The 72,089-nt window shown below is 41.5% G+C and overlaps 1 protein-coding gene and 1 pseudogene across 2 annotated transcripts; both read right to left on the bottom strand.

Annotated features, from left to right (window-relative positions):
• Nucleotides 1-37,093: 37,093 nt before the first annotated feature.
• On the bottom strand, nt 37,094-38,299 carry LOC145816071 (calcium-transporting ATPase 10, plasma membrane-type-like). Its single transcript, XM_082912312.1, has 5 exons — nt 38,214-38,299; nt 38,004-38,112; nt 37,857-37,912; nt 37,464-37,506; nt 37,094-37,357 (listed from the first exon to the last, which is right to left on the bottom strand). The coding sequence occupies exons 1-5, from the start codon at nt 38,297-38,299 to the stop codon at nt 37,265-37,267; spliced, it is 387 nt and encodes a 128-aa protein (XP_082768438.1). The 3' UTR covers nt 37,094-37,264.
• A 631-nt stretch (nt 38,300-38,930) lies between these two features.
• Nucleotides 38,931-40,585, bottom strand: LOC145816162 (glutathione reductase, chloroplastic-like; annotated as a pseudogene). The gene is made up of 5 exons (XR_014358600.1): nt 40,331-40,585; nt 39,851-39,958; nt 39,688-39,752; nt 39,329-39,441; nt 38,931-39,101 (listed from the first exon to the last, which is right to left on the bottom strand). The product of XR_014358600.1 is annotated as a glutathione reductase, chloroplastic-like (transcript).
• Nucleotides 40,586-72,089: the final 31,504 nt, after the last annotated feature.

Genomic DNA, 72,089 nt, shown 5'->3' with positions numbered 1-72,089 from the left:
GGCCGGCCGGCTACCTCCCATGGCCGGCCGGCCAAGGGTCAAAAGGTTCAAGAAACATTAGTGGCCGGCCACTCCAAAAAGGGAGCCTCTGATGTGTGCATAACACAACCAAGTGGTTAAACACTGGAAAAAGTGAACCAGGAGAGAGAACAATCCACTTTTCAAAGGGGTTCAAAAGGTTCAACAACAATTACTAGCCAGCCACCAAATATTGGTGGCCTCCCAGATGTGTACGTCACAAATATGAGGTTTAGGGTTCAAGAAAATGGCCCAAGGATGGTCAACATTGGCTTTGAAGTGAGGAAAATCGGGCGACGGAGGGCAATGAAGGGATAAAGCTAGCTGACAGAACAATTACTGGCCTCTCACCCTTCTACGGCCTTCTTACCAATGAAACAGAGGTCCCTGCCAAAAATGAACCAAAACCAACGCAAAACGAAGGTTCGGGGGCCGAAACGCGCAGTCCGAGGCCCCGAAAACTGACTGTTAGGCGTTGGGAGTGATGTTCGACCACGAAGTCGGTTTCTTGGTCCACAGTGTCCCTCAAAAGGGAGCAAATAAGATGTATGCCAAAAACCGAAGCAAATGGAGGCGGTTAAGCGGTCCCGAACCGAGGCACACGGCCAACGATTTCGAAAAATCGGAAACCGGACCCCAAACGGGCAAAATGGCCTACGACCACAAAACGTAGCCTACGGCCACTGAGAGATGATCTACGAGACCTCTCCCTCCCTTCGTGAAGAGAAAATAGAGAAAACAGAGCCTGGTTCGCAAACCGAGGCAAAGCACAAAAGAGTCCGGAAGTCTGGAGGCAAGGCTCGCGGCCAAGATTCTGAAACTTTTGAACAAGAACAATATGCAATATCACCGAGCGCTCAACTGGTGACGTCTGAGTCTTAAGGTCGGTCAAAAATGGTGTGTCTACACTTGTTGACGAGGATGAAACCATGATTCCACCAATCACTTCGCCAAGCCTAGAGCTTGAGCGTTCTGATCGGGCTAGCTCTTCTGAGTGGGCCCCGAAATTATCATACAGGAACCGAGCCATACGAGACACAGATTTAGTGGTGGTGGACAAAGACCACACGCTCGCCTTCAACCTGGCTAAGAGCGTGTGCTTGCTCCCTGACATGGAACACCATGACCATCTCACCGAGCTTAAAGCCATCCGCTCGGCCACCAAATCGATGGTGCTGGTGAGTACTTTGTCCTTTGTTTTCCCATTTTGTGTGTCTGTTTGCTCAGTTTTCACTCAAAATTGCTTACCGCCCTCTTGCAGGCCATACAAAAAAACCACATTGCACATAAGTGTGTGCTGGAGCTGCGCAAGACGACAAGGATGGCCGTGGCTGAGGCCGATAGCAAGACAGCTGAGCTAAATAAGGCCAAACAAAAAATGGCCGAGCTTCAATCAGAAGTTGCTCGATTCACCGGGCTAGTAAATTCGGTGGAGGCGAAAAAACAAAAGGCCTTGACCGAGCTGAAGGACCGTTATCTGCGTGAGCTGGCCAAGGTCAAGAAGAAGAAGAACGCCGAGATGATGAAGCTAGAGAAGAAGATGGAAGACGCGAAAGCCCGCAGCTACAAGGAAGGCGAAGCCACATACATCTTGCAGTGTGAAGCTGCTAAAGACATTTTTTTCAAGTGTGGGTGGAAGGCAGCCGTCTTGAAGCTCGGTCAGGGGGATGAAACCGAGGTATTCCAGAATCCCCCTCCTCACTTCATCCCGAGCTATATGGTGGAGTATGCTAATGCTATTCAACAGAAATTTTTTCAAGCAGAGGAGGAAGAAGAGGCAACTCTAGAGCCCAATGATACCCCTGCTGCTACCAATGATCTTGGTCTCCCAACTGCCCAGTCACCTCGGGTGGAGCCATTGGTGCCCATTACGGTTGATGACGTGGTAGGGACCGACCTACCCGCCAATACCAGGCTACCGATTGGTGAAGCTCAGGTTGACTTGGATACTGATTTGGATGACCTCTTTGCTTGACCATGTATTTTGTTTTTTTCTGATGCTTAACTGTAAGAAATTTGTAATAGGGCTGTAGCGCCACTTTTTGTACCTTTGACTTGAATTCTGAATGAAAATCTTCTTTTTTTTGTTCGGTCTGTTCCATACCTGTACTAATTTTTCAACTGTAAATTGTATTCAGTATAACATTTTTGGGCCGAGATACCTATCCCGGTCTTAACCTTGTAATCTATTTGGTCATACTTGCTAACCTCTTCAGTCGAGATCCTTATCTCGGTTGAAGAGTACCAAAAGTTGGTTATTCCAGCCAACCACTCTTCAGTCTAGATTCTTATCTCGGTTGAAGAGTACTAGAAGTTGGTTATTCTAGCCAACCACTCTTCAGCCTGGATCCTTATCTCGGCTAAAGAGAGATAAGTGTTGGTTTTTTCGGCCAACCTTCTTCAGCCTAGATCCTAATCTTGGTTGAAGAGAGCTCAAAGTTGATTATTTCTGCCAACTTAGAGCCAAGTGTTTGGTTATTCCTACCAAACTTCTTCAGCCTAGATCCTGATCTTGGCTGAAGAGAGCTCAAAGTTGGTTATTCCTGCCAACTTAGAGCCAAGTGTTGGTTATTCCTGCCAACTTCTTCAGCCTAGATCTTGATCTTGGCTGAAGAAAGCTCAAAGTTGGTTATTCCTACCAGCTTAGAGCCAAGTATTTGGTTATTCCTGCCAAACTTCTTCAGCCTAGATCCTGATCTTGGTTGAAGAAAGCTCAAAGTTGGTTATTCCTGCCAACTTAGAGCCAAGTGTTTGGTTATTCTTGCCAAACTTCTTCAGCCTAGATCCTGATCTTGGCTGAAGAGAGCTCAAAGTTGGTTGTTCCTGCCAACTTAGAGCTAAGTGTTGGTTATTCCTGCCAACTTCTTCAGCCTAGATCCTGATCTTGGCTGAAGAAAGCTCAAAGTTGGTTATTCCTGCTAACTCTGTTTTTCATTGCCCCTAGTTTCACTGAAACAACTTTTATAGAAAGAAAGAATCATACTGAAAAGAGAACTACTTGTTTTATTGAAAGAAGAAAAATAATAAGTATTTTAAAGGAGAACTAAAAATAAAACAGTTTGAGATTGGTAGTGTTCCATAGCCTGGGAATTGCTTTGTTGTCTCCATCCTCCAAGTGATATGCCCCTTTTCCTGCTAAGCCAACCATTTTGTATGGATCTTCCCAATTAGACCCTAACTTGCCATCTCCTGGTACCAGAGTATTTCCCATTACTTTGCGCTGCACCCAATCTCCAATCTTGAATTGCCTCGGATGTACTGTCTTGTTATATTTTCTAGATAACTCTTGCTGGTATGAGGCGATGTGAACCAGTGCTCTTTCTCTTCTCTCTTCTGCAAGGTCGAGCTCCAATGCTATGGCTTCTCCATTTAAGTCTGGGTCAAAATTTTCACTTATAATAATGGGGAGGCCAACTTCCAGTGGGATTACTACTTCCATGTTATAGGCCAAGGAAAAAGGAGTTTCTCCAATTGACCGCCGATGTGTGGTACGGTAAGCCTATAAAACATGAGGGAGCTCCTCAGCCCACTTGCCTTTTGCTTTCTTTAGCCTTTGCTTCAATCCATCTAAGACAACTTTGTTTGATGCTTCCACCTGGCCATTTGTTTGGGGGTATGCTAGTGTAAAGTTGTGAAATTCTATCTTGTACTCCTCACAAAAGCCTCTAAAAATTTTGCCATCGAACTGAGTGCCGTTGTCTGATATTAGAGCCTTGGGCATACCGAACCGAGTGATGATATTCTGCCAGACAAACTTCTTCACATCTTTCTCTTTTATTGAGGCGAGTGCTTCTGCTTCCACACATTTGTAAAGTAGTCTGTTGCTGCAAGAAAGAACTTTCTGTTGCCGGAGGCTGTTGGAAGTGGTCCTACTATGTCCAAGCCCCACATTGCGAAGGGCCATGGGCTAGTTAATGGTAGAAGCTCTCTGGCTGGTTGATGTATTTGATGTGCGAACTTCTGACATTTCTCGCACTTCTTGACATACTTCTCTGAATCTGCTTGCATGTAAGGCCACCAATACCCTTGCGAAATTGCTCTGTAGGCCAATGATCTTCCCCCTGGGTGGCTTTCACATACGCCTTGGTGTATCTCGAACAAGAATGCCTCGACCTTGCTGGGATGGATACATTTCAAGTAAGGTCATGTGAAGGATTTTTTGTACAAGGCCATTGATGGAGAGAGCCAAAATCGCTGTGACTTTGCTCTGATCTTGTTGGCTTCTTTCTTCTCTTCAGGTAAGACGCCGTCTTTTAAGAATACTATAATGGGATCTATCAATGAAGGGCCTAGTTCGGCGCAACATACCTCAGTTACTTCGGGTTCTTCAATGCTTGGTCTTGGTAGCAAGTCGATCAGTAATGGATGTGGGATGAATGTATCTGCCATCGAAGCAAAGCCTGCTAGTTCGTCTGCTCTGCTGTTTTCTTCCCGGCCAATCTGCTTTATTCGCACCACTTCAAATTTCATGATTTCTCTTCTAACTATCTCTTGATACTTTGCCATCCTCTCATCTTTTGCTTCGTAGTCGCTTGAAATCTGGTTTACTATCAGCTGGGAGTCATTGTAAACCATTAGCTTGGTGGCCTGCATGAAAAGCGCTGATTTTAGGCCTGCTAAGAGTGCTTCATACCCCGCCTCATTATTTGATGCTGGGAAGCCAAGGTTGACTGCTTGTTCCACTATTAGGCCATCTGGTGAGATGAGGACTATGCCAAGTCCTGCACCATGCTTATTGGATGCTCGATCTACGAAGAGCTTCCACATCTCTCCAACGAATAGCTTTCAGCAAGTGGAGGGGTCGGATGATGTCTTGGGGTCATGAGTGTTGTTTTTTTCTAAGTCCCTAGCTGCTGTTGGGTTTTGCTTTTTATTATCTGACTGCCCCAAGTCTTCACTTGTCGATTAGTCCTTACTGGGAATGGCATGGTTTATTCCTCCCTCTTGATCTTCAAGCCTGTGTGGTTTGCAATGTGGCTGGGTATCCTGAATTAGGGGTTGCGCATTTCCTACGACACTTTCCATCCCCATTCTTGTCGTACCAGTCAAGTCAACTGGGCAGATATGATGCATTCCTGGTGTGAACTCTGCCACAAAGTTTGCCAAAGCTTGGGCTTTTATTGCGGTTCTGGGTTGAAACTTGATATCGAACTGTCCTAATTCCACCACCCATTTCAAGATTCGCCCAGAAAAGTTCGCCCTCTCAAACAAGGCTTTTAACGGAAAGGCAATTAGGACGATTATGGTGTGGGCGTGGAAGTAATGTGACAGCTTCCTTGTGGCCATCATCAAGGCTATGGCCAGTTTTTCCAATGGTAGGTATCTGGTTTCTGCGCCTAGCAATGTTTTGCTAACATAAAAGATGGGTAGGTGTTGGATTCCTTCTGCTTTGACCAACACTGCGCTGACTGCGTGTTGTGATACTGCTAGGTACAAGAAGAGTTCTTCTCCAGGTATTGGGGTTACTAGCAATGGTGGAGAAGACATGTATTCTTTCAAGCTTTCTAGGGCGCGATCACATTCTTCATTCCACTCAAACTTGGCCTTCAATGCTTGGAAGAATGGTCGACATCTGTCTGACGATCAACTTATGAACCGGTTGAGTGTGGCTGCTAAGCCAGTGAGATGCTGCACTTCTTTGACTGTGTTGGGCCTCTCAAGATTCTGGATTGCGTTGATCTGAGAAGGGCCTGCTTCTATACCTCGGTTGGTCACCAGAAAGCCTAGGAATTTGCCAGATCCTACGCCAAATGCACACTTGGAAGCGTTTAGGCGTAACTTGTGGTTTTTCAGAATCTAGAACATCTCACCTAGGTCCTGAGATGGTCCTTCTCATCCTTGCTTTTGACCACCATGTCATCTATGTAAGCCTCCATTGTTCTGCCTAATAATGGTTCAAACATCTTGGTGACCATCCGCTGGAATGTTGCCCCTGCGTTTTTTAGGCCAAATGGCATGACCTTGTAACAATACAATCCTCTAAGCGTTGCAAAGGATGTGACCTCTTGGTCTGGTTCATACATAGCGATCTGATGGTAACCTCTGTACGCATCAAGGAAGCTAAGTCGATTGTGTCTTGCCGTCAGGTCTACCAATTAGTCTATCCTGGGTAAAGGAAAGCCATCCTTTGGGCATGCCTTGTTGACTGTTTTGTAGTCCACGCAAACACGCCATTTTCTATTCTTCTTTAGCACTACTACGGTATTGGAAATCCATTTGGGATAGTGCACTTCTCTGATAGCTCATGCCTCCAGCAAGTTTCCTACTTCTTCCGCCACTATCTCGGCATAGTGGAGTGCTGATCTGCGAGTGTGCTGTATAACCGGTCTGGCAGTTGGGTGGACGTTTAGTTGGTGACAGATGAAGTTTGGGTCAATGCCAGGCATGTCATACGGTGTCCAGGCAAACATTTCGACGTTAGAGGTTAAGAATTCTATGACCTCTATTCTCTCAGTGCTGGACAAAGATGAGCCGAGCAAAAAGAACTTTTCGGGGTCTTCTTCATCTATCCTTACTTATACCAAGTCTTCCACTGCCTTCTGTTCAGCTGTCTTGCCAACATCCGCAAATAGTTCATTGCTCTCAGGCTCTTCCACCATTTGTACATACCCTTTTGCAGCGCGGCTGCCATTTACTGTGACGAAGCACTGTTTAGACATAATTTGGTCTCTAAAGACCTCTTTAATTACTCCGACTTTGTTAGGGAATCGCAACACTTGATGGTAGGTTGACACTACTGATCGCACGGTGTGCAACCATATCCTTTCCAATATTATGTTGTAGGTGGAAGGGACTTTCAATACCTAGAATTCCACTTGTTTTGTCATGGTTCTTGCTTTGACTGGGAGGATTATCTTGCCCACTGGCCACTTTGGCATTGAGTTGAATCCGATCAGGGGAGATGTTGCAGGCACCAAGTCTTTGTCCTCTAGTTTCAGTTGTTTGAAGTTTCGTAATACATTATCTCACATGAGCTGCCTTCGTCAATCAAAATCCATTTGACGTCGAAATTCTTGACGCGTAAAGTGACAACCAGTGCATCATTGTGAGGGCAATATATCCTTGCTAAATCTTTGTCTGAAAAAGATATGACATTTGTGGCCTCTGTTCTCCCTTTTTTGATTGCAGGTTGTGCACTTAATACCTTTCTCAAGTGTTCAGCCTTTTTGATCATCCCCTTGAGCTCACATACCTACTCAGGTTCGCACATCACATGTATTACATTAATCACACCTTGAGGTGGAGCGTCGACCGGCATCCCGTTTAGGTTGTTGTGGTTCTAGGGAGCTGGCTGTGTTCCCCCTTCTATGTACTGGTTTAGGTGCCCAGCTGTCACTAACTCCTCTAAATGCTGCCTCAACAGCGTGCAATTTTTAGTGTGGTGCCCCTTTCATCATGGAAGGTGCACCTGGACCTCTCATCATAGTCTTTTTGTGCTTCTCCCAACTTAGCTGGTCATCGGACGAAAGGTTCATTGCGTATCTCGCTGAGAATTCGATAGATTGGTTTTTTGAACACCATGGTAATGGCAGTGCGCACCCTTGACCTCTTTTTGTCTGGGTCCTCTCTGTTATCCTGCCTGCCTCGCCCATTCCTGCTTGGTTGTTCTACCGTGTTGACTTTTGCTGTAGTCTTTTTATCTGGTATTGCTGTTATACCAGATCTCGTTTTAGCACGGGCGCTATCTTCCTCCACACGAATATATTGGTGCACTCTCTTCATTAAGGCCTTCATCATGAGGGGCGGCGTCATAGTAATTGAGTCCCTCAATTTGTTACCGACTGGCAGGCCCCGTTTGTATTGTGCAATGGCGAAATTTGTAGGGCAATCCCCAATCTGGTTGAAGGTTTCCCAGTAGCGACTGTTGTAAGATCTCAACGTCTCCTTGTCGCCCATGTCCATGGAGAGTAGCCGATCGATCTCTACTGGTGTCTTGGTGTTCGTTCTGAACCTAGTCACGAACGCCTTTGCTAATTGTGCCCAGGAGGCGATGGTGCCCTCTGGTAGCTTTTCAAACCAGGTTAGACCTAGGTCGCCAAGGCTGGATGGGAACAGGATACACATCAAGGCCTCATTCCGTCGGTATATTGCAATAACCTGGCGAAAGTGGTTCAAGTGCATGTAGGGGTCCGTCTTCCCCTCATAAGTAGTAAATTTGGGCTGGTGGAAGCCTGGAGGTAGCGGTGCGTTCTCTATTGCCAGAATGAACGGCGAGCTTTGTAACCTTGTTAATACTTTATTTGCTGGTTCGTAAGTAAGGCGCAACATTGGCATTCCTATCTTGACGCTCCCATGCGACGGAGGGGCCAACCGCTGAAGGGCTGAAACTTTGCGCGGGTCGCGTGCCCTAGTATCCTTCTTCCATCGAGCCCTTTCTTCAAGCACAGTTCGCAAGTCAGATGATCCAGGCAACTCCAAGTGCCTAGATGACGTCTAGTGCATATGCAAGGGCCGATAGGTGCTTCCCTCAGTATATGACCTCTCGGTTCTCATTCTCTCAGACCTGGAGTAACGAGTCATGGAAGTCCTTGATTGAGTGTCGCCTGTTCTAAGGCTCCTACTTTCTGCTTGCGATGGTGTGGTACGCCTACGATCCTCTAATTGTCGAGGGGGCGTGTTGCCTTTGCGTCCCTCTCCTATCGCCACCCCTTTTCTTTTTATTTGGCGCTTTATTGACTCATTGTCTGCCGCCATCTTCCTTATTAACTCGTCCTGCTCCTTCACGCGATCCTCCAGAACTTGAGGGTCCATCCTCCATCTCTGTCTTTCAGGACTTTGAGAGTGACGGAGACTACCGCCCCGTCTCCCCCTTGCATCCCTTCAGGGGTTCTGTCGTTGGGGTTCCAAATCCGCCATGGGAGGGATAGAGGACAAACCTTCGTGCCTCCCACCCCCCTCAGGGGTTTGCCCATTAATGGCTGATTGAGGCAAGTCTTCATTGTGCGCCATTGCTTCCAACTCGAGAGGAAAGCTTGATCAAGAGGTTTTGTTCTTTGTGGAAATTCCCACAGACGGCACCAATTGTACGAGCACGAAATAATCTTCTCGTATGATCCTGTTGATCAAGTTTGCACTCCTCCAAACGTCATTGCTTTACTCCCTGAAAACACAAACGTGAGCTAGCCGCCGGGTGTGTGCCGGATACCTCTCCGATGCCTAAGTCAGCAAAATAGACAAATAGATAAAAGCTCTGCATATTCGGGAATCAAAGTTGTGTTACCTGTACATAGGTTATGTTGTGAACTTTTATAGTTTCCGTGTGTCATAATCCTAGTAGGACTCTTATTCCTCTATGTAGAGTTCTCATAGGAATCACACTCTTGAAAGACAATACTTGTCCTCCAACACCCCCCTCACTGCTTAAACCAAGTGAGATAATTTTACCTCGGTGGGATGACAATATAACCTAGCTAACCTTTGTCATACTTAATCCAGCGCCTTCACTGTAACACATAGCTTGGTACCTCGATTTTGTCTGTTAAAACCGAGCTATCTACATCAAGCTTTGATCGAGCTAACAAATAGCAAGGTCCATAAGAAGCCCAAATACCTTGACTCCAAATACTATGACCGAGCTAAATATCACCACTCCGACCGTGGTAACTGTAACCATACTTAGACCGAGCTAACATTAAGGTCCATTTGCAAAGCCCTTTTTACGATGGCCCATAGCACGGCCCATCATTACACCTTGGCCTAGCTCGACCCTAATGCACATAAAAACTCCCTCTCAATTGGTATATATGATTTTAAACTAAAAAGTCTATTTTATAAAATATATATGTGATAAATTAATATATTTGTAAATATCTGATAAAATTAATTTTATATATATATATATTTTTCTTTTCGAATCATCATCCTAGATCTCGTACGACTCACAAAATGAAATTTTGAAGAATATACACATGATGAAATCTTAAAATCTTGAGAAGAGCTCGCCTTTTAAAAGTCTACTCGGCTGAAATTGAAGGTAAACCACAATATATATATATATACTTTGTGTGCGGAAAATTTGGAATAAAACACACAAAAGACTTGGACTATTATAAAAGGTTAGTAATAGTCAGTCAATACGCTACACGGAAAATTGATACATTCGCGTTTTTTCAGCAATAATCCTTGTGACTCTTTTTTTTGAGATCTTACAATTTTTTTTAAATCTCAATCAATGATGATGTATATCCCATATATATATATATATATATATAATTGAATCCTACACATATATCAATTATTGAAACTTAAAAAAAATTGTGAAAATTAAAAAAAAGAGAAATTCCTAAGTCTTCTTCAAAGAGGCTTCTCATAGACATATATATATATATATATATACATATATTAAATAAAGACAAAAATTAATCGTTCAAACATCCGAAATTGAAATTTCCCAAACTTGCTTAATATTACATAAAAATTATGTTGATCATATATATATACCCAATTTCAGTTAATTAAGCCCCTAAGGCTTCCAATTTCTGCTTCTAACTTAGAGATGTAACATATATTTTCCCTTGTTGAACAGATGAATATCCTTAAACATGGGGTTTACTTACTTAGCCTCAATTTCTCAGGGAATTTCACAACAAGCAATCAAAAACACAGAATAGGATCTGAAAATATATCAGAAAACATGCACGAGGGTCGGGTCATTACACTCTCCCCCCCTTAAATAAGTTTGGTCCTCCAAACTTGTTTTACCTTAGGGTAAAAACAAATGTGGATACTGGTGTTGCATTTCCTCATCTCTTTCCCAAGTCGCGTCAGTTCCGTAATGTTCTTGCCATTCCACTTTTACCATTGGAATTTCTCGATTTCGTAATTGCTTCACTTGCCGGTCCAATATACGGATTGGTTTTTCCTCATAAGTTAGCTTGTCATCCAACTCAATTCGGTGGTAATCAATGATGTGTAACGGATCCGAAAGGTATCCACGAAGCATAGAGACATGAAACACATTATGTACTTGACTCATATGTAGCGGAAGGGCAACTCGGTAAGCTACTGGACCCATTATTTCCAAAATCTGAAAGGGACCAACATATCGGGGTGTCAACTTACCCCTTTTCCCAAATCTTGGGTGTCCTTTCATCGGAGTAACCTTCACAAAGACATGACCATTCACTTCAAATTCCAAATCTCTCCGTCGGTTATCCGCATAGCTTTTCTGTCTACTTTGAGTAGTTTTCAATCTCTCCTGAATAATTTTAACCTTTTCAGTGGTTAACTGAACAATTTCAGGTCCGAGTAAGGATTTATCTCCAATTTCAGCCCAACATACGGGAGAACGACATGGTCTTCCATACAGAGCGTCATAGGGTGCCATTTCTATACTTGAGTGGTAACTATTATTGTATGCGAACTCTACCAACGGTAGGTGGGTTTCCTAACTTTCTTGAAAATCTAACACACACATTCGGAGCATATCCTCTAGAGTCTGTATCGTTCTTTCAGATTGACCGTCAGTCTGAGGATGGAAAGCTGTGCTGAACTTTAATTCTGTACCTATTGCTTCTTGTAAACTTTGCTAGAATCTGGAAACAAACTTTGGATCTCTATCTGATACAATTGAGACTGGAACGCCATGAAGCCTCACAATTTCGTTCACATAGAGCACCGCCAGTTTATCCGCATTGTACTGAGTTTTCACTGGTAGAAAATGAGCGGACTTAGTTAACCGGTCTACAATGACCCATATAGAATTCATACCCCGAGGTGTCCGTGGTAACCCCACAACAAAATCCATGGTCAGATGTTCCCACTTCCATTCCGGGATTGGAAGGGGTTGTAATAATCCTGCTGGTTTTTGATGCTCCGCTTTCACTTGTTGACATTGCAAACACTTGGAGACGAATTCTGCAATCTCCTTTTTCATGTTTGGCCACCAAAAATTTTGTTTCAAGTCTCAGTACATTTTAGTACTTCCCGGATGCATAGAAAATCTTGAGGCATGTGCTTCTTCCATCAATTTCCGTTTAAGCTCCAACACATTGGGGATACATACTTGATTTTGGAATTTGAGGACTGAATCCACTAAACTGAACCCCGATTTTGGTTTTGTCTCAAACTCATCACATACCTTCTTTAGAGTATCATCCTCCATTTGATGTAACTTGATCTCTTCAAGTAAAGTCGGTTGAGCAATTACTGCTGCTAATACTACCTTTTGTCCATGTATCACAAGCTTCACATTCATTTTATCCAATTCACTTATCAATTCCTTTTGTTCCGTAACCAGGTTAGCCAAATCTCCCATATTTTTCTGACTAAGAGCATCTGCAACCGTGTTGGCTTTACCAGGGTGATAATGGATCTGTAAATCGTAGTCTTTAATCAACTCTAACCACCGACGCTGCTGCATATTCAATTCCTTCTGGGTAAAAAGGTATTTGAGACTTTTGTGGTCGGTGTACACTTTACAAGTAGTGCCATACAAATAGTGCCGCCATATCTTTAAAGCAAAAACTACCGCCGCGAGTTCAAGATCATACGTGGGATAATTCCTTTCATGGGGTTTAAGTTGTCGTGAAGCATAGGCGATAACCCTTCCACCTTGCATAAGCACACACCCTAATCCTTTATGGGACGCATCACTGTAAATTACAAACCTTTCGGTACCAGACGGTAAAGCCAGAACTGGAGCTGTGGTTAACCTCGTCTTCAATTCCTGGAAAGCAGATTCCCGCTCTTCTGACCATTCAAATGCAACTCCCTTTCGAGTCAGTTGTGTAAGTGGCACGGCAATTTTGGAAAAATCTTGAACAAATCTCCTGTAATAGCCAGCTAACCCCATAAAACTACGCACTTCAGTTACATTGCTAGGAGTCGGCCAATTCACAATCGCCTCAATTTTTTTGTGGATCAATAGAAACTCCTTCCTTTGTGATAATATGCCCCAGAAATGCCACCTCGAGTAGCCATAATTCACATTTCTTTAGCTTTGCATACAATTTCCTTTCCCGGAGGGTTTGAAGAATTAAGCGAAGATAGGTTTCATGAGCTTCTACATTCTTTGAATAAATGAGAATATCGTCAATAAAGACCACCACAAATTCATCCAAATAGGACTTAAAAACACGGTTAATCAAATCCATAAAGGCTGCTGGGGCGTTAGTAACTCCAAAGGGCATAACCAAAAATTCATAATGACCGTGCCGGGTTCGAAAAGCTGTCTTCTCAACATCGTCAGCCTTGACCTTTAATTGATGGTATCCAGACCGTAGATCAATCTTAGAAAAGACTTGTGCCCCTTGAAGCTGATCAAATAGGTCATCGATTCTTGGTAATGGATACTTATTCTTAATGGTGACTTTGTTCAATTCCCTGTAATCAATACAAAGTTGGAGTGTTCCATCCTTCTTCTTCACAAACAGAACTGGTGCACCCCACGGAGATACGCTCGGACAGATGAATCCTTTGTCCAGTAAATCTTGCAACTGCATTTTCAATTTTTTCATCTCAACTGGTGACATTCTATGCAGAGTCTTAGAAATGGGTTAAGTTCCTGGTGCTACTTCAATTGTAAACTCAATTTCACGGTCTATTAGCTGCCTTGGTAATTCTTCTGGAAAGACGTTCGGAAATTCACAAACAACAGGGATCATGTCGGTATTCCCATTCACCACTTGTCCCTCTAACACACTACATAAATACCCCTAACACCCTTTCTGAATTAATTTACAAGCCTTTGCTGCGGAAATCAAGTAAGGTGGAGAAGTCACTCCATGTCCCTGAAAGGTAGATTCTGATTGTCCCGGAGGGTGGAAACTAATTTGTTTAGTCGAACAATCTATAGTTGCGCCATATTCACCTAACCAGTCCATTCCCAGAATAATATCAAAATAGGCCATATCAAGAGGTAATAGATTGGCATATACCCGGATATCCTCAAGTTGGAGTTCACAAGCAACATATACAGAAGCACAAATTATCGGGTCTCCCAAAGGTGAAGACATGCATAACACATAAGACAGTTTTTCTTCAGTTTTATCTAAATTAGGAGCAAATAGTTTCGACACAAAAGAGTGGGTGGAGCCAGAATCAAACAATACATGAGCGAAATGACCATGAACAATAAATGTACCTGACACCACTGTTGCTGCATTTTGTACATCTCCCGGAACCAATGCGAACACCCTGCCTTGTTTCGCAGTGTCTTTATTGTTTGTAGGTTTAACAGTGGTCTTGGTGTTGGAAGTTGGTGCAAACCCCGCTGAACTTGTAACGGTCTTATTATTACTCTGTTGATTTCTTTGAGGGCAATCCTTGATCAAATGACCCGTCTTACCACACTGAAAACAGGCTCCAGACTTCCGGTAGCACGTTCCACGATGCTTCTTCCCACATTCCGGACAAGTCGGCATTGAATCCTAACTAGGGGTGGAAGTATTTGAACTCCCTAAAGTCTGCTTCTTGTTTGGTGGAGTAGGTGACCCCTTCGACCATGGAGTATTTTGCCTCTTCCCTTTCCATTCCGAAATTCGACTCTGAGTAGCGAGATTCCCTTCCGCTATAACAGCCCTCTCCAACACATCAACGTAAGTGGGTAACTTCAACATGTTGACCTTATCCAGGATAGCGCCCCGCAATCCCCCTTCAAATTTACGCGCCTTCTTATAATCCGTGTCCACTATATGAGGTGCAAACCGAGCTAATTCTGCAAATTGGGCTTCGTATTCGGCGACGGTTTTGTTCCCTTGTCTGAGAGTTTCGAATTCTGTTACCTTCTTATCTCGCATGCTTTGGGGGAAGTACTTATCATAAAACAATTCCAAGAATCTGTCCCACGTCAATCCTTGGTGTATAGTTCTCGTAAGCATCCACCATCTGCGTGCCTCATCCTCAAGAGTGAAGGCAGCCAGTTGCACCTTTTGAGCTTCTGTGCAGGGAAAGACTTCGAATAACTTCTCTATTCCTAACACCCATGCCTCAGCTTTCATTGGTTCTATTCCTCCTTTGAATGATGGCGGTTTCATCTTTTTAAACTCCTTAGTAAGAGTGATAGTCCGGTCTTCAGCATGGAAATCTTGTACCGCCGGAGGAGGTACCGGTGGTGGTGGTGGCGGTTGTTGTTGTGGCTGTTGATGTTGTTGCCGTAGGGTCTCTGCCATTTCCATAATCATTCTCTCCATTCTATCCAGCCGTGCAGAAGTAGCATCTTCTGCATCTTCTGTCCTTGTTCTCACCATTGCCTACACAATAATCATTTATATACAATAGACATATTTCAAAAGTGTTAGCATTATCAGAGTATACTTAACGTTGCCATCGCTCTTTCATATACTTTCAGGATGTCATACAAGATGCCTAAAGCTTTTCTAGACACCCTAAAGTTCAATGGATCCGTGTGTGAGATAGCAACTCGTGCTCTGATACCACTTGTCACGCCCTCAAACCCGCCCCTACAAGTTTGGGCATGACCTGTTCGAAAACGAACATTTAACCTGATGTATATAACATACGGGGCCTTATCGGAAGCATATAATAAGAATATAACGATACATATAATCTCCACTGAGCTATATCTACATGCCTGGACCTCACATGCATCACAAGCACCATAGAAAATAGATAAAGTTCCAAACTATATCTCGTAGCATCGGTTATATACAAACATACATACATCCCAGCCACATCATGGGCTTATACAAAAATCATTGAAGTTCTATACATTCAACCTTAAATAGGTAATCAAAGGTAAGCCAATATCTTAACAAACTTTACAAAAATAAATGGCTTCGTGCAGTGCCTGGACCCGCGAAGGTTGACAAAAGAAAACGGGTGTCAGGGCTAGGACTGACCACCCGGTTGGTTACCTACAGAAACAGACATAACACAAAGTGAGCCAGGCTCAGTGAATAGTAATACATAAATAAAATAGTGCTCGACTTGAAATATACTACATCAAAGCATAAAAAGATACACACATAGTTGGTCTGAATCCGTATTAATTCCATGACGACCTTGGCCCATACTTGAAACATGGTAGCTTGAAACATGATGGCTATAAGCTCTTCGACATAATGGCACAAGGCCCTTAAACATGGTGGCATTAAGCCCTTGAACATAGTGGCACGAGGCCCTTACATAAGTTGGCATTAAGCCCTTGAATAAGTTGGTATTAAGCCCTTGAGTAAATTGGCATTAAGCCCTTGAATAAGTTGGCATTAAGCCCTTGAATCATGCTTGTATGAACTCAAGAGGTGTCTCACACGGACTCTAGAGGTGACTCACATCGTAGCACTTAGTTCCGTGTAGCACTTTGTTTCATATTATAATATTAGAATAACTTGGCTTTAGAGTCTTACTGAATGAACGTTTCTCATCTTTCCCATTTCTTCCTTTACATACATTGAAACATAGCATACTTGCATTTCAGGCATAAACATAATACTTATGACAATCACTAGCTACATTTGAAGCATATAATGGTTACTACTACTCACAGTGTTGTGATGACGTGCATGTTCCTCCCGTAGTGTGCCCTGCACACATTCAAACTTACAAATTAGTTCACTTCTCTTTGTTAAATCCTTTCTTGGTTCAATTCACTTCGAATGAATTTTACAGATGTTAGTAGGCATAAAATGCAAATTCTAAAAATATCCGAGGGTTTAGCACGCAAAACGGAGAAACCGTATTTTCCCACATGTGCCGCATGTGCGGCTGGGATCCCCGCACGTGCCTAAAAGCACGTGCCTTTTAGGAAGAATCAAAACCCCAAATTTGTTCTTCTCCCGCACGTGCGGCCACAACCCCCGCACGAGCGGCAATTTTGCAATTTCAGTCTGAATTTTGCTTCAAAATCACACTCTTTTGGGACACTTCCACAAGGCTCAAATTAACATGTTTAATCAATAAAACATAACCTAAAACTGATGTTAATAGGATCTCCAAATACATACATATCAATCTAGACATAAACTAGATTCTTGATTCTCGAACATAACTAAACTTTTTTATGCATTCAACATCACATATATATGCATGGTGAGTTCTTCAATGATTCATACAAACATATTATTTACACATTTTCTGACAAAATTACACTTTTAGTCATATAATATATTCTTTTATTCATTTGAATGTTGGTGAGCAGGTCACCAATGTGTTAGTTTTCAAATATTTGGGTATAACTCAATACCCAAAAAGGTGTAAAGGTAACATAGAAGGGTGTAAGTGCCTTGCATACCATATGCAAAGCACCTTGCATACCATATGCAAGGCACACTTAAGAAAAGTCTTTTTTTTAATGCATAAAATAATAAATATGTTTTATTTTGTAACAAAAATGAAAACAAGAACAAAATGGGCTTCAATGTTTGGTACACAAATGATGAAGTTAAGATAAAGGGGGAGACAATGAAAGAAATTATGTAGATCTTTCGTGATCACAAAACTGTACAAAAGAAACTATACATAGGCTTGAAGTACGGTAGTATACAAAAAAAAAAAAATTAAGTTTGAATTATAAATATATCTTTTGAGATTTTTTTAAAATAATTTTTTTTTATAATTTTAAAAATTATATTTTACTTTTTAAAGTTTTTAATTTCATAACAAATGGCTCATTTTGTCAATAAATTATCAAGTTAATTAAAATTTTTTAATGTTGTCATAAATTTATTTCAATTAAAAATTCAGATAATTTTATTATTATATAGGAGAGCAATTAAGAATTTTATTTTTTCAGCTAATCCTGTTAAATAAAAATTTTTGATAAGAAGGTATTTGTAATTTTTTAAACTACAAAAAATAATTTTTATTTTAAGTAAATCTCAGGGGGTGTATTTATAATTTACTCAAAAATTAAATAAGAAAAGGCATTATGGGTTAGGATGGGTTGGAAAGAGGCTTTTTTGTAGCTATTTTTTGATTTTATTTTATTTTGTAAATTTTTTTTTTCATGAACTGAAGAGAGATATGTTTGGGAATAATTTTTTATTTTTATTTTTTGTAACTTTTTAGTTATATAGAAAAATTTGAAAAGTTGATATGATATTTTGATTTTTTACATGAAATTTCGTTATAACTTTCTTAATTGTACGGAGAATGACTTTGATTATGTAAGAGGACCTAATTTGAGCCCATTAAATTAATTAGGTCCAATAGTCCAAGATTGGTGGGCCCGAATTTATCACCATCAAACGGGCTAAATAGCTCTAAGCCTCGAAAGGGTTCGGATCCACGAACCTAGAGACTTACTCAAGCCCGGACTCGAAAGGGTATTAAGCAAGCCTAGAGATCCGAGGCACTCGGACTCAAAAGGGTTCGGATCCACGAACCTAGAGACTTACTCGGGCCCGGACTCGAAAGGGTATTAAGCAAGCCTAGAGATCCGAGGCACTCGGACTCGAAAGGGCTCGGATCCACGAACCTAGAGGTCAGAAACACTTGGCTTCGAACGGATTCAGACGCAATCTAGAAGTCGCTCCGTTAATGAGTCCTAGAACACTTGCGGGCTCGGAGCTTTCCGGGATCTACGCACCAGAACCATAGGCGTAATGGAGTCCGAACAAAGGACCCGATCCCGAGGACGGTGAGTGGAGATAAATTCACTCTTCGGTTAAACTAGCCTATACCCGGGTCGAGGTGGCACGACCCCGGGGGGTCCATGAGACTCGGCAATATTTTGCGGCAGGACGTCCTCTGGGACTACCCCTGACCCTTTGGGATGATTGGGGATCATTGGTTAGGTGTGGCTAAGAAGAAGGGTTCGCCGAGGGATTGATCTCCTCTTCGGGGTTTTCTCATCCTCGGAGAAGTCACCTCCTCGGACAAGGTGGTTAGAGAGAATATCCCCCATGTGCCTTGCACATGGGCTCTATCCTACATCATGAGGTGCCTATAAATAGCACCCACCCATAGCTTTACAAGGGATGGATTTTGGAGATTTTTTTTCAATTCTTGGGAAAGAACTAATTTCCCTTCTCCATTATCAACCTTGAGAGTGAAAGTGGGAGATCCATGGGAGAGCCTTGCCATTATTCTCTCTCTAGCCATTTTGCCTTCTTCTTCACCCAATCTCTTATCTCCATCATCTCCTTTGTTGTTGTGTTCCTAAGTTGTGATTATTGAAGAATCTAAGCCTCTCATCATATTCTAGAGAATTCGAAGTTGTTCTTCAAGGATCTTCGAAGATCTTCGAATTTTCTAACTCTTTTCTTGAACCCTCTCCTACATATTATAATAAGTGTGGGAAAAATGAACTATATACAAGGACCAGGAAACTTGGAGCTTAGTGGCAGGAGTGCATGATTGCAAGATTGCAAGTCCAAGATTAGCGGTTTAAGTCTAAAAGACCAGGACCAGAAACATGGGTTTAGGTCTGAATGTAAAAAGTAAGAACCAGGGGAACAAGAGGCGCCCTTTGGAGGATCAGATTCAGTCAAGGCATGCTCCCCAAATCTCGGCCTAACGAACTCCTCAAAATACATGCCCATCTAGGCACGATCCCTTGAGAGATAGGGTTGACATGAAGAGTGGGAGGAGGCGCAACTACCCACAAAAGCTAATGGGAGCAAAGTACAAATATAGGTAGCATCTTGAAGCTCATGTACACATACAATTACTTCCACCTGAACTTATACTCACATTTTGCGCTTCCATGTCTACTGTTTTACTTAGGCATGGGAGCGTGCCCAGGCTACTTCCCAGCCAGACACCTTTTGTGAGTGTTTTCATGTTCATAACGGTACAACACTACCATAGTGCCACCGCAGCCAAGTGGTATAATTTTTACCCACCACAATTTGGTGTCATCTGTGGGGATTCTACAGCGAAATGCCTTGCTCTATCTATGAAATAGTTCAATTCGTTCATGGCGGCAAAAAACGTTAACCGTTCAATTGGAGAAGAACCAGATGGTCCGCATTCCCCAACTCATTGAAGTTGTACACTCGACGTCGAGACATCACAAGAACAATGTGACAGGGAGGTACATGATCTATCCACTATTGAGTATTCCGATGGTGGTAATTGGATGCAAGAATTGGCTCGGCATGATCAGGTCATCAACGTTATGGATCAATGATTTAAGGAACTGGCCAATCAAATCAGAGTCCTTAAGCAAGGTCAAAACCAGCCACTGGTGCGTGGACAACATACTGAGAGAGACTTGCGCCCCCCCTAGGAGTAAGCCTTCCTACCAGCTCAGAGTGAAGCATTGCACTGAAGTAACCCAAAGACCTACATCGATACTAAAGACTAGAGAAATGTGGCTCCACCGTTTCCAACCGAAAAGGACACCAAACTGAGGACTATTCCTGCTCAGACGATGTAAGATCCTTTCTACGCAGAAAAGAGGTTGAGCGAGGGAAGCATCCTAGGAGGTTAGGGCCATCCCAGATTTCTGACTTCCCAATTCAGGATACGAGGAAGGGCCTTCCTGAATTTGATAAGGTAGGGGAGGGAAGCTCAAGAACAAACTTTGTCCCACTCTAGGACCTATGTCAATTAAGGGCGGACAGCGGCCCATTGGCTTGCCGAGACTGCCCAGCCCAACTTCATTTTTCTAGGACTGGAAAGTTGTTTTAGCCCATAGGGCTAGGCTGGGCAACATTTTGAGCCCGAAATATTAATGGGCTAGGGTTGAGATTTACACTTTCAATCCAGCCCAACCTAGCTTGACCCGTTATTAAATTAATTAATTAATTATTTATAATACACTAATATATCTATTTTTTGTTGAAAAATAGATTTTATCTTTATTAATTTTATTGAAACTCGCATTTATGGTGATGTGTAGTTGAATTTATTAAAAAGATCTTTCAATTTATACACAAAATCTTTCAATTTTTAATGATGTCCATATATTTATTTAAAAAATATAATGTGTGATTGAATTTAATTATGAAATGTTCTATTTTTTTTTTTTTAATTTTTTTTAACATATAACTCGATGGGTGGGTTTGGGATTTATAATTATTTTTTTGATCAGGCTTGGGCAGATATGGAGGCCCAATGTTAAGGTCGAGCCAGGTTTGGATAGATACAAAATCCCTTATTATGTAATACCGGCTCGACCCTACGTTTGTCCACCTCTAGAGATGGCAATTTCAACCCGGCTCGACGGGGACCCGATCCCCCGACCCCGATTAGAATAGTTTTTTCCCGAAAAATATCCCTGCGGGAACGGGGATGGTATTCAAAATTGAACCCCCGATCAGTTTCGGGCCGGGGACGGGTATAGCTTTCACAGCCCTGGACCCGGCCCGTTCCCGACCCCGTCCCCATTCCCGGCCCCATTTCCCCGATGTGAAATTACTGTTATGCCCCTCTATGTATATATAAATCAAATCCTAAAACATAACACGCTCAAGTCTCACTGTCTCTGTTGTGCCTATCTCTCATCTCTCTCTCTCTCTCTCTCTCTAACCCTCTCATCACCACCACCAATCGATCTCCCTCCCTTCCTCCGATCGATCTCCCTCTCTCCGTTGTAAGCATCGTCAAACACACTACCGCCGCTGTTCGCGAGAAGAAGAGGGCGGAGAGTGGGCCAGAACTGTCGCCGTCCACCGCCGCTGTTCGCGACCCCCGCTGTCTGCGACGCCACCGCCGCTGTCCGCGACATCACTTCCGCTGTCTTCCCTCTACTCTCTCGCCTCTCTCTCCAAATTCTCTCTCTCCTTCCCCCTTTAGATCTAGGGTTTTGAACCCCTAGATCCGTGTTTTTTGATCTGTGATGTTGAAAATGGTATGTCTCTGTTTGTCAATTTTTTTTTTTGATCTGTGATAGTGGATCTGTTGATAATGTATGTATGTATATGTCTCCATTTTTTTTGATCGGAGATGCAGATAGTGTATGTATGTATATGTCTCTATTTGTGATGTTGTTGTTGTTGTTGTTGATGGTGATGTTTTTGGGCCAGGGAATTTTTGGGGTCGGGGAAACCTGATCCCCATTGGGGGCGGAGATGGGGACGTTGATAGGTTCCCCGTCAGGGATCGGGGCCGGAGATAGGAAGTGTGATCCTCGGTCCCGGTCCTGGCCCGGCCCGTTGCCATTCCTATCCACCTCTGATGTCGATATCATAGGACAGATAGAGCTACATGGTAGGGTTAACCAAAGGAGTTTTAGTCACAAGGCTATGAGCCACAGCGTTACAAGCCACAAAACTCCATGAAGGGTAGATACCCATCAAACTGAGGAGGTTAACCCACCAAAGCATGAGTTCTATAATCTTGCCTGTAAAGAGTCAGATGGGATCATGTTCAAAGCAATTGACAGACGAGTAGTCTTGTTGGTTTCACTATTCACAAAAAGGATCTCCACAGCAAAACCACCCAAGAAGTTCAACATCCTAAAGTTTGAATTATACAACGGAAGAATAGACCCACTAGACCACCTGCATCTTTATCGACATGCCATGGCCCTCTAGAATAAAAATGAAGCACTAATGTGCAGAATTTTTGCTTCCAATCCAGGAATGCGCTTGGTCCGACAAGCTCCAAGTAGGATCGATCAACAGTTGGAAGCAATTGGCAAACAAGTTTACTAAGCATTTTGTGGCCAATAACAAGCATACCAAGGGACTTGATATTCTTATGGCATTGAAAAAGACACCAAAGTAGACTATTAAGCAATATGCTCAACTGTATTGGGAAACCTTTCACGAGGTAGAAGAAGATTGCTCAGACAAGGTAACAATTTCAATATTTAAAAAAGGTTTGTCATCAAACGAGAAGTTATGGCAGTCATTGTCAAAGAAGCCAGTCAAGACGGTGGCGCAACTTCAAATAAGAATTGATCAGTACAACAAGTTAGAGGAGGACTAGAAGTCAATAGAAAAGGAACTGCACCAAGTGATGCATAAAAGATGAACGTATAACACAAGGAAGTGAAAGATAGCAAACCTCAAGCAAGCAAGAAAAAGGATAAGGAGTCAGACTATGCCATGGTGTTCAAACTTCCGATTTGGCAGATCCTACTAGAGATCAGGAATAAGCCTTGGTTCAAATGGCCAGCCAAAATAAAGGGAGACCTAGAAACAAGGAACCAGAGAGCAAAATGTATCTACCACAATGATGTAGGGCATTGAATGGAGGACTGCTTCTCGTTCGAGCATTGCATAGATGAGATGGCAACAATTGGACACCTAAATGACTTCATAGGAGACCAGCAATGGGCTGAGGCAGGATGCCCATCAAGAAGGAATGGAACAACATCAGAACATCTGAAGGCATAATCAACATGATACATGGAGTTGCACATCTAGAATAGATAGCACAAGCGAAAGGAGAGATACAACAGATAACACATTTCAAGGGAGTCTACAGGGTAGAACACCTTCTAGGGTACAAAAGGCCACTGACTGAATCTTCTAACAAGGGTCTAGTCATCTCATTTTCAGAAAGGACATGGATGGACTGGTTTAACCCCATTCAGATGCATTCATTATTAAACTGGACTTGGATGGCTTTGGGGTATTATGGATACTAGTGGATGAAGGTAGTGCAGCACAAATCAAGTATTACAAACTTTTTCAAAGTTTGGACCTAAAAGAGCAGAATTTGTAGACAATGGATTCACCACTTATGGGCTTCAATTTGAATTGAGTCTAAATGGTGGGTAAGGTCCCGCATCCAGAGAGAGTAGGATCTATCTGTTTTGAAGCCTTCTTCCTAGTAGTTAATATACCCTCACCATATAATGCCATCATGGGCAGACCATGGCTGCACCACCTCAGATGTGTGCCTTCAATGTTTGATCTAGCCCTCAAATTCCCAAACGAAAAGAGAGGGATCGAAACTATCAGAGGTGACCAAGTGGTTGCACGACGCTGCTTGATGTTAGCACTAGGGAAAAACGAAGTTAAGGTAGCTCAAAAGCTGGCTTGCTTAGTTGAAGTTCCAGGCTTGGAAGTTTTGGAGGATGTAGACAAGGAAGCAAAGGACCGCATGGTAGAGGAACTTTACAAAGTCCAAAACTTTCTACTCCGATCTTCCTTATCTGAGCAAGAAAAAGAACTCCTGAAATTTTTGTTGGATAATATTGAGGTCTTTGCTTTGACACCATATGAATTGAAAGGGGTAAACCCCAGTATTATCAGCCACTAACTCAACGTTGATCTTGTGCATAGACAGTCATACAAAGGAGTAGGCAGTTACATGTAGACCATGTTGAGGTAGTAGTTGAGGAAGTTGAAAGCCTATAGATACTAAGGCAATTAAAAAATATACTTTCCCACTTGGATTTCAAATATTGTTGTTGTTAAGGAAAAGAACGAAAAGTGGAGAGTTTTCATTGACTTCACGAACCCAAATAGAGCCTACCCAAAAGATTGCTTTCCTTTACCAAGAATAAACTAGTTAGTGGATGCAATATCTAGGCACGCTAGGATGAGATGTTTAGATGCATATAGAAACTATCACCAGATAGCAATGAATGAATCAGACCAGGAAAAAAATTGCTATTATAACTCCTAGAGGTCTGTACTGCTATAGGGTGATGTTCTTTGGGATTAAAAACGCTGGATCCACTAATCAGTGACTAGTCATGACCATGTTTGTTGACTAACTAGGAAAAACAATTGAGATCTACATAGATAATATGGTTGTCAAAAGCAAACTAGAATCAACACATTTGAGGGACCTGGAAACCACATTCAACATCCTTCAGGCTTACAAATTAAAATTAAAGCTTCTAAGTGTGCCTTCCGTGTTAGGTCGGGAAAATTTCTAGGCTACTATAGACCCTATTTTGACAAGCCCTAAGACTTAGGCGCTCTTTCCTAAACACCTGATGATGAAAATTGAGATGTGCTAATTTTATGAATTCTTCAGCAAGGAGCCCGAACTCAGGCTTTAATTCTAACCATACACGTATTTTGGTCAAAACATTTTAAATCAAATTAAAACCCTTTTTCAAAATACGTTTGGTTACATAGTTTCAAACATTTCTATAATATCCCGAGGCTCGCCTTTTCAAAATCCAAATGTCTTTTTCAGTAGATCGAGTGAAGGATATAGTGGGAATGAATAGAAATAGTGAAATCCTTTGAAATACTTGTTTCTTCTTTCAAATCATGCTAGTTTTACTCTATTGATCTAATGGTATATTTTTCATCAGGCTATGCAACAACTCATAGCTAGATGAAAAATGTAGTCGGTCAGATGAATAATGGTACGGCCGGCTGAAATGTCCAAGTAGAGAGTATTTTCAGGAATTTCAACATTTTCTGTAAATTTTTCACAAATATCTTAGATATTTTGACCCCTAAAGTCTATAAATACATGACCAGACTTTTTTTCTCAAGGATTACAAAATTTTCAAAGGACAAGAGACTTGTTTTTGAGAGCTCCTCACCCTACCTCTTCTCCAACCTCCATTTCTCATACACTAACTACTTGAACTCCATTGAAGCTTAACTCCAAGCTTTTTGCTAAAGATTCTAAGAACTCTAAGCCATATATAAGGACCTTGAAGGTGTCAAGAAGGAGTTTGACAACCAGGAAGCTCACCCTCTTTTAAGAGGTGAAGCTTTTGAACTTTTCTCACTCACTCACTCACTTACTCTCTCTCTCTCTCTCTCTCTCTCTCTTAGCTTGTTGTAATCATGTGATAAGTCTTGATGGATGTAAAGGGAAGTCGAAAAAAGCCACCCATCCATTGAGTTGATTATTTCTTTCATTTTCTACAATTTTGTACTCTTTTCTTTCTTTCTAGAGGTATAATTCATTGTTGTTGCATATAAACGCATTGATTGGAACCTTGTGGATGTGGAGGGAGTTAGAAAGTATCCACCCACCCACAAGTGTGATTAAGTAGAGTAGTTCTTTTTCATATTTTTGCACTTTTTCATTTTCTATCGAAACATTCAAGCATGTTGGCTTATGTGCTTCAATCCACAATCAATTTTGATGAGTGGATGTGGTTGTTGTATGGAGCTATTTGGATGCTCCTTGTGATTTGATACTGAGAAGGTTGTTGGCTTATATTTGGGTTATTTTTTTCTCGGAAGTAAAGTAAGAGATTTGGGTCAAAGATGTTGAAAACTCGCTTCTCAATTTTTTTGTGAACATGGAAAATGATGGAAACATCCTTGTTCCATGAATAGGAGAGGTCTTTAATAGCCTTTGACGAATATCTTACTTTAAAGGCAAAGCTTCCACTAAGAAATAGTGAAAATCTACTCTGTCCAACTAATAGTATGAATTTGGGTATTAACTTGTCTTTATTCACAAAGAAATGAATGTAGGTTTCCATGTACTTCTTGAGCTTGAATTTCTTTCTACCCTAATTCATTTCATTTAATTAACTATTGTAAATATCTATTATATATAGTCCCTTGTGTTGTTAAATAAAGGGTTGAGGCCTATCTAAGTCATCCTTGAATGTTGTCTGCAAGAGGATACCGTAGAAAGGATGAGCACCTTTTAGAAGATGTGTTTTGCTTCTACTGTGGTTTTATTGTGCAAAACATAGTTTGTCTCGGAGGTTATACATGGGCAAAAATTTTTCCCATCGGCTAGATGATTTTATATACAACCTAGTAAATTTTGTCCCCAAACAGAGTAGAGCAGAACGGGGCAATTTATGATAAGTGCTCTCCTAGGCATTTGTGGCTACTGTTTATAGTTTGTTTTTTATTTTATTATGATTTTTTAGATTCAACTTAATTTGACTGAATCAGTTCATTTGTTATAATAACTCCTAACCCCATGCCTTTTATTCATTCAGTTGTTGTAATAACTTCCAACCCCATGCCTTCTATTCATTCAATTGTTGTAATAACTTCCAACCCCACGTCTTTCTATCTCTTTTGTTTGTATGCTTTCTGTATACGCAACATCATGTTTTATTTATCATATTCATGAATTGCATTAATTTTTTATGTACTTGGGTTCAGCTCATTTGCATTTATGGGATTTATCATTTCTAAAATGATTATATGCATTATCTTATGCCTTGAGATGATACGCATATCATGTGTTAGTAGCCGGACCCCCTAGGTGCATTTGGTGTATGTATTACATTAACTATTTGTATATAAGATCATGCATATACTTCTAACACATTCTTTTCTCTTACCACGGAGGAGTACTAGGTGAGCATTTTTAGGTTTAGCATCCCGCATGTATATTACTTGCTATATCTGGTATTATACTATCTGACTATATGCTTAAGTGGAATATCTGTATGAATGTCAGTGAATGGAGGTTGTGTTGCTAGTGTTGGAATGTGGTTAATTCTTATGTTTCTGAACTCCTTGTTATTTTGTGAGTTGTGCAAAATAGTTTTCCAAAATGCATGAAATCAAAGCAAAACTAGAACAAGTGACACAATCTATACTTATTTACCTTAGATAGTAATGTTAACATTATTAAAATGGGAACATGAGCATATATCGAACATAAAACTCATATCATGACTTAATAGAGGTCGATCTATTGATCGGGTGAGTGGGGGTGCTCAATTTATGATCTCCCCTCCTCATACCTAAGTTCTCGAACCAAGACACTTTAGTTATGAAGGACAGTGGCATTTGGCACGAGTAATGGGTTTCTTAATTTTTCCAAAAGATTAGGTTGCGACTCTAAAATCTAGTGATGTAGTCCATTTCTAGCAAAGATTTTTCTATAAAATGGATTTTCTATACCAATTGCTGGATTTTATTGTGCATTTATGTTTCATATTGCACTTATGAGAGGAGATTAGAAAATTAGGAATCTAAACTGATGGGCATGCTCGGTAACCCCGAAAAGTGTCCTACAGCTACCTCGTCACAAGAAAGGGGATCGAAGCAGACCCTCAGCGGTTGAAGGCCATCCTTAACTAACAGCCACCTCGCACGCTCAAAGAAGTCCATAAGTTGACTAGGATGGTAGTAACACTTAACCGCTTTATTAATTGCTCCTCAAACAAATGCAAGCCCTTCTTTCAAAAAGTGAGGTGTGAACTGGAATAAACAGTGTGATCATGCACTAGAGGAATTGAAACAATACCTCATTTTACCCCCTCTACTTTTAACTCCATAATTTGGTGAAAGGTTGTACTTGTACTTAGCAGTATCAGAACACGCAGTAAGTTCAGTACTAGTCAAGGACGTAGAAAGGACACAAGTGCTTGTTTATTATGCCAACAAGACTTTCAACAATGTAGAAACTAGGTACTTGCCCCTAGAAAAATTAACTTTGGCCCTGATGATGGTTGTAATGAAGCTTATGTACTATTTTCAAGGCCATCCTATCACAGTGCTTGCTCAGCACCCTCTGCGAAGCCTTTTCTAGACTTTTCTAGCGCATCGCTAAATGGGCACTAGAATTGGGAGAATTTGAAGTCACCTTCCAGCCTAGAACTGCCATCAAAGCCCAAGTTTTAGCTAACTTCGTAATAGAATTCTTAACTGAGCAACCACAAATAAGTTTTGTGGCTGATAAGCCATCAACTACAAAACTAGGGGCAATAAGGTGTCCAAATAGAACAACCCCAAGCGTAAGAACTAGAATTGGTGTTAATAACACAGCCCTGCATGACAAAACTTGCACATAAGGTTCACTCGGCTTAAAAGAACAGGCCACCGTAGAAGCTGTATGTGGGAGATCCAAACAGCTGGAAACTTTTCATGGATGGTTCATCAAATCTAAATAAAGCAGGAACATGAGTGGCTCTGCTCTCCTAGAGGGCTTCCTTCATGAGCATGCAATTTGTCTTGGGTTCAAAGTTTCAAATAATGAAGTAGAATATGAGGCTCTTCTTGCAAGACTGAGAGTTTCTGAACTCCTTAACGTCTAAGATCCGATGGTGCATTGTGATTCCCAATTAGTGGTCAACCAACTCAATGGCGAATACACTGCCAGAGATGAAAGGATGCAGGCCTACTTGGATAAAGTACAGAACTTAATCAAGTCTTTTGAAAAGTTCAAAATTATCCAGATATGTAGTGAGCAGAACACTCATGCTGATGCTCTAGCCATTTTAGCCACAATAGTGGAGAAAGTGGAGGCCAAAACAATTGCCATTGAGTTCTTGCCCCAATCTAGTATCATGCTAGAAGCAGAACAGGATATCCAGCTGGTTTTGTATACTAATTATGGTCCAAGCTAGATGGATCCTCTCATCAAATTCATTATAAAAGGAGTACTCCCAAAAGACAGAAAAGAAGCCAACAAGATCAAAATGAGAGCACCCAGGTTCTAGATTTCAGAAAAATGAGTCATGTACAAGAAATCTTTCATTGGTCCATATTTGTTCTATGTCCATCTAGTCCAGGTGGAAAACATCTGTTATGAGCTATACGAAGGAATCTGTGGGATGAACATTGAGAGGCAGTCCTTAACAGAACGTGCCATAACTCAAGGCTATTGGTGGCCATTTATGCACAAGGATGGTCAAGTTTACGTGAAGAAGGGTGACAAGTGTTAGTGCTTTTCTTGGCCTTTTGCTCAATGTGGCATGGACTTAATAGGTCCACTTCCAAAAGGTAGAGGAGGCAAAGTTTCCGTTGGTAGCAACATATTACTTCACCAAATGGGTCAAGGTTGAACCATTGATCACTGTCAAGTACAGAGATATCAAGAACTTCGCATGGCGCAGCATCATAACCAGGTTTGGTATTCCGCGTGCATTCATCTCTGATAATGGCACGCAACTAGATTGTGCCTTTTTCAAGAACTATTGCTTTTGATTGAGAATAAAGAACTTTTTTTCAACACCCTGCCACCTCTAAAGCAATGGTCAAGTAGAAGCCTCTAACAAGACTGTGCTGGAGGGAATAAAGAAGCGATTAGAAAGACTCAAAAGAAAGTGGGTTGATGAGTTGCCCAACGTACTCTCAACATATCGTACAACCCTCAGACAAGCAATAGGTGAAACGCCTTATGCATTGGCATTTGGAACTGAAGCTATGATCCCATTGGAAGTAGGGTTGCCCATAATGCGATCAAAATCTACACAAAACTACAAAATGAGCTGACCTTAGCCTGCAATCTGGATCTAGTGGAGGAAAAGAGAGCAGTAGTATTAGTCAGATTAGCAAATTATCAAAAGGAACTTGCAAAGGGATATAACAAAAAGGTACATCCAAGGGAGTTCCAAACTAGAAATCTAGTCCTAAGAAGAGTTTTAGGTAGTCAGAAAAAACTAATTGACGGAAAGTTAGGCCTAAATTGGGAGGGTCCATACAAGGTTATTTCGCTAGGAGGAAATGGTGCTTACCATTTAGAAGACATGGTGGGTAGGGCTGTACCATGCCCTTGTAATGTTGTAAACCTTAGGACTTACTTTCGTTAAGTGTTTATTTTAGAATAGCTTGTAAATATGCAATTTCAGATTGTCAACATCAATGGAAGCTTCTTGTTTAGAAGTTCTCAATCCTATTTCATTCTTTATTTAAGTCCAATGTACAGAAATTGCTTAAGTACAAGAATAGTAGACAATCCTACCTAGGACTGTAGCCTGGCTTCTATCCTTAGAAATTTTTTTAGCAAATTCTCAAGGATTCTCAAGGATAGAAAAGCAGACAAATTCTTCTCTAGATTGTAGAAATGTTTTTGTACTTAAGAAAATTTATTCAAATTTCTTAAGAGTTAAAAAAGTGGACAATCCTGATGATTGTAGTTTGGTTTGTATCCTTAAGCAATTCTTCAAATTCTCAAGGATCATAAAAGTAGACAAATCCTGCTTTGGATTTTAGTATCATTTTTTGTACTTTAAGCATATTTATTCAAATTTCTTAAGTGTTCAAAAAAGTGGATAATCCTATTCAAGATTGTGGTTTGGTTTCTATCGTTAAGCAATTCTTCAAATTCTAGAGGATCGAAAAAGAAGACAAATCCTACTTTCAATTGTAGTAACATTTTTTATACTTCAGCAAATTTATTCAAGTTTTTTAAAAGTTTGAAAAAATGGACAATCATTTTTCAAGATTGCAGTTTGGCAATTTCTTAAAATTCTCATGGATATGAAAAGTGGACAAATCCTGCTCTCAATTGTAGTAATGATTTTATACTTAAGCGAAATTTTCCAATTCCGTAGAAGTTCAAAACAGTGAGATAATCCTGCTTAGGATTTTAGTTCGGTTTCTGTTCTTAAGCAATTTAACATCTTTAAGGCCAGAAAAGTCTTTTATTCTAAAAATAATTTTAAAAATAATTAAAAAGTAAATATAAAAAAAAAAAAACCATGCCAAGGGACAAAAAGAGTGCTATATACTTATTTATGCTCTAGAACATTTTCAAAAAAGTAGCAAATACTTAGAAAAAATTCCAAAAGCAAATTGTTCTTTATAAAAAGATTGTACCATTTTCAAAGGCTGGGGTTTACAAAACAATCTGTGCCCAACTAACAAAACAAGCAACAAAAAAAGCAAAGAAATTAGAGAAAGAAGCAAAAAGTGCAACAAAAGAAAAATCTTCATATTTTCCAAGGTTTTTTCAAATCTTTGGCTTCATTATAGATGTAGGATTCCAAGCAACAACAGCCTCAGAAGCACCAGAAGACACAGCCTTTATGACCTCATCTTGAACAGAAGCACAAGGAGCAGGATTTTCAACGACTGGACGTGGATGAGGAACATAGGAAGAAGCTTTCTTCTAAGGCTCAGGAGTAAGAATCTCAAAGTGAACAACTTGCTCTGAAGAAACTACTTTTTCAAAATCAGCTTCTGCAGCTAGCTCATCTTCAGAAGGATCTTCGTCTTCTTCTTCAACCTCCTCTTCTACCATCTATTTGGTGACAAGTGCGTACTTGGGCCAAGGTAGGATGGGTTTAGAGTACATAGAGGAGTTAGAAGTGATCCTAACTTTTTCAAGAGCTGCCCTCCACCCATTAATGAATAGATCATCCTGAAGCTTATAAATCTGCTGCAAGAACTTATTTTTGGTATCCAAGGCATGCTTATTCAGTTTCTCCACCCCCTTTTTCATCACCTCATCATTAGTAGCAAGAGTAGAAGCTACACTCTCTTGCGCTTTAGCAAGCTCACCTTGGAGAGTTTGGACTAGATAATTAGCAGCATTCTTATTTGCCTAAAGCTTCTTGGCCACCTTAATGGTATGGCTAAGCTTCTGATCCAGTTCACCGCATGAGCATATGGCCGCAACCACTTTCTTGGTCTGGAGGTAAGCATCGATCCTTGCATTCTTAATCCTAGCAATGCTCTCATGGCAGACTTGAATGGCCTGAAAGAAAGACATTAGGTTATAGGTTAAAGAGATTAAAGAATAATATTTTCAAAAAATTGGAAGATATGCTTACCTTGATAGCATTGGAAATTCCAACATGGTGGAGCACTCCACTATCCATCTTCTTGAAGAGAGCCACGTCTCTAGGAAGGAGGAAGCCTCTGCTGATTTGGAAGTCTAACTTTGGGGTCACCATGAAGCTATCATTGGTTGAATCATAAGTAGCGCTATTGGGTAGGAACATCTAATGCTTGAACCGTTCGTCAGGCACATTGGAGGGAGCGATTTTTGTTGACCCTTCAACTGTTTGGCATTTTGGAGTAGCAGCTTCAAGCTATGAGAGCTCAGAGATGGAGGTAGGTTTCTTGGACTTGATAGATTCTAGGGAACCTACGTCCTCAGCAGTAATGGTGGGACCAATTGTAGGGGAAACACTAACTTCTTTCTCCTTCTTTAGGGCAACAATCTCAACCATTTTTTGTAATCTTCTTCTTTTTTGGTGGTGATGGACTAGAATGACATGCTAGTAAAGCAGCCGCAAGGTCTTCCACTTCAACTTCTGGCATTTCTATGGTAAGGTCAATAATAGGTGTAGATCTTTGCCCACTCGAAGCAACGCCGGTAGAACTCCCTTGCTGATCGGAACACACTTCAAAAGTTTTCCTTTCATTAGGCAAGAAGGGTAGAGATGATTCGTACCCATGAAAGGCCCAGACCTTTTTTAGATCTTTAACTCACACTTGGTACTCTTGCAAATTCTTGACTGCATTTATGTTGGGACCTAAAGATAAGAGGAAGATCAAGATGAGCAACACAGAGTAAAACAAAAAGGAACACAGCAACAGAAAAGTATAGCAGAACTTGCTCGCCTAAACTTCCTCAGGATTGGCCAAACTTTTAAGGAATCATCATCAAATTCCAAATTCCCAGAAACAGTAACAATATTTTCTTCTAAGTCCTTATTTGTTTCCAGAAGGGTAGTGACAAGCTTTTTGGACATCCTCCTAGGCCTTAGATAATATTTGAGGTCTTTTGCCTTAGCCTTGGTATCATAGGCGGTTAAGACGTAGACGAAATGGATTTCCATCTGTTCCAGTTGGAGGCCTTGGGTCCTATTTAACTAAAAAATGCCATTGATGGTTCGATAGATGTTAGCAGAAGTTTCAATAGGGGTAAGGGTCCAGGAATTCAAACACACTCTCAAAAGCAGGTTAAAAGGAAATCTCACTCCTCCCTCAACAATGACGACAAGGGAGAGACAAGTATAGTATTACCCAAATACCTATAGTAGTTAATTTTAATTTTTGAATTTTAAAATATCATAACTTTTTATATAGGCACCCATTTTAAATAAAATTAGCATTTTTTCAATTTTCTTATTGAGATCTACCAAACAAGATATATACATGTTGGTCATGAAATTCTAGAGAAAAAAAAAATACAATAAAATTTTTCTACCCACAATATATTAACATAGTAAACAGCTTGCTCTAAAAAATATTAAATTAATTCTTGACATTCCTAAATACATGTCTAACTTAGATATAAGATAGTTTTTAAAAATTCAGTTTCATTGATTACATAAAAATAAAAGTAGCTTTCATCACCAATATTAATATAGTAAATAACTTGATCCAAAAATTATTAAATTCATTGTGAATATTCCTAAATATATGTTTAACATGGATATAAAATAGTTTACCAAAATTCAATTTCATTGATTACATAAAAATAAAAATTTCTACAGTAAAATTTGAATATTCAAATAGAAAAAGAATTTTACTAACTTTTAATATAATGCCGCTACAACCATCACCATTAGTAACTACCACAAGAATAACACCACTTTCGATTGTGCATATCAAAGTTCTCATGATTATAAACATTAAAATCAAATAAAAATACTCAAAACTAAGAAGAAGAAAAATCAACTTGCTAAAAAATCATGAAATTAATTTTGGACATTCCATTTGTCTATCAAGCATATAAAATAGTTTCTAAAACTTTAATTCTATTGATTACACTGCTGGAAAGCAGACTTTTAGTGGTGTTTAAAAAACGCCGCTCTAAGTGCCAAAAACGCCGCCAATTCCTTTTGCGACGCTTAGCACCAAACGCCGAGGATGCGGCCGTCGCTATAGCTTTATGGCGTTTTAAAAACGTAGTGATATTAGTATAGGCAGCGCCGCCAAATGTCCTACCAAATGCACGCTGACGTCACTAACGATATTTAGTGACGTTTTGGAAAAACGCCATCATATCTTTTTTTTAAAAAACAACGGTTAGTAAGTAGGGTTTAAGATGCCTTTGTAGAAATGCCGTCATATCCCTTTTTTTTTTTTGAAATTGTGCTTATTTTGTTTGATTAAACTAAAAAAATACCTATAATAGCACTAATATAAAATAATAGCTCCCATTCAAATAATTGTAATAAAACATTAATTCACTTTCTCATTCAATTAATATCCAATCACCATTACCCACAAAATTAACATATCCAAAATCCAGAAATCATGTTTTTAACATCATTAACCACAAACTAACATATATCCAAAAATCATGTCTTAACATTAACCACAAACTAACATATATCCAAAAATCATGTCTTAGCATTAAAGTTATAATCTTCACTGGTCTACATGCCTACGTCAGAACATAAACTGCAATCAGATTTACCAAAATAAACACAAATTGAAGAATTTGTACCCAATACTTATAAACAGTACTTAAAACTTGAAGAAGTACTAACAAGAAGATTTTATCACATACCAAGAAGTACTAAATAAATACATATAAAGAAAATGGCATACCCAAAGACAATACAGATACATATGAGGATCATGTAAAATTAAATAAATAATGCTCTCATAGCATAAACAAATTTAGAGGCCATTTGATCTAACTCCCACTCATCAAATTAGGCAAGACTTCTGATCTAACTCACACTCATCAAATTCGGCAAACATCATTCTTTCTAAAAAAATTGCAAAAATTGCCAACAATTTCTTCAACGTATGATCAATTTCACACAAGAGAGAGTATTCATGAACTCGAATCCAGGCAAGAGGCTACAAAACCCATAAAAAAAAAGAAGGAAAGAGAATACAAGATCATTGAAGCTTGAAATACCCATTTAAACAAGTGTACAAGCCCAATTCAATAAAAGATGCAAATCCAACTAAATTCCTATACTTTGATTAAAAAGAAATAAATCAAAGTTGTCAGCCCAGATGAGAAATAAAAACCTTTTTTTTTTTTTAGCTTTTAGGGTGCATTTTTAGTTCAAGATACGTCCTACTACTTGGAACCAAAGAATTAGTAGATCTATTCCGGTCAAATTAGGACTGAACAAGGGTTTTGAACTTAAAATCTATGATCTGATCATTGAGTCAATTCCCAGATTATAATTTCATTGCAGCAAGTGATTGAGTTCAGTAGTTCCCCATATATATTTTATCGACTCTAGAACATAGTAATATGTAGAAAAGAAATTGTTTCAAGAGCCAGCAGATATACCGAGAAGAAGGGAGGGAAAAACCTACCATAAAGCCACCTGTCTCTGTTTGCCACCAAGTGTCAGATATGGGGCATCTTGAATCTCCAACTATATTGAAAAACCACCTGTTAAGATGAAAAAGAAAACGTGTCATACTTCTTGTGTTCAAAAAATGTAATCCAGCAACAAAAGTAGAGCTCCTAACCTCCATGCACTAGGATTTATAGGCTCGCCTACACTACTGAGGACTCGTAAGGATTTTCGTGAATAACGAGTGACATACTGCATGGTAAACAACATGTGGAATACAATGACAGAATGCATTAATAGAGCTCTTCTCCTCTCTTTTTTGCATGTTTAATCTTTGTTAACAATTACAAATTTAGGCAAGAACATCTTCACACTTGGCCAAGACACAGAAAACTAGTGAAATAAATCAAATGAGTAGTCAACTCCAAATAGTACTATTGCAAAATATAATCTTAACTAGCTTGTCATTTGAATGTATTTAAATTACACATGCATGTAAGGTTAGAGATTTTTATTTGCATGTAAGTAGACATCATTTTCCCATTTGCATCACCAATACAATACAAGTGAGGAACCTAATGGTAGAAGTATTATTTCAAGAACCAGTTGCAAAACCATACAAAAAATTGTGTTCATGACGAAATGTAAAGATAATAAACTAGATTGCCATTTGCATCAATAACTTGCATAGGCTCATCTACTAGAACAAGTCTATTGGTCCTCAATTTTTATTCTTCCTATCATGAGGAATTTCTTATGGACTGGTTCGGAGCTAAAAAGGCCATGCTAAGATTAGTTCGCAGCATATATTTGCTCCTAAAAGGGGAGGTGGTTTGGGGTTTAAATGTCTTATTGATTGGAACACAGCAGCTATCCTAAAAAATATTTGGGCTTTAAGTATGAAAGCTGATATCCTTTGCGTTAAATGGATTCATACATATGTGATTAAAAGCCATTGTTCTTGGTACATGAGTTGTCCAAGTGATATGTCTTGGACTATGAGGAAAATTTTCAAGCTCAGGACTATTGCTGTTTCTCTCATTAAAAAGAAGATTGGGAATGGTGATGAACATGTCTTTTGCCTAATCTCATTTTTTTATTTGTCATTTATGTTCATGAAATCAATTTTAAATTTAAAAATATCCTAGTTATGATATAATGGCATTTTTTTTTATTCCATTGAAGTAGTCAAAAACTAACTAACAGTGTAAAAGATATATATATATATATATATACTTCTCACACTAAGTCCTCAATGCTATTTGATTTTATCAAAAAAAATCAAATAATATACAAGTAAATACATAAAACAAAACAAAACAAAATGTTTAAATATTCACTTAACATTGGCTTCCACTTAAACCAGTGAGGCATAGGAATATCTGATTAGATTATAATCCTCCTAGGACCTTTCCTACTTTTGTCATGTTAAAGAATCAAAGTAATACACTGATGAAGTAGAAGATTAAAGAGGCAAAGATCTTTCTTCAAGTGCATTCAAAAATTAAAGAACTCAATGACCAGAAAATCAAACTATGAATGGGTCAATGGAATTGGAATATTGAGCACTAGATGTTTCCAAAGTAACAGCATTTAACCCATCTGATTTAACGTTAAGGTCCCAGTTTTGTCACTGCAAATGGTAGTAGCAGAGCCCATGGTGTCACAGGTAGAAAGCCTCCTGACCTGAAGTTCAATATTTGTGAAACATTTAATCATGTACTTTTATGTGTGTATGTATGAATATCAATATCATATGAAGCAACTCAAAGAAAAGATAAATCGCACATACCAAGGCCTTGTCTGACATCATTTTCCTCATTGAGTAGGCAAGGCTACTTTAAGAAATTAAAGAAGCATAATCTTTGAACTAGATAGTAAAAAAGAGACTGGAATGAGCAGGAAATATGTAGCAAAACTAATGATGGCCCCAGTAAGCAATGATACTGTCAAACTTGATGATGCTACAAGGACTAAAGTAACTTAGAAGAAAACATGGAAAAACTAGGAATCAACGACATGTCCTCCAATAAACTTCAAAAAGAGAGTGGCAAGAAAAGATAAGCTCTACCTAACACCAATTTTGCTCAACCAACTCTAGATACTTGACAATATTTTTGATCAATTGAAATGAGTTAATAAAATTAGAATGATAACAAAATGACTGAAAGAAGGTCAAACTTACGTTAAGGTAACGGTTAAGGGAAGCCCTTCAGGCACTGCAACAACCACAATAGTGACCTAAAATTCCTTCAGGTATTAGTAAAATACTCAAAATAACTATATATGAATATATACTAATCACAAATTATGTCTGTAAAACGGCACATACTGCAACAGTGAAAATCTTAATAACTCCATCTATGGCAGCACCAAACTTAGTATGACTAGCCTTGAATTGAGGAGTTCCATCTGTGTTTTTGGTATGTCCAGTAAAGTATCTGCAGATACTCCAATTTATAAGTTTTACCGGTCCAAACTTTGTTTTTTAGAGAGAAATAGAGAATTAAGGAGAGAACTCAACAACTAAGATTGCAATTACCTTATCAAAAGGACAAACAGAACAACTATAGCTACTGCAAGTCCAACGAAGCTAATAAATGTTGTAACCCCATTTAATCGTACCATCACATAAAATAATATACAAAACACAATTCCCAATTTGGTAACAATTCATTATGTATAGAGGGTTCAATTTTTAAAGTTTGCATACTGCATAGAACTGGCCTGAATGTGGTAATGACATAGGAGTGATGGTTCCTTAATAATGGCCAAGAACTCAAAAAGACACACATAACTCCGACTGCAAAAAACAAAATTTTCCCAAAATATATTAACCAATAGAAAGTAAAATTAGCTAACTCTATGACTCATCTAGCGCCAGCATTGCAACACGTTAAGTGGACCACTATATCAGTTACCAACGTAACCAATGACTAATGTTAGCGACTAACCGATAACAAGGCCAGATCCCCTGTTCCCATTTCCTGTGGCCGTTATCACTTTTGTACCACACGTTATCACTTATGTATCACACGATTAGATCTAGAGACAATTGAAACAATCAGAAGGTTAATGAAGCAACACTCCACATAGAGTTAACAGTAAACGATCCCCGCAAAACATTCTTACAAGAATCTCCCACAGCTCAGCAAACATAAATTCAGATGCCAGATTAAAAAACATGAGGGTAGCGCGGTTCCAATGCAATGATCCATTCAGGATCGCAACAAAATATGAATTATCCAGTTCCAAGTGAATGAAGAATTCAATCCTATACGTAGCTGAAGGTTAAGAACTTTATGAAACCCGATATAGAAACAATGATACCTGCATAATCTCAGGTGCATCTGGCCCACACATGGATGCTCCAATAACTTTATCTATCTCAGAATCAACAACAAGCTTCATAACCGTTTTCTCTTGCCGTCTGTATACATAATTGCGTCAAATGGAATTCCACAGATAATCATGTTTTCCAGAAAAAAAATCCAATGACTTCAAAGTACTGAACCATTAGGAATCATCGAAAGAAGAAATTCTAAATCCCTTGCCTTGCAAGCCATGACATTACAACAAATTCCTACACTAAGAAGGTAAGTTGTTTCCCTCTAAGCTTATAAAGTTATCTACTAAATTGGATGTCCAATCACATGCCCTGAGACAGTGTTCTTCATAGGATTGAACGTTGACGTAAAATCGAAATATCACCCTTTGCTTGCTCAATAGCCTCTTCTTCACTTAATCCAACAACACAAAGAGGTGGTATGCTGTAAAACAACAAAAAAACACAAGCTAATCATATATCACAAACAAATTTCAATAAAACATAATTGGTTCATTAGAAAAATGAAACTACTGGAACAACTTATTTCTATCAAGCTCTGAATACGAATAAAAACTTTAAAACTGCACCAAGAACAATTTTAGCACTTCCATTATACTGATGGATACTCTCAGGTGAATTATATGAGGGAAGAAAAATGAAGCATTTGCTAGAACAGAAGAAACTTTACCAGAATACAGCACAAGGTACATTGCTGTAGTCAGGTTTGGTAGCCTGCCCACCAAAAACAGTTTTCTGCAGGCAAAGCAAAGAATTGAATGATGAATTAATAACGGAAAAAAAAATGAGAATTTAATGATGATAACTAATCAGGGTACAGATTGAGCACACACTGAAAAGCAGGTGCCTTCCATTAAGGCCACGGGAGTAAGATTCAATCTATTTGTGACATCACCAACAGCCCATATGCTAGGAACGTTTGTGCGAGAGAACTCATCCACCTGAAATACAAGATGAAAGGGGTAGGGAACCTCAAAGAAGTTAACTTCTCATGGTACAAACATTTTTTTCACAAGCAAAATAATTTTGAATCACCAACATCAAATAGACCACAAAATAATAGATTGAGGTGAAAACATTGTTATCCAAACAAGGGAGAAGTAGTAGTGAGCAAATGCTGTGAAAAACCCCCAAAATAAACTCAACCATCTCTGATACACGTAGCACTGAAAAACTAACCAAAAAAAAAAAAAAACCCTCATAAATACAATCTCACTCTTGTTCATAATTTTTTAAACACTGCCAATGCCATATACACATCATCACATCAAAGAATAACAAATGCAATAAAAGACGAAGAAAATGTTATTAACCTTTACGGCTCCCATCTCGTCACGCTCAACACCTACAGCTTCCAAATTCAACCTCTTTGTGTTAGGAAGCCGACCTATAATCAATGAAAAATACTTTATTAACCCAAAGATTACATTAAAAACCTCAACAACTAAAATGATTGCTCACTAAATTTATAGAATGTTAGTACTAATGTACACACACACACCTATATAGAAGAAACCGAACATGATGTGCGGTTAAAAATCGGTCCACCTAGGGCGCCAGGACCAACCGATAACAAAGGCCGATCATGACAGTGAGCCAAATCGGGACTGAGGAGAGTAAAATGTTGAGGAATGTCTCGGTGAGGCCTGGGCAGTGTAGAAAATATATCAAATCGAAGAAGCTCTGCTCCATTATCGATCGGTGTCTATACAGATACATGTATGTACATGAGAGAATCGATAAATATACATATATGTATATGTATATACAAAGTGGAAGAGATAAGAAGATGAGGTGCTAAGCCATGGAAGCTTGCATAGATGGTGGTGGCGGTGGAGCTTTGAAATTGAGAGAGAGAGAGAGAGAGAGAGAGAGAGAGAGAGAAATCAAAATCGCTCTGAGATGAAATCAAAGATGAATCTCTACGAGAGAGATCTAGAGAGAGAATCGAAATTGGGGTGGCAGTGCAGACCGATCTGAATCGAAATTGCGGTGGCGGTGCAGATTGATCTGAAATCGGTGAATCGTTGAGATTTGAATCGGTGAATCTATGAAATCGGTGAATCGATGAATCTCGCTACCTCGCCAGTGCAGATGGTGGTGGAGGTAGAGCTTCGAAATCAGTGAATCTGTGAGATTTGAATGTGAGATTCAATGTTTAGAGAGGATTGAGAGAGAGGCGCGACGTGAGGATAAGGGGTTCAGAGGATTCAATGTATGTCTGAAGACCTGAGGGTTTACAAAGCTTTATTCTCAGATTCAAAATAGGCGTGTGTGATGTACAGCATTTGGAGGCGCTTTTAAACGCCTTTGATCATAAAACGGTGTCGTTTTAATTAAATAAATATGTGACGTTTTTAAAACGTCGTTAAATATTAATAAAGATGACGTTTACGAAAACGCAGTTAAAAAAACGTTGCAAAAACCTTTATTCCTTGTAGTGTTAGATAATAAATAATATAAAAAGAATGTCTATATACTATGAAAATTTATTCTGTTGAGAGTAAAATTTATTCGATTCACATAACATGTAACCTAAACATTCATGTAAGCAAATAATTTCTATGAAAATATTGAATTAGCTGACCAAAGTAATACTAATGGATTAATATTGAAATGATTTCACTGTTATAAACAATATATATACAAAAACTATATATATACACTTTCAAGTTTTTGGATGAACTTGAGTAACTAGTTAGCTAACATTATGAAAATCCAAAGAAATACAAAAAGAGAATCTCAACATTAAAGTAATAGTTGAACTACTTAGAAGTACTTCCTGTAGACTATATTGCAATCACTAGTTTTTTTTTTTTTAATGCAAAAAGGCTTACAAAGCATCAGACAATAAAATAGACAAGAGCACAGGGGAGGATTTGCCACCTAATCCAGTGGAGCAAGCCCTTGAGGTTCCGAGGATTTTCCACCCAATTTGCTCCTTTGGGAACCTAAAGGAATGATATGTGGCATCTAGAGCGAGCGGTATGAATATCATGAATGATGGCTTGGTTGTCCCACTGAGGCACCAACTCGGAAACACTAGTTGAGCATGGAAAATTCAGAGGTTGTCCTTGATTTACATGGGACGTGGCTCCGCCAATCTAGCCACATATGTTCCTGAAGGTTAGTTTCTTTGGAAGGACAAAATTGTCCAAAAAATCGAATCTCATATCTTGTGTGTCCTCCACGTCATATACAAATTAAAATGAATGACTTGATCCATTGACCATAATTTTGGTGGACTTGATGCATGATGCTTCTTATGTGAAGGACTTTCACCAAATTTCCCCCTTTTCAGTGATTTTTTTACTAAAAAAAAATATCTTCCCAAAAAAGCCTTAAAGAAGGGTTGATTATCTAGTTGATAGCAGGGAGGCCAGAATTGGTGGCTGGAGGATGAGAGAGAGGGAGTTGAAGATATTGTGCACATAATGCATATCCAGTTTACCAAAACATCCTTTATTTGGTTTCAAGTTTTAAAATAGGGATGCATTTTTACTCTTCTTCTCTCCCTCTTCACCAAACTCTCCATGGCAATCGACACCCTATTTCCAAACGAAACACTCACCGACAACGGTAAACCGCTTGTCTCCTCTAGCAAAGTGTTCAACTTAGGCTTCTTTGTGTGACTAACAAATGTGGAGAATGAGTGAAATGGAGCATGGAGGATGGAACCTGGTGATCAGAAGGAGGAAAGTAGGACATCGGTATGGATATCGCGTGATGGCAGTGGTAGTAATTATATTTGTGGACAACATTCCAGAATCAATGGATTCCAAGGGATTATTCAATCTTTTTAGAAAGTTTGGCATTGTTAAGGATGCATTCATTCCATGGAGAAGCAAGAGGGTAACAGGATCCAGATTTGGTTTTGTTAGATATGATTGCAAGGTGGCTGCAGCGATGGCGATTCAGAAGGCTGATGGGTTGAGGTGTGATAACAAGGCACTGAAGGATAAAAAAGCAAAGTTTCAAAAACCTCAGGCATTGGGTCAACAACAGCATAGAGTGCCGACTAGAGAGGACGATGGCAGGTCGTTACACCAGTGGCCCCCAAGGCAGCAGTGGTAGGGTACTAGAGCCAAGATGTCATATGCAAAAGCATTAGTAAGCAGAGGTGCAAGTGAGAGCGAGAATGTGGTGATAAGAGCTTATGAGAAAGGATGTGGCTGGCTTTGTGAAAGCTTAGTAGTGAAGTTGAGTAGCTTTTTAGCTTTCAATGATTTCAAAGTAGAACTATGCAATATAGGGATGAATGATGTGGTTGCCAGGGATAGTGGCAGCATAATAGTATTGCTAACCTTCAACTTCATCTAACATATGTAGGAAGAGAAAGAACAGCTAGGTAGGTAGGGAAAGCAGTGGTGTGAATTAGTTGAAGAATGGGGAAATGGTCAATATGTAGAGCAAGAGAGGTGTGTATGGTTAAACTATTTTGGCATCCTAATCAATCTATGGAGTGTTACGACTTTTAGACGTATTGGTAGCCACTGGGGGGAGGTAGTTCAATTCAAAGAGGATATAAACAATCCACAAACTTTTCAGCAAGGAAAAGTCTGAGTAATTACAAGGTACATGGAGTTTATTAATTCAATAATCTTTTTGGAATTCAAAGGTAAACATATCCCAGTGTAGACATTCCCGAACGTCCTGGAAAAATCCCGTTTTGTCCATTGGGCTTACTACAGTTCGGACTCAATGTCACGGTTCTTAATCTGATCTCGCAAAGTGCAGTACGAGATTGATAAATCACCAAAGAGTCCAAATCTGACAAATCGTTTTGAAAAACTGATTTTTAGAAAGAAGTGCCAAACATGGACTGCTTTGCCAGATACAGAGTCGCCACCTAAATATTTTATTTTGGGGAAATTTAGGAAACCCTGGCTCGTGCCTAAGGCCACGTGTCTGTCATCACCAAAGTTGCCTCGGCTCAGGAACTTGGGTACGATTGGGGAAGGTCATGTAATGAGCACCCCCGCTCGCCCGATCAAAGATCGGCCACTATTAAACATGATATCTTGTTTTTGAAAACATATATGCTCTTATTCCGGTTTATTTTTCTAGAATTACTATGTGATGCGCACAGCATAGAAGTATAGACTAGATCACCTAATTTGGAACAAAACATCGCATATTCGTTTGTTTGGAAATGGCTTGAAGTTTGCTACTTGCAAGTAGGCTAAAACATGGATTTCAATGAATCGTCCCAATTCAAGTAATCCAACCTTCACCCACAAGCATTCAGGCAATTATATCACATAAGCAGTTAGCCTCATGGCAAGCATGCTATCATGGCAGTTACTCACACACATGCAAGGATGCTAAAGCATAAACACTTACCGAGTACTCCAAGCCAAAACAGAAACTAGTTAGTAATCAATGCATGATCCTAGTTCATGTTAAGATGGCTAATGCAGCACATGAAAAATGCAACTAAGATAGGCTCGGATATTCTAAGATGGCATATGAGATGCTACAGATAACATGTATTCAACTCGGAATTGAAATACAATGCAGTTAGTATGATGTGCCGAGCCCGGTGCATGCAAGACAGATGAATGAATGCAAACATGGGAAGCATAAGGATGCTAATTGAAACATGCCCTAAAACTAACCATCGTAAGCTGGTAAATAAAAGGGAGAAAAACGTGGGGTTGGAAGAAATGCAGCACACACACACACACTTATTACAAAATTTGCCCTCTCGACGGAGGGTCCGAATAAATAATACAGAACCGACTAGCTAACCCAAGCTAATCTAATTAAACTAGTTATTACACATAAAAATGAATAATAAGCTATAGTTAATTATTACACAACGTTAACTAAGCAATCTAAATGAGCATACAAACTAAATGAGCATACAAACTAAATGAATGTGGGCTGCCTTAGCTCTGCCTTGAATGACAAAGGATGCATGCATGCTTGAATTGTCTTGTTCGGAAATCCCTCGCGACGCCCCAACGCGCCTTTGTTTGCAATTGATCTCAGAAACTTGCACAAAGCTCCAGAGAGATGAAACTCCACCTTGGGAATCTGTGGGAAGGCTGCCGACCAGCTTATAGGCATGAGAGACCAACTACCGACCACCTTTTGTGGTGAAAACCAAAAAAAGTGGTCGATCTGCCAGTAAATCTGGTCGGCCGACCAGTTTCCTCTTCTGGTTTCTGGTTTTCTGCAACAAAGGGAAAGAGAGAGGCACGACAAAGTATTTGCAACACATGTGTGCACGACCACTCTCCTCATCATTGCATAAGCTCAAGGGAGTGTAGTTCTCGACCCTCGGGCCACCAATTACGCATTTCGATGCATGATGGCCGAGGAGCCGAATTGCACGACTCAATGTGAAATGAATGCACATACAAGCATCTAAAGCCAACAACTCCATCATGGGTAGTCAAGAATGTCGGCGACCGGGAGTGAAAATGATGAAATATGGAGTGCAAGGACACATGTTCCAATTCTGAAATGGCATACAAAATGACTCCAAATGATGTAAACAACTCACACAATGCATGTTGAATGGTTCAAGCACCGAAGCTAGTGAAGTGTATTACACTATAGGCATGCAAGGCAATGCTCAAATGGCCAAACCAACTCCAAATAGACCCTATGCAGGCCAGAACAGGGGCAAAAGTGAACTAAGATGATGGCTTGAAAGGCACAAAAATGAAGTTCATGCAATGGCTCACAAATGGGGTATAATGATGCAACTCTCAAGCACATTGAAAGAGTGACAAACATGAGAATATGGCCAAGAAATAAGCTCTGAAATAACATTTCTCATAATGCGAAAACATGCAAATACCTCAAGTTAAGCATGCAAGGGACCTCAAAAACTCAAAGCTAGGCAAGGCTATTACACTACAAGCATGCATGGAAAGCATCATTCGACCATGAGGCCTCAAAACAGAGCGAAGGCAGCCTAAAATATAAACAAAATCAATTTGGATCAAGGCCAAAATATGCTAGAATAGAGGGCCAAAACATCATGTATTTCAAGCTAGTAAACATGATTTACAGTACAAGCATATGAAGCATATGAGAGGCTATGAAACCAGCTAAAAATAGAATCATGGCATGCCAAATGATGGCCAAAAACCCACTACGACATGACCAATACATGCAAGAATGAGGTGCTACTTTGATAAGCCATGAAAGGGATTATTCTACACATGCAAGAGGCAAAGACAAGGTGACCAAACCAGCCAAAGACAGAGTCTAGGAAGGTCCCAAAAGTCACCAAAAAGGGCTTGAACCAAGCCTTGGAAGTATGAAAGTATGTGCTCCTTTGAAAGGCCAAAAATGAAAACAAATAAGGCCAAAAGAGAGAGGGTCTCCCCTCTCTGATTTAGGCCCTCAAAACCATATGCCAACCACTGAAAATCCGCTGGATTTCAATGGCTAAAAGGCCAAGCAAAGATCAACACAAAGGTCTCATGGCATGGCACAAAACAAGGCTAAATAGAGCATGCAAGAGGGTAGATGACCCTCAACACCAAAAGAGCCTTAAGAAAACATGAAAAACACTTAAATATGAAGCTTTTTTCAGTTGAAAACAAAGCCTAAATATGCATGAAAGTATGGCTAAGAGAATGATCAAGATAGAGCTTAAAAAGAGGGAAAATGAGTTACCCTTGAAGCTCAGCAAAACCAGCAAGTTTTGGGACCAAAAACCAACTCTTCAACCTCTGAAAATACCCTCCAAGAACCTCAAATCAATGGTGGAGGTGTGTGGCTATGAGGTGTAGTGCAATAAGTCAAAAAAAATACACTTTTGAACCCAAAATGTAGAGATATAGAGAGATATATATTTTTGCCTTAGCCAATTTTCAGAACCTGTGCAAAGGAGAGGGAGGGCCTCTCTTATAGAGGTTTGAAGCTAAAGCTTCCTCAAGAAGCTAAAAGCTTGGATGCAAATCCTCCATACACGTGTATGGAGGATACAGTCTGTGCCTTCCAGCTGGCACAGCTGGCATCCACACAATCTGACAAAGCAGGAGGAAACCAGCCGACCAGAGAAGGTGGTCGGCCGACCACTTTCCCTGGTCGGTCGACCAAGGCAAGTGGTCTCCTAGATAAAAAGTGGTCGGCCAAGGGTATTGGTGGTCTCCACACTGAAAGCAAGCCCAAAGTGGGGTGGGAAACCAGAAAATGTGGTCCAAAGACTAAGAAAACCAGTTTTCCGACCAGAAAATCGGCTGGCATGGAGAAAAGTGGTTTCCAAGGAGAAAGCTGGTTTCCCACCCTTGAACCACTCCCCAAACAAGGAAAACATGGTTCATGCCAAAAATGAACCAACACGGATGCAAAACGAGAGTTTGGGAGGCAAAGCGCACGGCCGAGTGCCTCGAAAACTGGCTGTTGAGCACCGAAAGTGGCGCACGACCACAAAAGTGGTCTCCCCGCCACAGTGTCCCTCTAGACAGGGGAAACAAGGTGTGTTCCAAAAACCGTGCCAAAAGGAGAATGTTAAGCGGTTCCAAGCCGAGGCACACGGCCGACGACTCCGAAAATCGAAAAATAGTCTCCAAATGGGAACAGTGGCCTACGACCACAAAGAGTAGCCTACGACCACTGAGAGATGGTCTACAAGACCTCTCTCTCCCTCTGGGAAGAGAAAACAAAACTTGGTCCGCGGACCGAGTCAAAGTACAAAGGGTCCCGAGGTACGGAGGCGAGGCTCTCATCCAAAAACTTCGAAACCTCGAAACGAGCACAACATGCACAATCACCGAGCGCTCAATCGATGACGTCTGAATCTTAAGGTCGGTCAAAAATAGGGTGTCTACACCCAGTAAGGGTTTGTGAAGAACTCCCAATCTATTTGTTTCCTAGTTTCAGTGAAAACAGAGGTAAAGAGATTCAACAGTTGCTATCCAAGGAAAATGAAAATGTAGAGGTGGACCAGATGTTTGGCAATGGTGGTAATACAAAGAGTGAGCATAGAGATATTGTAGAAAGGGCGGATAAGCAGGAAGAAGGATTTGATGTGACAAAACTAGCTCAAATTTATCTTCCAACTATTCCAGCTATCCCTTTTGAGATATTTCGACCTGAGCTCTTGTTTTTCTATATATAGAGGGCCCTCTCTATTGTTTTGAAGGTTAGAACAATTTAGGAGTGAAATATTTTGGGAGTCTCTCTCTCTACATTTCTCTCTCTCTTGAACCTTTGTGCATACAAGTGGAGATACACCTCTCCTTTGCCTATACATCCTTGACCAAAGCTGGTTATCTTTGGGCTGAGATTCCTTGGGACCTTCTTTGAGCTTTAAAAGGTGATTTTAGCTTGATTTGGTGCCTCATTTGTGCCTAAAGTGTGCTTGGCTTCAAGAGGTATAACCTTTACCCTTTAAACTTGTTTTGCATAATTCGTTTTGCCATCTTTTTGTACTATTTTTGGCTTGGTTTTCAAATACAAAAACCTCTATTTTTTAGGCTTAAAAAGGGTGGTTTGAGGCTATTTTGAGTTTGGGGGGTGGTCCACCCTTCTTGTCTCTTTGCTTGTTAAGTTTTTGTGCCATCTTTTCATCACTTTCAAACCAACTCTTTTGGATTTTTAACCACTACAATTCAGAGGTTTTCCGTGGTAAAAACTTTGTTTTGAGGTCCAAAATTGGAGGGGTTAGCCTCCCCTCCTTGTGTCTAGCTTTCATGCCTAGTTAGCTTCATATGTTAGCATGTTTTTGTAGCTTAACATAGCTTATTTCCAGGATGTTTTTGCCTCTAATTTGGGTTGCTTTAGCTATGTTTTGAGTTGTTTGTGTTGTATGAGTAGTCTTTTGCATGGTTGTAGTGTAACCCCATGTTTTAGCTTATTGTCTTAGCTAGTTTTGTCTTCATTCTAGCATGTCTTTCAACTAATTTTGGGCTATAAAATTTGTGCGTTTTTGGGCTGAAGCTTGGGTCCTAAGGCCATTAAAGGTTGAGGGGTTGATAGCCCTTCTTTGTACCTTGTTTTGGAGGCCTTTGCCCTTGTGTTTTCCACCCTTGCATCATCCTTTTCAGAGTTTTTAAACACTATTTTTCAGAGCTATTTCAGTGGCTAAAAACATATTTTGAAGTCCAAAATTGGAGGGGTTAACCTCCCCTCCTTGTGTCTTGCTTACTAGTCTAGCATGCTTCATGTTTTAGCCTATTATTCTAGCTTGTGTTAGCTTAATTTCAGAATGTTTTAAGCTATATTTTGGATTGTTTTGCACCTGTTTTGGGCTGGTTGTTGCTTTTAAGCTTTGTATTGCATAGTTGTAGTGTAAATTCCTTCACTAGCTCATTGTTTTAAGCCTTTAAACATGAGTTGTTTGAGTTGGTTGCATGTTATAGTGTCATTTTGCATGTAATTTCAGTATATGTAGCTCTGTCACATTCTCATTTGTTTCACTCTTTCAATTGCTTTCGAGAGTTGCTTGAAGCTTAGGATTCTTTAAGCTTGAGATTGAGATTTGTGCTTAATGATTTTAATCTTCTTTTGAGGGATTCTACTAACCAAAGGCATGATATCTCTCTTGCCTTACATCATCCATTGGTTGGCGCTTCTTTTTCTTTAGAGGACTCTCACTTTTGGACTAACCAGTTAAAGAATGGATTGGTAAGCAAAATGAGTAAACAAAATTTGATAAGTAAAACATGAGCAAGATAAGCATGTTGTGTTGCATTCCATGTGTTCAATCGGATGTTATATTGAACATAAGGAAGATTGGAGCATTTTATACTCAAAGTGATGAAATGAGCCAATCTCTTTGGTCTCCATTGCCTTTGATCACACATGATAAGGTGGTGGTCTTGAGTCTTGTTTTGTGCATTCAATGAAATTGTACTCCTTGGTTCCTTGGCCATCATGCATTGAAAATGCTTGATTGGTGGTTTTGGATCCAAGTGTGCCACCCCTTTGAGGTTTTGAGATGATAAGGAGGGGCACAGTACAAATAAACCCTTGGAAAATCCTTCTTTTTCCTCTGTTTGTGCTCTGTTACAGTGTGATGACTTAGAACACCGGTGGCCGGCAGTGGGCCGGCAGCAACCATTCATGGCCGGTAGGCCACTGGTGTAATCCTCAGTATTTAGTTGGTAAGGTGGAGCAGAAAGTTCCTGAAATGTGTTCAACCCTGCAAATAGAGCCTCTAAAGAGCAAAACGGAGGGCTTTTCGGGGTCAAAACCGAGTGCATGCATCTTCCGCTTTCCGAAGCAGAGACGAGGCAATGTAGTTTAAATATTTTGCATGATTCGTTAGTGTACATTTGCTTTAATTAATTAGTTTGTTAATTAGTTAGGTGTTGTAATAATTAGTAGTTTGCTAGTTATTCATTTGATTTGTAATAATTAGTCTAATTAGTTTAATCAGATTAGTTTGATTAGCTTAGCTCTTATTCATTCAGACCCTCCTTCGTGAGGACACAATGTTGTAATAAGTGTGCGTGTGTGTGTATGTCTTCCAACCCCACGTCTTTCTCCTTTTTATTTACCCACTTTCGATAGTTAAGGATATTTTCAATTAGCATACCTTATGCTCGCATGTTTGCATCCATTCATTTGTCTTGCATGCACCAAGGCTCGGCGCATCATTGAAACTACATTGCAATTTTAATACACTTCTTCGAATATGTGTTTAAAAGCATGTTGTTCAAGTTGCTTCGTATTAGTAGCCGAGCTTATTTATTGCATTATTGCATGTGTTGCGTTTGGCATCTTGTATAATTAGGATCATGCATTATTTTCTAACTAGTTTCTATTTTGGCTTGAAGTACTCGGTGAGTTTTATGCTTTAACATACTTACATGAGTGTGATTCCCATATTACCATGTTTCGCATGCTTGCCATGAGGCTATATGCTTACTTGCTAAACTGCATGAATGCCTGTGGATGAAGACTTTGTTGTTTGAATTGGAACAATTCAATAAATGTAAGTTTTAAGCCCACTTTGCGAAGTGGCAAATCATGTTTTAAGCCCACTTGAGGTGGCAAATCCACACTTTTAAGCCCACTTGAGGGTGGCAAATTCAAACCATTTTCGCAAACAAAACATGACATGAAATGTTCCAATTCTTGCGATTTTAGTCTATACTTGCTTGTGTACGTCATATAGTAAAGTTAGCTAAAAACTGGAACAAGAACACATAAGGTTTATAAAAGAACATATCATGATTAGTATGCTCAATTCATGACCTTCCCCTCTCGTACCCAAGTTCCCGAGCCAAGGCAACTTTGGTGATGACGGACACGTGGCCTTTGGCACGAGTCAGGGTTTCCTAAATTTTTCCAAAAATTAAATATTTAGATAGCGACTCTGTAATCTGGCAAAACAGTCCAATTTTTCCATTGTTTGATTTAAAATCAATTTTTCAAAATGATTTGCCGGATTTGGACTCTTTGATCATTATCAGTTTCACATTGCACTTGTGAGACTAGATTCAGAACCGTAGGTAGACTCCCAACTGTAAGGGCCTTTCTTTTCAAACCCCTTTCCGAAAGGTAGGGTCACGAAAAAAGGCGAGCCCACAGTTTCTGGCAACTCTACTGGGGATTTAGAGAACTTGACTTGAACTCATGATATATGGTTTTATCTACACTTATGTGTTTCTTTGCATTTGCATTTGCATCGGTGCGCCTAAGTCATAGTGTTTGTCATCTGATATTCCTGAACAGTTTACCGGAGGTTTGCTTCGAAAAGCGTGCCATAAGGCTGACTGGTTGCGGGCTCTGCCACGATAGGAACACAAGCCTTGGATCTAGACTATCGTTGTACCGTTTGATCCTCCTTTCACTTCTCGGTGTTAGGTGTGAGAGGTATATTAGGTAGTCTTGCTGAGGTACCCTTTTCGACCAATCGACCTAGTTGCATATCAGAAGCCATAGAGACTGTTCCAAACTAGGACAGGTTGCTCACCCGAATGCAAGATTGTTTGAAACCGCATGTGTTACGTAGTGAACCCCTAGCTCCTGACAAAACTAGGATAGGGTAACCCTACCCCATCATAGGGGTGTTTTGGCTCTCTTTAACTGGTATGTGCATATCGGTTGCCAAATTGGTATCAATTTTTTGGGAAGAATTCAGTAGAGAACACAGTCATTTAGCTATGCTGATATCTGTTCTCGTGAATTAGGCTCAGATGTTGCTTGTTTTCTCTTTTGCAAGGTAGTCCTGGAACCATAGCTTCAGAAGGCTTCAATATCCCCTGGGTACACTGGATTTGTGTTGATAGACTTTGTCAGGTCGGAGATTTAGTTCAAAGGCAATCACTATTCTTTCGCCGGTGGCAGGGCAAAGAAGGGCCAGACAGGGCTCACTGGTTCAACTGATCCGACAGTCACTAGTTAGATCACCTTTGTTCAACTCAGCAGACCCGTGATGACACAGAGTCCGGAAGAAGTTGTGGCCATGATAGCGGCATTAAACTAGGGAATCGCTATGCAGGATGACACCAATGCTGGAATGCAATGCCCATCTGGGGCACCTACTACACATCCAGTCTCGAGACCCCAGCCAAACTTTGATCCATTTCTGCCAGCTGAAGATTCGCATGGTCCGGATCCCCAAGAAGGTTTGGCCCAAGCTCGAGTTTTTAGACCCCTGGTGTAACCTAATGAGAGGATTTATCCCCTTGATATTAATGAGCCCGACCCGACCTCATTAAAAATTGCTAACCTTGAGAAGCAATTCAAAAAGGCATAGGGCCTTAATTCCATTCACGACATTGAGGATGGGTACACCGAGGCTGCCGTACGACTCCCAGACAGATTCAAAATGCCACATATTGACTGTTTCGACGGGTCTGGAGATCTTACGGTATATATTCGGCTTTTCTTGGATGTCCTGAAACCGATGGGTCTGACTAAGCCACATAAACTCTCTGTATGGAAGAACCCTGTCGGGCATAGTAGCCACTTGGTATGCCAAGTTGGAGGATAAAGTGAAATAGAACTGGGAAGAATTGGCTGAGGCATTTGTCGATCATTATTCTTACAATACCCAAGTTAAAATAACCACTCAAGAGCTTGAAGCAACCCACCAAAATCCTACAGAGCTTTTTGTGGAATTTGTTGCAAGGTGGACACCAAAGGTAGCACAAATGACAGATCGGCCTTCTGAGAGGGACCACGTGCAGATAATAGTGCATAACCTTGAGCCTGATATGTTACAAAAGTTGATAGTTGCTCCACTATTCACTTTCCACGGTTTGCATGAATTAGGGGTTCAGATCGAGAGTGCGTTCAACAGAGGGATTATTCCCAGAACAAGTGAATTGATAAGGAGGGTGATTTCCGGGAGTACCAATGCTAGCGGTAACACCATTCCTAAACCCACTAAAATTAATATAGTCTACATAGTCGACCCTTTTGCCAAACCAAACCCACAAACAGCCAACCCAGCCCAAGCTCAAGGTAGAACTTTCACTCCCCTCTATATAAGCCTAACCAGGGCACTAAAAGTCCTGATGGAAAGAGGGTATGTCAAACCCCTTGATCCTCAACTTCTGCCTAACCCATTCCTTATTAGACATAACCCCGCCAAATACTACGTGTATCATTAGCAGCGCGGTCATGGCACCGATCGTTGCTACCGCCTTCGTCATGAGGTCCAGAATCTCATTGACAACCGGACAATGGCTCCACCTCAAGGCCCCAATGACCAAGTGTCTTATCTACACCTCAATCTAATCCATATACTGTTATCCACCTATAACCCCAGCATATACATCACCTCGACCCATCTACCTAAGACTGAAGTGTTTATCCCTGAAAGCACGGACTTGTACATGATGGATGAACTCGAACCCCAATCATCTCAAACCCCTGAACCCACTACTTCTGAGCTGATGAGACTGATTGAAGATCTTCAGAGAACAGTGGTAGATTTAGCCTTTGGAATTTTGGCTCCATCATCAACCACATCACATACCAGGGATGTCATGTCAAAAGGCTCCCCAATCTTGGGACGGCTGCACTGGAAGAGGCCAATCCCTTGGCAAAGCGGAGGCAAATGGCAAGAACAAGGTCAGGGCAAGTATTGGTCCCTATGAACACTTTTAGTGGGCTGTTGAGGCTTTGAAAGCCGAAGGGCTGAACAAACAGCAAGTGCTCACAATTGTTGCAAAGACTGTGGATGACACTTTTGCCACTCAGGATGAGAGCATTCTGAATCAAGGGGCAAGCTAGAAAAAGGGATGTTGTACCAGAAACACCCCTTTCAGCTCCAATCCTACACTCGGAAGAGATTATCAAACCCAGTCAGCACCTGCCAATCCCTTTGTCGATACATCCAATATAACTTCACAAACCTCGAAGCACCAACCCTAAGGCCAGAGGGTCTTTGCCCCGCTTTACATGACCTTGTCCAAAGCTATTCAAATCCTTATAGGGTAAGGCCATCTCAAACCCTTTGAGCCTCGACCTTTTCCGAATCCCCTTCCAGCTAAGCATAATGCGGCCAAGTACTGTGCCTTCCATCAACAAACCGGCCATGACACTGACAGTTATTTTTTTCTTTGCCATGAAATACAAGATCTGATTGATAAAGAGGTCATCATCGCACCAAGTCCTACAAAGTCTATCGATACTGGATCAATGAACTTGGGAGATAATATGATTATGTGATCGGGGGATGAACCACTTGCTGATGGTGTTCATTTTACTCCAGATGTGGTGAATGGTACACACTATTTTGAACAATTTGAAAATGTTGTTTATTGTATTTTCTGACTTGGGTACTGAGTCAGTTCTGTTGTGTTGTTTTGAGTTTGTCTTGTTGTATCGAGTCTGTCCTGTTGTGTTAGAGTCAGGTGATTTCAGGGGTGTTACCTCGGACATCACTATCTTGTTTTTTTGTTTGTTTGCTCTTCCTTTTGTGTCTGTTTCTTCCATGGAGCTAGTTGTGCCAGATGATCTGAATGAAATGGTCGTGTATTTTCATCTACTTTTCTGTGCCTTGAAATCATTGCATTGATCTAAGTTTTTCAAAACTTCTCTAACACTGTGATGAAAACAAAGAGGGAGGAATTCCTTGGGATTTGCAAAAATTTAATTAATTGAGAGAAAGATAGGCGTGCTAAGCCCTTAATGAATGAGATCATGTTTGTTAATGTGAGTACTGGAAAAGATCCTGGCTTGATCCAGATTAGTTCTATATTGTCTTCAGCGCGAGCGACTAGTCACTTTCTTAAAAGATTTCAAAAAAATGTTTGTGTGGTTCTGTGAAGACATGCGTGGAATTGATCTTGAGATTCTGCAAGATAGGATCACTCTCGGCCTCAAGACTCGACCCCTTTACTTTCAAACCTTGAATCGTGACTCAGAATGTTCAAACGATCAACCAAAACATAAGGCTTGTATGGCCGGATCGAAAGCAGCCCTTGAACTAGGGGCAAGAAGGTCAAATCAAGAAGGTCAAATGTTGTCAAAGGAAGCTTGCAAAGCTAGATCAAAAGTAGCCCTTGAACTAGAGGTAAAAATGCCAGATGTGCTCAAAGATTCAAAGGATGGGTCATTCCGCAAACTAATGAAGATTGGCAAGAAAGCCAAATCCGAGAAACAGAGAGAAGAAAGTTTATTGCTGAAGGACAATCGAGTTCCTATCCCTAACACTAGGGCAAATTCAGACCCGATTGGATGGGCTCTCACATCATCAAGGCTATTTAGTCAGCAACAACAGCCATTTTCCTTGATTCAGATGGCTTTGAGATCTTAAAACCATTCAACATGGACAAGTTAAACTTTTTTATCCTTGAGAGGCTCGCTGGGCCGAAAACCCGGAAGGGTGACCTAGGCAAAAGTTAGAGCAAGAAAGAAGAAAAGAACAAAAAATGGAAAAAAAGAAGAAAAGAAAAAAAAGAAAAAAAAAAGAAGAAAAGAAAAAAAAAGAAGAAAAGAAAAAGAAGAACAAAGGAAAATGAAAAAATAGCTCGCAAGGTTGAAAACCTGGAAGGGCGGCCTTGGCAAAAGTTAGAGCACAAAAGGAGAGTGTCAATACCCAAGTGAACCTCAACCCAGAACTACGTACAGCCTGATTCTCGTCTTTGGGATATGTAGGCAACTTCATCCTGAAGTTCAATCCCAACCATTTTCAGCCTGCTTGGTTCATCCATGTTGATTGGCTTATCCTTGTTCAAACTCGGCTATCCTCTCCATGTGCAAATTGGCTCGTCTTCATTCAAATTCAGTTGTTCTATTCCGTTACAAGATTCAGCTGCAAAGATCTGAGGTTGTGCATCTCGAGGGTTAATTCCATGTTGGTCGAGTAGTGGCCATTTGCAAAAATAGTTTTGAGGATTTTTAGTGATGTTGACTAATTCTCTCAAAAATTATTCCATTTTTTAAAAAATGGACCATTTCTTGGACCCAAAAAAGGAATTTTTTTTTTTCAATGCTCACAACCTGACTTGCATGATTTCAAATCAAAAAATCAAACGAGCATGTTAATCTAACTCTCATATTGGTCAAAATTGTTTTAGTAGAAAGCCAAAGAAAAAAATGGTCAAAATGATGAACTAGGGGCACAGTTGATTCAAATTTTCTGTTTGTTCCCCATTATCAATGTATTCGCTAGAAAATGCACAATTGAAGCTAACGGCAGAAGGCCAAAATCTCTCATCCTCCAAGCAGCGAGGTATCAAACCAAGTGCGAAGCATAAGCTGGAAGGGAGCAGGATATTCCACTCCCTCATCTGGACAAGTCTAATCACATCCAAACTGGCCAAAGGCATCGTCAACTGATGTCAGTCACAGATTTGCTGCACATCTAGTCGTGCCACAGCCCCTTTATGGGAAAGCTCACTAGTTGTGAGCCAAAACAGGAGCATCTAGTAGAATACTAGGGGCAAGAGCCCACAACTTCCTGCTTATCCATCAACCACCCAGGGGAGGGATAAAAAAGGAAGAGAGATTAAAGAATAGAGAGATGTGCGTTAAGAGAAAAGTGAGGAAAGGGCTTTTCCAGAAAAAAAGATATTGAGTGCCAAAGTGATGTGAGAATCACAAATAAGAAAGGGTGAGAAATACTACCCGGAGAAGCAGGCTTCTCATGAATTGAGAGGTCTTTCGCCATTGGAACACATTTGAGTGTTGTGTTTGTTGTTTTTGTTTATCTCGATTCTTGTTTTGACTCGTTTTGATTTCAGTAAGTGTCAATAGTTGTGTTGTTTTTACCTCTTCTTTCCCTTTGTTGAGTTGTTTTGACTGTGGTCGGTTGTAGGCTCAATACCCGATTAAGAACTCATTCTCACTCTCAATTTCAAAAAAATCATTTTGTGCCTGGAGTGTTGTGCTATTCTCCACATATGTGCAAAGCAGGATTCTTTCTTACATAAACTGCAGGGTTCAACCCAGGTCATTGTGAGAACAATCGAACTAGGACCTATCTGAAGGTATATGGGTTCCGGACTGCAAGGCAAAAGAAAAGAGGGAAAATTTGGAGCATCTTAGTGTGTTTCAACTTCAACAAATTCTGAGACTGCATTCCAGGTGCACTTTCTCAGGCCTCACCTTTCACTGGAGTATGAATGTATCTCGACCCCAAGTTTAAGCCTGCTTCAAGTTAGAATGGCAATTAAAGCAGCATGCAGATGTCACCTCTCGCCAATATAAACAGGATGTATCCTTTTTAAGTTAAGCATGTTGCAAAGTCCTCTGAAAGGTAAATTCGAGGCACCAAAGTACATATTTGCCTCCCTTCTTGCATAGAATGTGCACTTTCATATACACTTCTGTTGCATACGTGCCACGCATCGTTTATGATTCTTGCATAGAATATGCTCTTGTTTCATGCATAGAATATGCTTTCAGTGTTGCATAGAATATGCTTTTGTCTCTTACATAGAATATACTTGTTTCATGCATAGAACATGCTTTCAATTAACATCATGCATCTATCGCACAATAATCTCACTCAGTGCATCTATTTCACAATTTCATATCACTCGCACTGTCTTGTGCACCTTGTGTTTGTGTATCACTCGTACTGTCTTGTGCACCTTGTGGTTGTGTCTCACTCGCACTATCTCGTGCATTTACACTTTGTGTCTTACTCACACTATCCTGTGCATTCTTTGGTCTAGGAGACTTTAAACTCCTGCATTTACACTCGTGCTTTCTTGCGCATTGCACTTTTTTGTGCAGTTTACACTCGTGGTTTCTTGCACATCGCACTTTTTTGTGCATTACACTCGCGCTTTCTTGCGCATTGCACTTTCTTGTGCAATTTACACTCGTGCTTTCTTGCGCATTTATTCACTCTTTCTCCACTCGCGTGAGGCGCGTTTGGATGTATTCGCACTTTTTTGTGCATTACACTCGTGCTTTCTTACGCATTTATTCACTTGCGTACCAATGGGAGGCCACACCCGACAGGGTTCGGCCGAATAATGAGAGCTTCTGTTGTCGTGTAAGGCCCATTGGCCGCAAGACATCCGCAAACAGTCGGATATGAACCATGGGGTCACCAGTCCCGTCAAAACGGTCTATTTGTGGCATTTTGAACCTATCGGGGAGTGTCACGGCCTCCTCGGTATATCCATCTCCGATATCCGGCATAGCCTTAGCCCCTTGGGATTTCTTAAAGAGTTTCTCCAATTTGCTCAATTTCAGAGCCGTAGGATCAACCTCGTCCTCGGATGGAGAGTCCGGGTGATTGGATGTATGAGCCTTGGACAGTTGTGGTGGAATTGGGGGCGGGACAGGCCCCGTTGGAAGACTTGTGTCCTCTTGCAAAATTTGGACAGCCGGTACAGTATTCGGGGTGTTGGGAGGGACGTCCTGAATAACAGGAGCCTTCTCGGGTAATGGGGCTCCTGCTGGAGGAGGGATTTGGTGTGAAGCAGATGCTGTACTCTGTTGTTGTAGTCTAGTAATCAACTCAGCCTGTTGGGCCATGACTGTGGCCTGTTGTTTGGAGAATTCCGCTTGACGGGCGGCATCATCGTGCATCTGTTTCATGCTTTCCTGCATCTGGCGCATTAGAGCCTCTATCCCCGATGTATTCTGTTGCTCCATCTGTCTAACTGGTATGTCTATTTCTGCAGCAGTAATTGAGACCTCAGTCCTATAGTCCTCTGATGGAGTAACCCACTGCCTTGACAACCTCTGTTCTGACACACTACGCCTTTTCGGCTTCCTTCTGATAACAGGGGGTAGAGAATAGAACACTGGCTGTCCGTCTATTAGATCCTCAGATCGGTGGAGTCGACGACCTCGTGTCCAAGGTGCTTGGGGAATGCCTGTTGGGTCGGAAGCAATCGTGCTAAAACTGACCCCTAGCAAAAGATAAATAAAGCGAAAAGGAAATAAATAAACAGATAAACGGGCAGCATAACAGCTTAAAATAAAAATGCAAGACACATAGTCGGGCATAATCAACACACAGTCAATAAGCTGAAATATACACTGTCCTCAAACACTGATTATCATCCCTGTATCATTGCTCCCTAAAACAGAATCTGATATCCGCAGATAAATATTCCTCAAATACTGGCTGACGCCCGCAGGCTTGATACCCGTAATAAAAAACTGATGCCCGCAGGCCTGATGTCGACAATGCTGAACTGATGCCCGTAGGCCTGATACTGTTAATACTGAACTGAAGCCCGCAGGCCTGATACTCAAACTCATATACTGATCTGATGCCCGCAGGCCTGATACTGCCAATACTTGAACTAAAACCCGCAGGCCTGATGCCCAAACTCATATACTGATATATGCGTTCCTGTAGAGACGCACTCTAAAGCACATAACAGATAAGTGAGAGCCAAAACACCCCTATGTTGGGGTAAGGTTTCCCTGTCCTATTTTGTCAGGAGCTAGGGTTTCACTACGCACACAGCGGTTTCAAACAACTTATAAACGGGTAAGCAGCCTGTCCTAATTTGGGATAGTCACTATGGATCCGAATATGCACTAGGCCGAATGGTCAAAAAGGGTGCCCCGGTAAAACCGGGGTTTGTGTTCCCATACTGGCAGAGCCCACAACCGGTCAGCCTTATGGTCATGCCTTGACAAGACAAGCCTCCGGCAAACCGTTCAGGAATAGCAGATGGCAAACACGGTGTCCTAGGCGCACCAATGCAAATGCAATGCAAAGAAACACACAAGTGTAGTCAAAAACAAATATCATGAGTTCGAGTCAAGTTCTCTAAATTCCCCAGCAGAGTCGCCAGAAACTGTAGACATCCCCCGAACGCCCCGGGAGGGTTTAGGTCCCGTTCGGTTCATTTTGGGGTTACTACAGCTCGGGCTCTCAAAATGTCACGGTTCTAAGTCTGAACCAAAGAGTCCAAATCCGGCAAATCGTTTTAGGAAAACTGATTTTTGAAAGAAGTGCCAAACATGGACTGCTTTGCCAGATACAGAGTCGCCACCTAAATATTTTATTTTGGGAAATTTAGGAAACCCTGACTCGGTGCCAAAAGGCCACGTGTCCGTCATCACCAAAGTTGCCTCAGCTCGGGAACTTGGGTACGATTGGGGAAGGTCACTTCGTGAGCACCCCCGCTCGCCCGGTCATAGACCGGCCTCTACTAACCATGATATCAATTTTTGAAAACATTGCGAGTTCTTATTCCGGTTTATTAGCCTAGGTTACTATGTGATGCTCGCAGCATATAAATATAGACCGGGTCGCCCGAGTTGGAATTAAAACATTTTATGCTTGTTTTTGAAAATGGTTTGCTACCCGCAGGTAGGCTTTGAAACATTTTGATGATTCATTCCAATTCAGATAACCTAACCTTCACCCACAGGCATTCAGGCAGATATATCAGATAAGCACATAGCCTCATGGTAAGCATGCTATTCATGGCAGCACTCACACGCATGCAAGGATGCTAAAGCATAAAACTTACCGAGTACTCCAAGCCAAAACAGAGAATTACATTAGAAATCATGCATGAATCCTAAGTATACAGAAATGCCTAATGCAACACATGCAAAAATGCAACTATGGCAGGCTCAGCTATTCTAAGATGGTATATGAAATGCTACAGCTACCATGTATTCAATTTGGAATTGAAAGTACGATGCAGTTAGTATGGTGCGCCGAGCCCGGTGCATGCAATACAGACGAATGATGCAAACATGCTGTCATACTGTATGCTAATTTAAATATGCCCTAATCTAACCATCATAAGCGGATAAATAAAAGGGAGAAAGACGTGGGGTTGGAAGACATACATCACACTCACGCACACTTATTACAATTGTGCCCTCGCGCGGAGGATCCGAATGAATAATACAGTCCGAATATTACAGTCCCGAATAAAAGAATATTACAGAATTCTAACTAATGAATTAACTAGAAAGCAAATAAACTGGCGTGCAAGCCAGGGACTGCCTTGCTTCTGATGGATGATGCATATCCGGATTGTCTTGCGCGGAAATCCACCGGAATGCCCCAATTAGCCTCTGTTTACACCTATCCTTGAAATGCGCGCCAAGTCCCGAAAAGTTGTTGATTCCTGATTTTGCTGCAACAGAGAGCAGGAAAGGGGCATAGCAATGTATTTGCACAGATATATGCATGTCTCGATCCTCGTGCCACCAATCGCACAAACCGAGGCATGATGGCCGAGGAATCGAAATGCACAACTCAATATAGGATGAATGCACATGAAACTACAGCTAAAACCTAACTCCATCATGGATAATCTGAAGTGTCGGTGACTGGGGAATTGAGACACACTCCGTCACTCGGAGTACGAAATGTACCTCGTTTCCCGTGTCCGGGCTAACCCCTATTCCGGACACGATGCAATACGCATGATATGCATGAAATGTAACTAAGATGCGATCCTAACATACACAATGCTAAAAATGAGGTGCCTCGAAATGCGTGCACACGGGCACGCAAACCGAGGCGATGGCAGATACAATGAAAATGAGATGCCTCGAAATGCGTGCACGCGGGCACGCAAACCGAGGCGATGACAGAATGATGAAAATGAGACGCCTCGAAATGCGTGCACGCGGGCACGCAAACCGAGGCGGTGACAGAATGATGAAAATGAGATGCCTCGAAGTATGTGCACACGGGCACGCAAACCGAGGCGATGGCAGATACAATGAAAATGAGATGCCTCGAAGTACGTGCACACGGGCATGCAAACCGAGGCAATGATAAATGCAATGAAAATGAGATGCCTCGAAATGCGTGCACGCGGGCACGCAAACCGAGGCGATGACAGATACAATGAAAATGAGATGCCTCGAAGTACGTGCACACGGGCACGCAAACCGAGACAGTGATAAAATGACATGGAAATGACAAATGGGCTTACACCAACATGAGTGAGCCTCAGCCACACTCACATCGGATGCCGATGGCAGAAAATGAAGTGCCTCGAAATGCGTGCACACGGGCGCGCAAACCGAGACAGTGATAAAATGACATGGAAATGACAAATGGGCTTACACCAACATGAGTGAGCCTCAGCCACACTCACATCGGATGCCGATGGCAGAAAATGAAGTGCCTCGAAATGCGTGCACACGGGCACGCAAACCGAGGCGATGGTAAATGCAATGAAACATGGCAAAAATGATATGCAAGCATGCCAATGGAATTTCAGCAGCAAAATATGGGGGAAAACAGTCCCGAAATGAAGCGAAATGACATGAAATGCAAGGAAATGTCCCGAAATGCAACATTAGGCATCCGAGATGGCCTATAGCCATACTAAACATGCACAATATGGACATGCAATGCAAAGACAGAAGCTAGACAGTCCCAAAAGATGCACTTTCACAGTTATGAACATGGCCAAACAGCAAGCATAGATAAGGGAAACATAGCATGCAAGAATGAGGGCTAAAAGAGGGGTAAAGAAGCAAGTGGTATAATCAAAACCCAAACTGAAAAATTTCCTTCTACAATACTGAAGATGGACCAAAAATATGAACATTTGCAGTATATGGCAGTCTCAAAATCAGTATACAAATATGCTAAAAATGTGATGTAAAATGAAGCTTAAAAGGTGCTAAAACATGAAGTATACAAAATAATCACCAAATAGAAAAAAAATGTGAATGAAACATGAAGTATAGGCCAAAACAAGACCACTTTAAGTTCGGACCAAGGTCCAAAAACAGAAGCAAAGAGGGCTATCAATTTATACAAAAATGGGGCGAAATAGGGGATATAACTACAAGTGACATATGGAAACACCAAACAATGTTGAGCCCTTCTCCAATGTTGAAGAGGGGCTCAAAATATGTCTCAAATCAGTTTACAACATGCTCGAAAATAAATTTCTCATGGGTCAAAAATAGCATGCAAAATTGTGTCATACAAGATGGTCAATGAAGCAAGTGTATTATGGAGGGCTCAAACAGGGTTGAGCCCTTAATGAGAAGTGAAGATGAGTTCAAAATATGGCCCTTTTCAGTTAGGGCCGAAGCTTGAAACCAAAAGGAGATGAGGTTTAGAAATAGATCAAAGGAAAGGGTCAAAAGGATCAAAGTGTAACTTACCCTTGAAGATCTAAGCTTTTGTTGCTTCTTGGTTTGATTTGCAGCTTCTTTAGCCTTCAAGAATCCCTCCTAGCTGCTGGAAATGAGATGGTGGTGGTAGAGCTTGGTGGTGTAGAAGGAATGAAGGTTAAGAAGTTAGGATTTTTTGAAGAATTGAAAGCTATAACAATGGAGTTTAGGGTTTTGCTCTTGAGATGAATTTTTCTAACCCTTGTAAAGAAGACTACCAGCTCATTATAAGGATCAAAGAGGGGTTGTAAAAGGGGGGTGCAAAGGAGAGCATAACTCTCTCCCAAAATATCCCCCGGATACAGAAAATATCTGGGGGATATTGCCTCACAGCTGGAAGGGGCACAGTGAGGAGAGCACGGCCGGCCGCTCACTTTGGCCGGAGGTGGCCGGCCGGCCACACCCCCTAGCCGGCCGGCTAGGGGTCAAAAGGGTCAACCATATTTTCTGGCCAGCCAGGTATTGGGGAGGTAGCCCTATGTGTGCACAACACAACCATGTAATTGAAATTCCAAGAAAGTGGGCCCAAGGGGTTCAACAATGGCTCGGAAAGAGGGGGTCAAAAGGGTCAAGTTGACTTACTGGCCGGCCATGAACTTTTAGGGGCCTCTCAGGTGTGTACATCACAGATATGTGGTTCAAAGTTCGAGAAAAAAGGTCCAAGGGGTTCAACATTAGCCCGGAAGAAAGGGGTCAAAAGGGTCAGGTGACCTTAATGGCCGGCCATGAACTTTTAGGGGCCTCTCTGATGTGTAGATCACAGATATGTGGTCGAAAGTTGGCAACGCTAGCTCTAAGGTATTCAACATTAGCCCGGAAGTGCGAAAAACGGGCGCCGGGAGGCTCGGGAGGAGAGATAACTGGCTGCTGCAACAATTGCTGGCCTCCCACCCTTCAGTGACCTTCCCTGTGATAAAACAGAGGTACCTGCCAAAAATGAGCGAAAACCGTTGCAAAACGAATGTTTCGGAGCCAAAACACGCAGTTCGGGGTCCTGGAAATGGGCTGTTAAGCACCGAAAATTGTATTTGACCTCGAAGTGGGTTTCTCAGCCCCCAGTGTCCCTCAAAATGGATGAAATAGGATGTATGCCAAAAAAAAAAAGAGCAATAGGAGATGGTTAAGCGGTCCCGAACCGAGGCACACGGCCTGACGGCTCCGAAAACCGGGAACCGGACTCCGAAATGGGAAAAATGGCCTACGGCCACCAAATGTAGCCTACGAACATTGAGAGATGGTCTACGGGACCTCTCTCTCCCCTCAGGAAAAGAAACAGAGAAAACCGAGTCTGGTTCGCAAACCGAGACAAGGCACAGAAAAGGGTTCGGGAGTCCGGAGGCAGGGCTCACGGCCGCGACTCTGAAACTTCTGAACAAGCACATTATGCAACATCACCAAGCGCTCAATCGGTGACGCCTGAGTCTTAAGGTCGGTCAAAAATGGGGTGTCTACAGTTGCCCCTCTTTGACAGAACTCGGAAGTCACAAGTGACGGGAGTGAATGTCAAAGCCAAAAGACGACCCATTTTTGACAAGGCCGAAGACTTAGACAAACATACAGGATAGACAGAAATGTGCCCGCAGGCATGCCCGCAGGCAGGGGGCAAAATGCAAATGATATGCAAGAAGCCGAAGGTAACCCGATGATTATGCAAATGCAGCAAGCTGTAATGAAGCAAGTATTCGCAAATAGATGCAACAGTTTTAAGCAAGAATGCAAAGCAACAACTACATTTCATGCAGTTAATAATGCGGAGAATTATTCAATCTCCGCCACGTCTCACACGGAGAAGATACGATACCTGCGCGATTCGTCTGGTCGCACCAGCCTCAATTGAACCGTACATACAATATCGTGCCTGTAAAAAAGAGAAATTGCAACAAGTACAATATGCTAACAACACATATTTGATGTGATTTCGAAAGTTCGACACACGCAGTGCCGGTGAGTGAATGCATCGCAATGCAAGAATGGAACATGTGTGACAACGCATGCTCAAACACGGAGGTATACCAATATCAAGAAATGTACATGACAATGTGAGTATGCCCATGAGAATGCAAGATGTGTGCATGAAAGTACAAAACGAGCGTGAATTAGAGTGTCATTCGTCGTAAAATAACGAGTATGGAAACGCGTGTTTCGGCGAGGGTAACTCGATCACGGCCTCCGATCTGCTTCTTTGAAAGGTTACAGCTCATTCAAAAAGGATACACTTTGATTTCGATGAATGATGATGAGACACATGTCAGCACTTGAAACCGAAGTCCCGACGGAGCAATTTCGCGACCGGAAGTGTACGTTTCTTGAACTTTTTTAGGTCCCGGGAACTCCGATCTTCCTCAAAATTTGCAGAGAGCTAGGTGAGCATGTGGAGATGATGGCCGGCCGTTTATCTTCCCAAGGGGGGGTGTCCAACCGTTTTCCACAAAAGCCAATGGCTGGCCGGCCATTTCTGCAAAAAGCAGATGGCTGGCCAGCTAGAAAGAGGGGCCGGCCGGCCATGCCCTTTTGCCGAGGGTAATTTGGTCTTTTTGCCTCCTTTTTCCATGCCTTTTCACCCAAGGCTTGAGGCCTATAAATGGTAGCCGAACCTCACTTCATTCCTTGCCTCTTTCAACACTTTTCTCTCCAGTTTTGAGTTTTACGCGCGTTTTCCAACGTCTCGCGCAAATTGTTTTCGTAAAAACACTTAATTTTAAACACTTTGGAGCGATTAAATTCCGGCTTCGGAGCTTCTTTTTGCATTTTCACCACTTGAGGTAAGTTCATCTTAATATTTAGAATATTTTCTCGGGAGTTGACTTTTGTTGACTTTTTATTTCCCGAGAGTTGACTTTTGTTGACTTTTGCCAATTTCTGCTCATTTTGCTCATTTTTGCTCCCCTTTTGCAGATTCTCGAAAATGGCAGGCAATTCTCCTCATGGTGGAGGTTTTCTGGGCGCTGGGGACGATTTCGATCCTATGACTCTTCCTCCGAGGACTCGACCTTTCATGCCCGAGAGGTACCGTCCAGCAGTGCACGCCCTCCCTCGTGCCGTTTTCCGTCATTTTACCAGTTTTGACGAGAGAGCACCCGCAGATCTGCTTCTCAGAGAGCCGGAGCAGCATCTCTCTCATGAGGCCCGAGAGGTATTTACCTCATCTTCTGTATTTTACATTTCGCAACTTTGCTATGCTTGAACACGCAGTTTAGCTTATGATATAGTACTTGCCTTACATCTTTGAACATGTAGTTTCAACATTCAAACTCCCGAACACTCGGTTCATTAATTAATTGCGAACACACAGCCCATATTAAAACATATGGCTCAAACACTGATTTGTTGAACACACAGCCCGAATTCGAAGGTGAACACACAGTCCACACTTTAAATGGAAGTTTCAACACGCAGCCCAAAAATTTCAAATTTTCTGAACACACAGTCCAGATAGATAGTGAACACGCAGCCCACAAATTAACTGAAAGTTGAACACGCAGCCCAAAATTCAAATTCTCTGAACACGCAGCCCAGGTAGATAGTGAACACGCAGCCCACAAATTAACTGAAAGTTGAACACGCAGCCCAAAATTCAAATTCTCTGAACACGCAGCCCAGGTAGATAGTGAACACGCAGCCCACAAATTAACTGAAAGTTGAACACGCAGCCCAAAATTCAAATTCTCTGAACACGCAGCCCAGGTAGATAGTGAACACGCAGCCCACAAATTAACTGAAAGTTGAACACGCAGCCCAAAATTCAAATTCTCTGAACACGCAGCCCAGGTAGATAGTGAACACGCAGCCCACAAATTAACTGAAAGTTGAACACGCAGCCCAAAATTCAAATTCTCTGAACACGCAGCCCAGGTAGATAGTGAACACGCAGCCCACAAATTAACTGAAAGTTGAACACGCAGCCCAAAATTCAAATTCTCTGAACACGCAGCCCAGGTAGATAGTGAACACGCAGCCCACAAATTAACTGAAAGTTGAACACGCAGCCCAAAATTCAAATTCTCTGAACACGCAGCCCAGGTAGATAGTGAACACGCAGCCCACAAATTAACTGAAAGTTGAACACGCAGCCCAAAATTCAAATTCTCTGAACACGCAGCCCAGGTAGATAGTGAACACGCAGCCCACAAATTAACTGAAAGTTGAACACTGATTATATTGAACACACAGTCCGTACACTTCACTTTTGAACACACGACTACTTCATTTTATTTGTATGCAACTTATTTCACTTCATCGGCACTCGGCCCATTTCATCTTATTATTGACACATATATTCATTCCGAATGCAGGGTGGTTCCCGCAGTGTGCGAGGATATGGTTCCACCGCGGCGCGGGATTGGTATGCTGAGCTCCCGGAGGGCGTCAGGGATTTGGTAGACTTGGCAGGGTTTGGGCCCTTCTGCGCCGGGTTGTCACGATGTCCTGCCAGGAGGACCTTGATGGCAGCCCTAGTAGAGAGATGGTGGGACACCACCAATTCCTTCCATTTTTCTGCTACCGGGGACATGACCATGACCCCTTTTGACTTTGCTGTATTGACCGGCCTTGATGTCGGAGGTTGGGCCATCCCATACGATGAGGATATGGGCGAGTGGGAGGCCGCCTGGATGTATTTGTTGGGGGCTCGCCCACCTGTTGATAGGGTTTCAGGGAGAGTCAGATACACTTGGTTCTCCTCCCATTTCCGGCGGGCGGAGATGGTGCCCGAGACTCCTGAGGAGACAGAGCAGTATGCTCGTGGCTTCCTGATGTTCCTCTTCGGGACTACCCTGTTTGCCGACAGAGGGAACACCATTGGGATATATCTACTGAGCGCTCTAGTCGACCTATCACAGGTCAGTAGATATGATTGGGGTGGCGCTGGCCTGGCTACCCTCTACTTTTACATGAGCGCGACCTCCCGCGGGCGGGGCGATTTGCTTGGCGGCTACTGGAGAGCTTGGGAGGTACTTTCTGTCCCCTTGATTTACATTTCTGCTCTTCATTACTTGTACATTGCACATACAGCACATTTTTACAGTCTGCATTTTGCTCTCATCATTTCGTACTTACATTCTGCACTGCTTTTCTCAGCTATGGGCTTATGTATACTTTCCATCGTTAGCCCCAGTGCTGGAGGTGGTGGGGATTCCCGTGACCCCATATTCATTGATTTTTGAGGGCCCGCACCGGGCGAGGCCTCGAGAGACCCTGGTTCGCCTGCGACAGTACTTCGACACTGTGTGACACTCAGAGTATTTCAGAACTTTCAGTTCTTTTCATTTTCATCTTTGATTTGCTCTGTATATTCTCGTTTTCTGATTGGTTTATACATTTATCATCCGCAGATTACTTGGCAGCCTTGGGCACCTCTGGGTGATGATCTCCTACTTCAGTATACCGGAGCATCAGGCATCTCCCGGTATAGGGTCCTGCTCGAAGGGCCAGTTGGCAGAGTCTGGTTCTTGGGGGAGCGCTTTCTGTGTCAGGTACGGGGATATCTTTCTCAGGATGTTCCCGCGGTACCTCCAGCTAGTATGCGGACCGCTGACAGGCTCTCTTACTCAGAGGTAGTCGGCGCCATGCTGGGCAGCGATGCTTTGCTGTATGTTGCGGAGGGGGACTACGCCACCTACCGTCACATATATTTGATGCCCCCATTGACAGAAGCTCGTATTCCGATGATGAGACCTGCCGGTATGTCATCCTCGGATCAGGCTCGGGCTCGAGCTACAGACATCCCTTCTTCTAGCCGGGCTGGCACATCTAGAGGTGGGAGTAGACCAGCTCCCCCGGCTCCGTCGGTTCATCCTCATGTCGGATGGCCAGATATGCCCACTGAGTTGATGGCGTGGCAGTATGGGGTTAGCTCTCCGATTCCGATTCCACTAGAGCCTCTGACGCCCAGTGATCGATACGCCATTGATCCGGACTCACCACCGGTATGTTCCACTTTTCATTCATTATTCAGATGTTTTAGACTTTCTTCTGTTCACTGATGATTATGAGCTCATTTTTGCAGCCATCGCGAGGGTACATGGAGGAAGTGGTTGGGCTGGTGGCCACGCTCGAGGGCATGGTCCTACGCAGGGAGGCACAGTTGTCTATTGCAGGCATTCGGGTATCTTTCAGTTTTTCCTGACATTTATCATACTTCTGATGACATGCTGATTTCTACTGCATTGATAGACTATTTGTGTAGAGCACATCTGACACACGCCTCACTTGTACATTGTATTTACATGCACCCACTTCATGTAGCCTTTGCTTATATCTGTATCCAATGTACATGTTTGGACTGATGTATTTGATTTGAACTCCTTATTTCCAGATGCCTACATGGTCCGGTCAGCCGCAGGCCAGGCCACCTGGGCCTCATTGGGGAGCTGAGCCATCTGGGCCTTATCAGGGAGCTGGGCCATCCGGGCCCTATCAGGGGGAGGGGTCATCTCGGCCTTCTCGAGGAGCCGGGCCATCTAGGCCTTATCGAGGAGCTCGAGGAGGGCCTGTCCGCAGACGCAGAGCTTATGTTGTGGAGGAGGAGCCTGATGAGGAGGAGGAGGAGGCTACCGACCGTCAATTTGAGACATCTGTTGAGGAGGGAGGCTCCGGTTTTGGCTCGGGGAACAGAGGCGAGGCTGAGGAGGATCCTGAGGATGACAGCTCCGACTCTGATGATGGTGTGGAGGTTGTCCCGCAAAAGAGGACTAGGCGTGCTTCTCGTTCCCGTTCCCAAGGATTTTGATGCTGCTATTTCCATGCTTTATTTTTCTTTTTACTAGTAGTTTGTAGCACTTTGCACATCGTTAGGCAGTTTTATTTTTGTAAAACCTGTACCTTTATTTGTTGTAAAGCATGATGAAATGAAATAGCTTTTGAAAAGGTGTTTGTACTTTTAGCATCGTATCGCATCAATTTGTTTTGCACAAGAAATGAAATTGAATGGTAATGCGCATTGTAATCACCAAATCAGGTAGTGAACCGACGCAACAAACTAGACAACCCAACTTACTAAGATATAACAGAATCTTTAGCAAGTTTACAACTCGATAAGCAAAAAGCAACAATGCAAACAAACAAAACTTTAACAAAATTTGCTTAAGCAGAGAGCAAGGACTCAAAACACAAGACACGTCCGCTCGACAAACAACTCGATAAACAAAGTACAACAACTCGATAAGCAAAAAGCTCAACAACAAAAGGTGTACTTCTGACGATCTGGGCATCGGAACGCGTCTGAAATGAAGGCCTTCGGCTCTCCTGTTGTATGGTAATGTTTGGAGTTCTCCTTCGAAGAGCAAAACAGGGCTGAGGGGACACACTGCAACATTGCCAGTCATCCCTGGGAGCTGGCCGGCCAGAGATATGCCACGGCATGGAGGACTAGAGAGTTTCTGGCCCCTGCTTCAACCTTCAGTTGCACTTTGTTAGATGAATGTGTGGATTGGCTCAAAGAGGAGGTACAAGTTGGGCCCAGCTTGGCATCAGATATCCCGTCCAGCTCTGGAGGGGGACACAGAGATACTTGATTCAACTATGCCCCAAATTTATTGCTTATTAGTATTTTCAAGTTTTCTTTATGATTGTACTAAAAAGCAACCTCGATTGTAATGCAAGAGCAGGAGAACTCCATTTTGAAATCAATGAAATTGAAAGTTATGGTACTGAAAATTTTCCACTTTTGATCCAAAAATGGTCTAAGTCGTAAAAAGATTGATTTGAACAACATCAACTTTTATTAAAACTTTTCAAAACTATTTTCGATGTGAATCAGAACTGGACACGCCGAAAACCTGTCACTGAAATGCACAACCCCAGATCCCTGCAACTGGAAAGTTGCCCCTAGTTTGAAGAACAATGCGGCACTCCAAAGCAACGGAAAGTTGCCCCTAGTTTGAACAGCACTGTACCGGAGATCACGGTAAATGCTGATAGATAGAGATGACTGAGATGATCGAAATGGACAAAGTTGATCGGGGAAAAGTTTATGACTGAACTTCAAGACGAAGCTGCCTACGTATCCCAAAGATGGGAATCAAGTCTTACGTAGTTCAGGCTTAGGTTCGCTCGAGTATTTTCACTCTCCTTTTGCGCTCTAACTTTTGCCAAGGCCGCCCTTTGCGGGTTTTCAACCTTGCGAGCTCAGTTTTTATATTTTCTAATTTTTTGTGCTCTGAATCTTGCCTAGGTCGCCCTTTCGGGTTTTCGGCCTAGCGAGCCTCTCAAGGATAGTATTTCTTCAACTTGTCCATATTGATCGGTTGTGAGAACTCCAAGCCATCTAGATCCATCAGAACCACAGCTCCACTTGACCAGATAGCTTTGATGATATAAGGACCAGTCCAGTTGGGTTTGAACTTGCCCCTTGGGTCGTGGATGGGAGCTCGGTTGTCTTTGAGCACCAAGTCTCCTTCTTTCAGATTCCTGGACTTAACCTTCTTGTTGAAAGCCCGGGCGATTCTGCGTTGATAGCCTTGGGTGTGATACAGTGCTTTCAGTCTTCTTTCATCAAAGAGCATGAGTTCTTCGAATCTGCTTTGCTGCCAATCTGCTTCGGCTATCTGGCATTCAGCCAATACTCGTAACGATGGAACCTCAATCTCAATGGGTAGAACAGCCTCCATTCCG

The sequence above is a fragment of the Camellia sinensis genome, unplaced genomic scaffold (genome assembly GCF_055761805.1).
Source record: "Camellia sinensis isolate YWXY unplaced genomic scaffold, ASM5576180v1 Unanchor3, whole genome shotgun sequence".
Taxonomy (NCBI): Eukaryota; Viridiplantae; Streptophyta; class Magnoliopsida; order Ericales; family Theaceae; genus Camellia; species Camellia sinensis.
Note: the sequence above shows the minus strand (reverse complement) of the source record. Positions and strands in the feature narration are given on the sequence as shown.

Bases quoted from the DNA above. Each gene is read 5' to 3' on its own strand.
- LOC145816071 (XM_082912312.1), bottom strand. From the start codon at position 38,299: ATGGTACGATTAAATGGGGTTACAACATTTATTAGCTTCGTTGGACTT. The intron at 38,113-38,213 runs GTAATTGCAATC...GAGTATCTGCAG, and splicing joins CTGTTTGTCCTTTTGATAAG to ATACTTTACTGGACATACCA. The intron at 37,913-38,003 runs GTATGTGCCGTT...AAGGAATTTTAG, and splicing joins TTAAGATTTTCACTGTTGCA to GTCACTATTGTGGTTGTTGC.